The 60,948-nt window shown below is 45.2% G+C and overlaps 1 pseudogene across 1 annotated transcript; it reads right to left on the bottom strand.

The window, feature by feature from the left end:
• Window positions 1-609: 609 nt before the first annotated feature.
• Window positions 610-40,031, bottom strand: LOC144738223 (uncharacterized; annotated as a pseudogene). The gene is made up of 3 exons (XR_013589184.1): window positions 39,602-40,031; window positions 23,438-24,542; window positions 610-3,715 (listed from the first exon to the last, which is right to left on the bottom strand). The product of XR_013589184.1 is annotated as an uncharacterized LOC144738223 (transcript).
• Window positions 40,032-60,948: the final 20,917 nt, after the last annotated feature.

The following is a 60,948-nucleotide window of genomic DNA, read 5'->3' as shown; positions in this document are numbered from 1 at the left end:
ACAAAGGTGGCGAAGATGACAGCGACGACGATACGAGCCCACTCCAGAACCGGCAGCCCTGAGCTCCCGCTCTCAGCTGCTTTTATGGTACCCAGCATGGCCTGGCTCCGTGCCTGTCTTCAGGTTCCAGGGCTTCCAGATAGGGTCTTACATGATCCTTGCCCCAGTTCCTACACCCTGCCGACACACCTGTGTATATGCACACTGGCGTGTGTACTGTTTGTCCACCACAGTTGCCGTTGCTGGACAAGTCGGCTGACATCCAGCAACTGCAACCGGTGGTCAGGCAGAGAAACCCCAACCCCGAGGAACACCACCAACACGAAAAAAAAAAAAGCCTTGGTTGTAACACTTCCCGCAACCATACAGTGCAACCGCAGCATCTCCCGCGAACCATAACCACATAGCGCAACCCCGGCGCCCAGGCGGACCGCCAACGAAAAGGACAACCCGCGGCGCCCACCCCCCCGCCGCGAACCGCCAACATGCAGCGCAACCGCGACATGTGCAAGAACCCCATCAGGGAACGCACAACTGCGACGCCCCCCCCTCCCCCCGAGAACCGATAATGCAACCCAAAACCCTCCCCCCCCCCCCCGCATCCCACCTGACAAGGGAGAGTCCGCCTTTAGCAGAACATAGCTCACGTAAGCCGGTCCTTGACACTGGTCACCCCTGCTTTGGCAGGGTCTTGCATTCCTTGAGATTCTGAGGAATGGGAACAAAAAAACAATGGCCTAAAGGGCACGGCCCCTCCCTGAATTTCGCAGTAGCATCTAATCGGATCCAGCCCCTGACACTTCGCACACGGCAGTCACGGAAAGCATCAGAGACTCGGATCCGGTGGAGCTTGGGAAGATGTTGCCGGCAGGTCGGAGTGCGTCAGTGGCGCTGCCGGCACCCTGCTGCTATAGCGATGTGGCCTGGCTGACCACACTTGAAACACTCGGCCGTGGGACCCCAGGGTGGAGGGGGCTTCCCCGGTTGCCAACCCACCCACGCGGGCCTTCTCCCGTACGTCCCCAGGCCGCACACCACAGCCACCATGTCCTCCTCCTGCCACAGCCAAGCCTCCACTTTGGGCCAATACTGACAGGCCTCATGGCCCTGAATTCCTGGGCCACTTTCAAGGATGTGAACCCCATGCGTTCGGCGATGGGTAGGACAATCCCCGACTCCCGCGTCAGCAGCCTTTCCGCCGCCAAGGAGTCGAGCGCCGTCTCAACCATCTGGGGGTACGCCTTCTGCCCCAGCACCAACAGAGCCTCCCAGAAGGTGAAGGGCATTTTAGCCTTCCTTCGCTTCCGCTGGAGAAATTTCATGCGGGCGTTGCACGGTAGGCCAAAAATTGCCCCTTGCAGCGCCATTGACTCCGCCGCCCCTCCAGCGATATCCCGCGCTCTCCGCAAAATAGCACCTGCCAGCCATGCCAAGCCCTCCACGGGCAAAATGGTGCCCACCACATATACGGTCACCGGCCCAAGCTCCTCCACTCTCCCGCACCGACGGGGACCACCGCCAGGGTCCCCTCGTGACTCCTTTCCGCGCCGCTGGCTGTGGCGCGCTTCCCGCGCCGTTCCACGCTCCCCCGCGCTCCCCTCAGCACAGTGTTCCTTGGCCATGCCGCATGCTCGGCGCATGACCCCAGAGGATCGGGCTCGTCTCTCGCCAAATCGCCGCCGCTCTCCCGCCGATCCGCAGCTGCTCTCTCTCCGCCAATGGGCTTTGTAAGCGGGGTCCCGGGGCTGCCGGAGGGATGAATGTTTCACCATTCCCATCCTCTGATGACACGACAGGTGGGTTCTTTCTTCACCCCACTCCTAAGACCGGTTGTAGTATCATCATAGTGGGAGACAAGGTTTCTACAACACCTTCACAGGTTCACCATTGCACTCCCTAGTCGTCTAACCTAGCATAAATACAACCCTGACCATGTAACACCGATGGCGCTAACTGAGACAGCCAACAACTATACAGCCGCGCAATATCTAGCAAAGACGGCATTAATGAAGGCAGCGAAGATGACAGCAATGACGAGACGAACCCCCTCCCAAAACCGACAGCCCTGAGCTCCCACTCTCAGCTGCTTTTATGCTACCCAGCGCGGCCTGGCTCCGCCCAGGCCACGCCATCCTTCTTGAACCCACTAGCAGGTTCCAGGGGCTTTCAGATGGGGTCTTCCGTGACCCTTGCCCCAGTTCCTCTGCCCTGCCGACACACCCATGTGTATGCTCACTGGTGTGTGTACTGTTTGTTCACTGCAGTTGCCGTTGCTGGACAACAGTCAGCGTTATTACACTACACTAGTACAGCACACCGGTGTGTTGGAGAACAAATCGCGAAGTGGCGGGTTTCACCAAACTTTGAAATTAACACGATCTAACCCAAAAAAACCTCTATCATGGGCAATTAAGCACCACATAAATGTAAATATTATAATAACATAGTGAATGCTTGGGAGCTTATTCGCTCTCACTCCTGGTTAGAGGTCTACCCAACCCACAGGTCCGCAAATACTGGCCGCTCTTACTCTGCAGGTTGAACCTAGGAATTGAGTGTTCAACTTCATGTTATTTTAATTAAAGGCCTGTGACAAAGGTGCATCTATTGGAGCTTCATTGTCTCAAGCTTACACATCTACTGGGTCTCCATTTGACTTTGAATTGTCTAAGAAGTCCACCCATACCTCCACTTCCACAAACTGCTGGGAGTTGCCTCGCTCTGCCTCACAGGAAGAATTCTCCTCCTGCTTCACGTTGCCTCCATCTATGTGAAGGTCCAATTTTGCAGTTGAATCTTCATCTTCACATTTTACCATCACTTCTTCACTCTTCATCACTTCTTCACATTGCACCCTCGCCTCTTCAAAATTCACCTTGATACATTTCATTGCGTCCAAGCTGGAATTACATTCTTGTTCTTTTTTCAGCAGGGATGGGCTCATTGCAGCACTTGGACTTTCACAAGCTGATTTCAGACTCCGCTCCTTGGGGATCTTCTGATGCCTGTGTATTCTCTGGTGTCTTTGAAGATGTGATGACAGTGCAAACGCCTTCCCGCACAGAGTGCACTTGAAGGGTTTAGCTCCCGTGTGTGTTCTCTGGTGGCTCTGAAGATTTGATGATTGTGCAAATGCCTTCTCACACACACTGCACTTGAAGGGTTTCTCTCCTGTGTGTGTTCTTTCGTGGTCGTGAAGAATTGATGACCGTGCAAATGCGCTCCCTCACAGAGTGCACTTGAAAGGTTTTTCTCCTGTGTGTGTTCTCTGGTGGCTGTGAAAATTTGATGACTGTGCAAATGCCTTCTCACACACAGTGCACTTGAAGGGTTTCTCTTCTGTGTGTGTTCTGTGGTGTTTTTTAAGATTTGATGACTGAGCAAATGCACTCCCACACACAGTACACTTGAAAGGTTTAGCTCCTGTGTGCATTCTCTGGTGTTTTTTAAGATCTGATGACCGTGTAAACACCTTCCCGCATACAGTGCACTTGAAGGGTTTCTCTCCTGTGTGTGTTCTCTGGTGTCTTTTAAGATGTGATGAACCTGAAAATTCATTCCCACACACATTGCACTTGAATGGTTTCTCTCCTGTGCGAGTTCTCTGGTGCTGTGTCAAACTTCCAGTACGATCCGTGCTGTTTGCATACTGGTCGCATTGTTTCCTTCTTATACCGAGCTGCGCTGAGTCCCTTTGCTCCATCAGACCAATTCTGCAGAGAAAGCGTCAGAGGAAGTGTCCGCTGCAGTCAGAAAAACATATCCACACCATCTATGTCAGTATCAAGGCACAGAGAAATGCACATATATACACAGTCACACATGACTTACACGTCTATACTTAATCATATATTCATTATATAGTGAAAATAATTCCCCAATTCATCACGTGGGCTGTTAAGGCACACAATGAGAGGGACAAAGGTTATAAACATGCCTGGATGCCCTAGTATCTTTAAAATGAATGTTTACCCAAAACTCCAAGCACACAATTTTGGCTGTCAAGCTGTGAAAAGAACATTTAAGAAAAATTCGGCTATAATAGCAAAGTGTGTTGAAAATAATACTATTTGTATTATACAGAAATGCATAAATGAATGTTCAATCAAAACTTTGAGGTGTGAAGCCAGGCTCAGATTTGCTTGAATGCTCGGATGAACAGATCTAACTTCAGCTGCATATGTGCTGAGATATTACTGGTAGGAACCAACTGGTTACACCAGCCCACAGGGGATGAATGCGTCCATCGTGCAGGGAGGGGCTGGGTGGGGAGGGGCTGGGTGGGGAGGGTGGGGCTGGGTGAGGAGGGGCTGGTCACCCCGTGGTGCCCTTATAAAACTGAACGTTTAACCTACTCACACCGGCTTGTGCCCGCCCTCACAGTTGGGCATATTTGCGGAATACACCACGCCGCCGTTGACCCTGGCCATTGACCGAGCAACCCAACGTTTCTACCAGCTCCCTCCGCAGGAATGTGTTTTCCTGACTGTTTCCATTTTTACAAAAAGTCCCAGAGGAAAATTTAAATAAACTATTGTTTTGATTTAACCTCCACGTTCAATGGTTCATATACATTACTACAAATACAAACTTGACATTGTCACACACTGGCATGGTAAAAAAGTGGTTGTGTGTCCAGAACCATGCCTGGCCACCTTCATCTGCTCATTATTAATGCTTCCTCACTTCACCATGTAATTAATTTAAGATCAATCAACATAGCAGAGGCCAAAAATAAGTTATGCTTTCACTTACATTTCGATTTAAAGCTTTCGTGACTGCAGGGATTTATCTTCTTGGTTCTTTCGGTAAAGTCACGTAGAAGGGAAGTAATAAAATAATAAAAAGAAAACATAATAAAATAATTATCACGACGTTTCGGCCACAACACAAGCAGCCGTCCTCAGGTGAAGACCAGTTCTGTGGAGGCGACAGCGTCTAAATGAAACACCACCATGCTTGGAGCGTCTATTTAAGCTGGGTTGGAAGGGGGGGGGGGAAATGTGCCTTGACAAAATAATCTGCATATCAAGAGGAATTTTGCATATTTATGGGAAATGCAGGAATGCGAATAGTGCTAATTTGTGAAATGCGTAGGAGGTGGGCGGGGGGTTTTCAAAGTCATATTATGCCTATGCATTATGCAGGATTAGCAGCATCAAAGGGAGGGGGTAGGGGTAGCATTAATAAAGGGAAGGAATGTTAATAGTATGTAGCTGCAGTAACTAAACAACCACGTAAAAAGCTAAAGTATAAACTACATAGTATCATCAGTATGCTAAATATACTCTCAATAAGCTGAGCTACCAACCGTAAGCAATACATTACAATTCTAGGTCGCAAAAAATATAATGTGCTTCCAGCCAAACTTTTTAAACTTTTTCCTTACATCACACGGGTCTATCCCGTACTATATGTTGCCATAGACAACCCCAACATTAAATTGTATACTGTATTACTATACACTATCCTATGTCTTAGAATAATACAGTGTAATATTACACTATGTATTATTCTACCCACCCAACTGTATACCACACTGCTGTATATTCACTATACAATTATGATACTATATACTACTTTATACATTGTATTAAACATTACACTTTAATACTATTTATTATTATACACTATAATTGTAATGTATTGCTTACGGTTGGTAGCTCAGCTTATTGAGAGTATATTTAGCATACTGATGATACTATGTAGTTTATACTTTAGCTTTTTACGTGGTTGTTTAGTTACTGCAGCTACATACTATTAACATTCCTTCCCTTTATTAATGCTACCCCTACCCCCTCCCTTTGATGCTGCTAATCCTGCATAATGCATAGGCATAATATGACTTTGAAAACCCCCCGCCCACCTACGCATTTCACAAATTAGCACTATTCACATTCCAGCATTTCCCATAAATATGCTAAATTCCTCTTGATATGCAGATTCTTTTGTCAAGGCGCATTCCCCCCCCCTCCAACCCAGCTTAAATAGACGCTCCAAGCGTGGTGGTGTTTCATTTAGACGCTGTCGCCTCGACAGAACTGGTCTTCACCTGAGGATGGCTGCTTGTGTTGTGGCCGAAACGTCGTGAGAATTATTTTATTATGTTTTATTTTTATTATTTTATTACTTCCCTTCTACGTGACTTTCACTTACACTATGTAACACGATTTTTGTCCCTGGATGGCTCGTGTTATTTTTTTTATTGGTTATGCCTAAAAAGTATAGAAAATGGATATTATTCCCCAAAAACTTTCCTTTTGTGACCAGGACTTTACGTGAAGGAATGACACAAATGCACACGTTTTCTCATTGAAAATAGGTAAATTTCAAAATTTCACTGTCCTGGTCACAAAAGCAAAGTTTGTGGGGAATAATAACCATTTTCTGTACTTTTGAGGCATAAGCAATTAGGAAATAACACTTACTAACCAGGAACAAAAATGTCCTACACAGTGTTATTAATGGAGTGGATTATTAACTTTGTTTTTGTGTCCTGGTCACAAAAGCAAAGTTTGTGGGGAATAATAGCCATTTTCTGTACTTTTAAGGCATAAGCAATTAGAAAATAACACTTACTACGCAGGGACATTTTTTTTGTTACACAGTGTTATCAATCATGTTTACTGTCGGCGATAATAATCAAACTAATTATTGAGTTCATAATGCTGTGAAATAACTGCGCTACAGCTCCCCACAAAGATAAACTCTTAAATACACATGAATTTCACATGGATCATTAACATCTGACCTATAAACGTCATTATTTCTGTCTGTGTCTGTCTGTGTACAAAACTTGCAAAGAATTTGGCTCGCAAACCGTGGGGTTGACGTTTAAAAAAAAAGAACCCAGGTACCACGCCATAAGCCCTGTATTGAGCCAGTGCTATTCCATTTTCACATCCGTCAACTTTAAAGTAGTTAAATTAACAATTTAGTGCTAGTTATTATTTCCTTACGCCTCTCAGCGCGCGCCAAAGCACGCATTTGCGCATGCGCGATAAAGTTGACTGGGGGTTGCCCCGAGCAATGCATACGCATTCGTTGGGAGTGGGGGGGGGGAATTATTTTTCGCGTAAAAAATGCAAAATAATACACACAACGCCGAGGTAAATTATTCAAAGTGTCACATCTTCTTCCCCCCCACCCCAATGTGTGCACTTACTAATATAGGGTCAGTAGATATTAATATTATAGCGCTTAGATACTATTTTTGTAGAGCAGGCAGGGGGATGGTGGAGGGGGTAGCGGCCCAGTCACCAGCCTGCCAATGTGCCACCTCGGCCGGCTGGGCAATCTAGGCGAGGCCGGGGGCTCTGCACGGGACTAGGCCTCACGACGGCACTCTGTCAAGTTCGTGCTATAGAGACGATATATACTGCTAGAGTCAGCATTTACTACTGTAGTGATAGCAGGTTACCACCACAGTCGTTATGCACTGCTGTAGTGATAGCAGGTACCACCACAGTCGGAATGATCTGCTGTAGTAATAGCAGGTACCACCACAGTAAGTATAAACTGCCGTAGTGATAGCAGGAACCACCACAGTCGGTATTTGTAGAACTGCCTGATTATTCATGCAGAGTTGAGCAGGTGCAGTGTTGTATGACATGAATTTCCCAGGCAGGTCATTTATTTTTGTGGAACATTTGCAAGGCCCCATTTCATGATGGAATTATCAAGGCACAGAACAAGATTCCCTAATTCCATCTCACTGAGTAGCCATTACCAAATCATCAGCAGATGTAACATGGTTGGCCAGCAGGGAACGATCCTTTAACTATAACCAGGCATCGATTAACACATCATTGTAACCGTAACGAATGCAATGTTTTTTATATGACCTTCTCAAACTACATAGTTATTGAAGATGCTATGTAATGTAATGCATGGGGCCAGAGTGAATTTCTGTCACAAGCCATGTTGAACAGGAAATGGCTCGGACTCCTGGTCACGCATCGTTAGACCGTCCTGCCCAAAATCATACAAATCCCCAAATCATGTGAGCAGAGGCATAGATGTGAAAACAAATAACCCAAAGCCCCAAGCCTCTTTATGGTACTTTATGGTACTGTAGGACTTAATTAAATCAAGAATGCAGAGATCTAGTTTCTGTTGTAGTAAATAGCGAGAAAATACAGCAGCGCCTTGCATATCGCGGAGGTTACGTTCTTTGAAATTGTCGCACGAAAGCTAAAAGCGCGATATTCAATACTTAAATCTTACCTAAGTAATGGCGTTAGGTAAACGTCAACTAAAATTTACATCAAAATTGAATTAAGTACTGTACTGTATTCCAAATAAACTAAACAATTAAAATAAACACGGAGAAACCATATACAAAAAATATTCCAAGACAAAAATAGTATAAATCTATAAAGATAAAGCAGACTTTGCGCTTGTGTAGCTTTTTTTGTGAAGCAAATTGAGCCAACACACCCCAAACTTTCCACGCACACTCACGGGTGAGTTAGTGTATTTTTCGCACTATTTTTAGCTTACCTTCTCACCTTCAACACCTATACCACCACCTGCACACTACAACCTCCCCGCTCCTCACCTCCCCCCTCGCTTTCTATTGCCATGTGTTAAAGCCTGGGGCATTATCACTACTTCCGGTTTGCCACACATGCAAACACATTTTGACATTTCATCTACTACTATTCCACGCACTCACCATAAAAGCAGTGTCTCCACTGCACTGCTATATTTGTTCTCACAGATCTACTTGCATGTCTGACAAGACTCGACAGGCTCACCAGCATAGCAAAAATGTCATCAACACCAAGATGCAAGTCCTATTGCTGTGGCAAGACATGCTACATAAGCAAAACTCTTTATGTTCACAGTTTCAAGTGTGCCACGGAGAAGATGACTTCAGAGAACAATGTTGTCATTCATGCTGACTGAACTCCACGAGGTCAACATGAGTGCCGCTTAAATGCACTGAACAACATTTCACTCGAGGCATCGTCTTGCAACTGAGGAACAATACTCTACACAGAAATGAAACAGCGATCCTATGATGCTCTTCAATCTTTACAGATTTTCTGGCAAGATGATGGCTACAATTGACTACTTCGCCAAACTGATACAGCAACAGGCTTGCCAACACAAAAAAATAATTCCACCATGGACTTCTTTACCTTCAGGATCATGGTGCGAAACGGCAGCTTCAATCTCTTCTTGTGATGCAATAGAGCTCTTCCACTAAATTGCTGTCGACATGTATGCCAAAAATGTTAGCTTCATTCGATTAAACCCATCAGATGGAAAAACATCCAACATTGTCTATCCTGAAGCTCTCCAAGAGCAACGGATTTAAAAGCTGACCTCATGAAATAAACAAGCCCTGCGATTGTATAACACAACCGAAAAACCGTTACAAAAAATGCACATTTACCGACTTCCTTGTCAGAAATCAATTATTCTAACAAAGCCAGCATGGCAAGACATTACTCATAATGTTTGATTACTGAGACCTGTGCGAAGCCGGGTAACTTAGCCAATACTGAATAAATACTATACTGTCGATGATAATGTTTGTGCGTAAGTGGGGAGCGGTAGTGCAACAGTTAGCGTGCTGAGATATAATCCCAGCGAGCCGATTTATATTCCCAGAGCCAAGCCACAACATTTGGGTGTCGCCTGATGAAGCTGGTTGTAATTACTGGCGAAACGTCGTACTCAGATTGTAAATGTTGTGGCTTGGCTCTCCAACACACTGGTGTGCTGTACTAGTGACGAATTGGCCACGTTCTGTTTACGTGACAACCCCTACTAGTTGGCTGTGTCGGGTGGTGGCGGGTTTAACGACACCTTGATATATTTAGACGATCTAACCCAAACAAACCTGTATTATGGATGTATAGTTGGAGTTTGCGTGTCTCTCTCCCCGTGGTCGCGTGGATTTTACTCAGGATCCTCCGGTTTCCCCCTCCATTTAGAGTCAACATCACCACGCGTTTAGAGTATTTGACTGATATACATTTCCACACGTTGATAAGCCACTTTGTTGTGGGCAGGTGGCTTATAGAAAAGAGCGGTATAGCTCAAGCGGGCTTGGCCTGGTAAGATAAAAAAAACTAAATACATAAATTGTTTTTTTTTAAAGTAGTGAGCCAGATTAAGCAGAGAATTAAAGAAAATGCAATCAGGCGAGGGCAGGAGGCAAGGCCCCGCGTTGTAATGTTCCAACCTGGACATCGATTTCATACTCGCTGCTACTCAATTGATATCCCTACGAGAGAGGAGCGAGGCTCTACCTGGGTAAACAACAACAATAACCACGACAACAACAACCACGATGTGAACTTCTCACCTCAGATCTGTGAGCGCGCGCAGTGCAGCAGCTTCCTGGTATCTCGTGACGTCACGCGGCAGCAGGTGACATGAAGTTCCGTGCGGAGTGCAGCACACAATCCCCTTCCCCCAACGAGCTTGTTACTGAATAAATTATGAGCCATTCTAGATTTGAAGCTTTCGTGACTGCAAGGATTCATATTCTTAGGTTTTTTCGGTAAAGTCACGTAGGTAAAAACATTAAAATTAATAAAAATAAAATAAAAAACACGACGTTTCGGAGGCAACACAAGCTTCCGTCTTCAGGTGGAACCGTCACAGCCACGACAGCTGTATCAAGTAAATGAGAGATTGCAGGAGCTACCACTCCGTTTATATAATGGTTGGAGAGGGGGGAAGAGCCAAGTACAGCACACGTTTTATTCATATGGTAGGGTGAGGCTATAGAGGGTGAGCCTTTGTTATGGTTTGTGACAACTAAACATGGTGAACATGGTAAACATGGTACACCTGTAAGTTGTCTGTCAAATAATAAATAAGATTGGTCAAATAAGTGTAGTTAAATCTTTTTTGCATAGTTAATCACATCTTTCCAATGATTACTCAGTTTGTAACCATCATCACGGTTGAAATTATGTCTGTGTTTGTATATTTGTATAGCTTCGTGTACAAACCTTTGATGGTAGCCAGGAGGTTTGCAGAGAACCTTGGTCTCGGAAAAGACAATTTCATGAGAGCCCACCGAGTTGTAGCAATGATCGGCCGTTGCCACCAGCAGCTTCCCGCCCTGCTCCCTCGCGCGGGCGTGTCTGCAGCCTTTGGCTCACTCTCCACTGCTAGATGAGTGGCGTCGGCACGGTGCGGTCCTTGAAGAGGCTCGGTCGCTTGACGCTTGGTGGCGCCCGGGTGGTGCTGCTCGTGCACTCGTGCGCTGGCGGCTGGCTGCGCTCGTTCGCTTGTGCTGGTTCAAGTTCAAGTTAATGTATTAGGTACAGTGATACCTCGGTTCACGAACGCTTCTGTTCACGAACAACTCGGTTCACGAACAGAAAAGTTCATAGAAATATGCTCCGGTTCACGAACTCCACTTTGGTTCACGAACAGGAGCCGCGGCCATTTTAATGCTATTTCCAGGCTGTCACATGGTCGTGACTTCCTGTAGGAAGATCGTGGAGAGAAGAAGAGACACAGAAAGAAGTACTGTGAGTACTGTGAAGACACTTTCAGTGACTTTTTGCTTTTTGGTGTGCTTTTTAGCACATACAGTACTGTACTGTACTACTGTACTGTACAATACTGTACTTACTGTATTGTACAGTTCACCCGTTTGAGTGCTTACTGAAGTCATCTCAAGCAAGGTTAGTGTTCTCTCTTTATACATTACTATACTGTACAGTACTAATGTGTATTGTAATTTGTTTCATATTTTTGTGCTTCAAAAACCAAAAAAAAAGGTCAGAACGGATTAACCGGATTTACATTGAACCCTATGGGAAAATGTGCCTCGGTTCACGACCAATTCGGTTCGCGGCCAGAGTCAGTTCACGAATTAAGTTCGTGAACCGAGGTATCACTGTATAGCCCTGAGCCATTCGGCAACAAACAAAAACATGAACAAAAAAACATCTTAAAGTGAATATGTGACTGAGTGCAAACATAAAATCCAATTAAAGACAGCAAAATATTGCAGAAAAAAATATTGTACACAAACGCTGTGTGCAAAAATCCCAGTGGGATGCAAGTCAAACAACCAACAACAACCACAAGACAACTGAGATTAAGGCCATCAGTCTAACTCCGTACTACAACAAACATGGCTAAACCAATACTTTTCGAAATCACCAAGATAAAGCCATGAAAGCAATGAAACAGTGATCATAGGAACTGTGACGGAATTTTCACAATAAATGGCATAAACAACATGAACTACCAAAACCCTGCGGCCATAGCTGGCTGCATGAGTCACTCCACAACAGCAGGAGCATCAATCGGAGTATTATAATTTTTCAATGCACCTTTAAGATCAGCACACTAAATCAAAACACAGGTCATACTTTATAGCGATCATCCGGAGCGAAACAGCTGGTGGCTGGCACCTTTGTGCTCTATGGCCGTTGCAGCTGTTTTGTCCACAGCTGGATGACGAGTTGGCACGACGCTCACCGTCGTGGTGCGCAGTGATTCCGTCGTCGGATAGCGCGCAGCTCCTCCACTGCTGGATGTCTTGTCTGTTCTCAGCAGGTGCTGGTCGATGTGTGTGTGTATTAAACACACGGCGCATTCGATGGCGCTCTCCTCTTCCTCACGGGCGGCTGATCAGGCTCTTCCCACTGCTCCATTCTCTCTGGCGATGCACGATGGCTCTCGTCACTCATCCGCTGTCTGCTGGTCCTCTGCGATGCTCGCTTGGTCGATGCTTGGCGATTTCCGCCCTTTCTCCAGGTTGATTGCTTGTCACTCTCTCTCTCATTTTCTCCGTGCTCTCTCCTTGATCGTGCGGCTGCTAGCTTCACACGAACACCCGCCCTTACTTCAGGGCTGCGTTGGCTCAGGCTCTTTCACGAGAGTGATAGCTGGAATTTCGCAAGCTTCACTCGCACTTAACCACACCTCGTCACTTCGTTCTGCGAGAAGCGACACCGGCCATCGGTATCGGTGTTTGCTCCCTCGCGACGGCACCGCCAGCCGGAGCACGGCTGAAACCCAGCCTCGACCCAGACTGAACTCAGACTTCTGCGACTCTAACGACCCCTCCTCGTTCCATCTCTCCTCGAGGCACGATCCATGGTTTGTGTCGATGCCTCGGCAAGCCTCCGCCCCAACTCCCTTGCGAGCCTCCCTCGCAACGCTGCGTCGCCAGCCGAGTCACAAGACTGAGCGCGACTCGAACCAGACTGAACTGCGTGATGTGCGTTTGTGTTTAAAACCCAAAATGTGAAAAAACAGACGCCCCAGGAATGCTAGGCCCCAGACCCCCCCCTCGCGACCCTTTTGACCCCCCAGTCTCCCTGAGTGGGTCATCCCGAGGCCAGACCCCCAATACGTATTTATTGCTGGCATGTTTGTGCCGAACCGTTGGAAGACAAAGGTGGCCGGGGAGGTCCTGAGGTCTGCCGTTCAATGGCATTCCACGCCCTCCAGATGCCCGGAGTGGAATGTGAGGAGTAGCGGGTTGTTTTCATTATTTAATTAAAAAAATAGATATTGGCCTAATTATTCTTAATATAATTTTTTGGAAAAAGGGGCATAAATACAAGTGTCTATGTAAACTGTTGGCACAGTCGGGGGCACAGGTGGTGCATCGACCAGTCATCTCAGTCAGTCGACCCATGGCACATGCTGGGTCTGCCCCGTGAACTCCTCTTCACGTGGCCTTAACGTGCACATAGCCTGGCACAAGCGCCGTGGTGACATCACTGCCACTTAGTGGCGAATGGCGATTGTTGTTCTTGTTACTGTGTGTATACACTCTGTGCAGAATGTGTGTATACACTCTGTGCAGAATGTGTATACACTGTGCGGGTACACTGTATGTACATGGTGTGGGTACACTGTGTCTGTGTACACTGTGTCTATGTACACTTCTGGTGTCACGACCTTGGAGCAACTCCGCGAACGCCGCGATCCCCTCCCGGCCCCCGCAATGTCCTGGCAGGGGGTTGCCTGGCACATCGGGTTTTAATTCGAAGGGCCCCTAAGGGGAGTCCCACGGTTTCCCGGTGCCAGGAGATTGGCCGACCCCCACAGGACAGGTTACTTTGCGGTGCCCCTAAATTAGCTTAAAATTGTATGGGCGCAAAAAGAAAAGATTCCCTGGGCCAACCGCAACGAGTTACTCACAACATTGGGGGGGGGGGGGGGGAGGACGGAGGGTGGAATATTAGGCATAAAGAGCAGACCCGAAGAAACTACTGGGCACGGGAGAACGATGAGCAAGGAACCCTGAGCAAGGGACAATGGGTGGGGGCATAACGGATGCTCCAGGTGGGCGCGTGATTGGTTGCGTGACGCGACGCCCAACGGCCTTTGAAGTTTAGATTATAAAGGTGGGAGCCCAGGGACGATTGGGGGAGTTGTCTACAACCTCCGGGCCATCACGACCCACTCTCTGCCTGCCATCCTGCCTCTTCAAACCGCTCACAGCATCCGTGTGATTGGGCAAGTCTTCTCGTCCTTCTCTCTCCGACTCTCCAAGCGTCCGTGGGACGCCGCGAGTCCGGTTTCAAGGTACGGGGTAGGACGTTTTTTCAGTATCATCTCATTAAACGGGATGTCGGACGACGTCCAAATTATTCTTAAGAGGTGTGTGATTTGATGGGCACCTGAAGATTCAGACTTCGCCCTATCACCACCTGATGGATGGGATGGTTGCATGGTGGCATGGAACCCTGTTGTCCAGGTTGTGTCGATGGGTGTATGCGGATTTTGTCTACCTGCGTTGGGTTTGCTTCAGTCGCAATTGAAAAGTTTTTTTCCACCGGGTGGGATCCCTTCATCTCCAGCTACCCAAGGGCCAGGTGGCTGATGTGTCCAACGAGCTGGGGGCACGTGTCCGCTGAGGTCATGTCTCAGGGCTTTTTGGGTTGTCTGCCCAGTTTTCCAGTACCTGACACCCTCGACGTCACAGGTCGCATCGACCCGGGGTGGACTTGGGAGTGTGGAGCTGCCATCGCCCACCCCTCTGGCGCATGTCGGTTCTTCTCCTCTGGAGGGGTCGCGCCCATTAGGCAATCTTCAAGTTGTCCCCGGGGCCTCTAGGGAGCCCAAGCCCATCTCGCCTGGACAAGGACCCTTTCAAACACTGTCTGCTTTAAATGACCCTTCTACGTATTATTACCCTGACACCGGTTGTTGGTGGTCACACACGCGAGTCGGATGGGTCATTGGCTGATCCTGGAGTAGGTGTATGCTTGTCTGGAGGTTGGACCGGCCCTTGTACATTTCTAAAAAATTAAATTCTCTCTCTCTTGCCCATTCTTCGTGACGGTATATATTGTAGATATTGTATTTATTGCTCGTTCAGGGTTGTTAATTGCCGCTTGCTTTGTTAGGTTTTTTGTAATTGTTGCACAAAATATTTTGGGAGGCATTATTTTGATGTTGTTAACAGGGGTATTTTATCAGCCGGGGACAGCTGTTTTAGAAAGGGGGGGGTGATGTAGTGACGTTGGTGGTGTCATTATGGTGTTGGCACCACCCACTGTCATAAGAGTGATACGATGCGCCTGGAACCTCTCTTGGGCACCAAAGTATGGCTTTGCAAGCAGGCCCTAGGGGGCAGTCCTGGTGATGCCCTGAGAGGGGGCAAGTGGGGACATGGTAGTCTGGGTGAACCTGAGAGGGCACGTGACCAGGACAGGGGAGTGAGGGGGGCCCAAGGGGGGTTTGAGGGACACGTGATGCTCGGTCAAGATCCTTCGGGAATGGTCTCGAAGGGGGCGTGGCCGAAGGCAAAGCAAGGCCACGCTCAGGAGCATAAAGGGGCAGTCCCGAGTGTGTTCTTGGCTGTTCTTTGGAATCAACCCTTGGCGTTACGTCTCTTCGATCTTCGGTCTTTGCTCGGCCACGTGGGTCTTCCAGCATGTTGCCGACTGACCCGGTTATGTAGTTACCCTGTTAAAGTAGTTATTACCCTGTTAGGGTCTAGTTAGTGTGTACGTTTATGTAGTAAGCCCTGTTGGGGCCGTGTAATAAACGTGTTGCCTCCAAGTCAAGTGTGTGCCTCAGTATTCACCACTATACTTCTATGTTTATCAGAATAACACAATTACAAAATTGACTAGGTGACATTTTCTATAAAGCTGAGCAGGTGGCTTTGGTTATACTTGTGGCGTGTGTCCATTGGCCAGTTGATCCCGTGGAGGGAATATAAAAAACTAGAGGGGCCAGCACATGTGAAATGGAGTCGAGACAGATTTGTAATCATGAGTGAGAATGAGGTTGCATAGCATTCAGCTTATTCACAGGCTTGACTGATTACATGAATGCATCCGGGGGTAGGCATCATCCAATCAGAGATGAGCTTGCTATACATGTGACGTAATTGAGCACGGACGTTAAAATAGTTGGAATGCAAAGTTTTCTGGTGCCTTTTAAAAATATACATTTAGGATCGTGTTTTAATGGTTACATGTGCATTGATAAGAGTATAAATGTTAACTGTTGGACATTGCTATTACAGTGTCCGTCAGGTGTGGCCGTGCCTTTCCATACACTCCCAAGGTGTTTTTATACACACTTGATTTTTTTAAAGCAATCTAATATTTATTATGTTTTATATACTTTAAAATGTTCATAATTTAAAACATGTTAAATGTCGCGCGTGACTGTTGCACTTGTTTGTTTTTAGTCCATTGGAGGGCAATATAATTGGTCTTAGCCTGACATTACTTTATTAATTTAACATCATGATGATGATGATGTCAGGTTTCTCTGCAAGCCGACTGTACATCATAGCTGCTGGCTGTACGAACACATATTACACATACTAGATTTGAAGCTTTCGTGACTGCAATGATTCATACTCTTAGGTTTTTTCGGTAAAGTCACGTAGGTAAAATATAATAATAAATGAAAATAACTAAATTAAATCACGACGTTTCGGAGGCAACACAAGTCTCCGTCTTCAGGTGGGACCGTCACAGCCAAAATTACTGTATCAAGTGAAGGGAAATCCAAGAGACAAGATCTTATAACTGATTAAGGGGAGGGGGGAGGGGCTTATCTAAATGTGGCAGTCAGGGACTTGGAGGGGGGGGAGGTGGGCGGGGCTAGAAGGGGAAAGTACCTGTTAAGCACCTCCGCAAGAATTACGGCCGGTGTTGGCTTCCAAAACCAAAAAAATACCTACGTGACTTTACCGAAAAAACCTAAGAGTATATTATACGTAGTGTAGTGTTTTTTATTATAGTGCAGAGTATTTCGCCTGCATAGATTACTTCACATCAAATGTGGGGCCTAATCAGACCAAGATAAACTACACGAGAATCAAATACAATAACAGCAGTGTTGCAGGCCAGTCCTGCATGGCTGGACGCCTTGTAATATGTGAATGTTACAACCTGGACATGGACTCCACTGCTTTCCTGGATTATCAAGAGCAAGTGAAGGTTTATTGAGATTCTTAGTGAGTGGCAATCTTTAGTTTATTTGGGACAGGTTGAGAAGAAATGTATTATGATTAGGTCCATGGAACCAGTGTTGTTGAACAAAGTACAATACATGAGGATGACAGAGGATCTATTCGGGAAGTGTTTTTTCAGGTAATTGTCAGTTCTCTCCCTTTGAAGGGTTCAAAATTCAAATGCGGCTGGCAGCTCTGGTTATTACTGCGGCTACAGTAACCTGAAAAAATATGCACCATCTGCTTCACAGTGGATGTTAAAATTCCTCCGATGGCATTCAAAATAAATAAACCAAACTAGATTCGAAGCTTTCGTGACTGTAGAAATTATTCTGGTTCTTTCGGTAAAGTCACGTAGAAAATCAAATCATAATAGAATACGACGTTTCCATTGCAACACAAGCAACCATCATCAGGTAAGAATGAATGAGAAAAAACAAACATAGTAAACTTAGAAACACAATGCAACACAACACAGAGCCGGCCAACACAACAGCCAACACCCAACCTGGCTCACCACGCTCCTCCAAAGAATGACAAACAGAAAGACAGTGCCACTGTGTCGAGGCCTTAAATAGAGAGGGGAGGAGTTGGGGCAGAGAGAGGGTGAGGGATTGGGGAAAAGGACGATGAGAGAATTGTGTGGAATTCCGGCCCATAGTGGCCGGAGGAGAAACAATGGACTATAAACAAACCAGCACTGCTCTTACTCTACATTTAAAAATTCCCCCCAAACCTACACATTGACAATCGGCTGGGATTTGTCTCGGGTTCCCTCACAGTCCAACATCTCCTCCTGCTATCAGCTGCCTTTATCGACGACCTGGAGGTCAAACCCTGGAGTCTTCATGTCACCTTTTCCCCTGGCCATTTATCAAAGCTAGAAATGCCTTATGGCTATAGCATTACAAGCGATGGGCTTGTGGCACTGGGATTTTCACACCTCGAATGCAGACTATGCTCCTTATGGATGTCCTTACGCATGCTTTGGTTTCAAAAACACTTCAAAGGCCTTCAAAGTGTACTTGACAGGGTTTCTTAATGTGTTCTCTGGCAGTTGTGAAGATTTGATGACCGTGCAAACGTTTTACCACACAAAGTGCACCTGATGGGCTCCTCTCCTGTGCGTGTTGTCTGTTGTCGGTCAAGATTTGATGACCATGCAAATTAATTCCAAGACTCAGTGCACAGTCATCACATCCCGTGGATGAGGGGAGTTCTGCTCTTGGGGAGTTCTGCTCTTGGTGAGGTCAGAAACCAGATAGGGAGGTGCTGACATCACCCACTCGTGACTTTGGTGACGTCTTCAGCAGGAGGCTTTTACATATTTAAGTAAACATGTGGTAAGCAGTGGGATAGATGGACAGTCATTTAAAACAGATATTAAAATACTATTTGGGTCTTTTGGTAAAGTCACGTAGATAGAAAAATAATAAAGAATCCTGACGTTTCGATCGCAACATGAGCAATCGTTTTCAGGTGAAAAAATACAGCAGGCGAACTGCTGAGGCAAGAGAAATATATATATTTCGTGACTTTAGCGAAAGACCCAAAGAGTATGAATTCCTGCAGTCATGAAAGCTTTAAGTCTAGATATTCAAATTCAATAAAACCTAGGCTAGAACACAAATCGGTAACAAAAATCCATTATGCATTTCAAATGTGCTCTTAAAATTACTTCCTTGCTATGAAACAGATCAGCTGACACGACGTTTCTTTCATTTATCGGTCTCTCCACGAAACAAATAAATGTTTTACACAAACTATAAATAGCAGTCTTCTGGGAGTGCATCATTGATTCAGCACAAGCCACCTGTGGACCGGTATTGGTGTAAAATGTCTGAACAGCAGTCAGGCTTGCTTCAACCAATGGTTATGAACATCCAGATGTTAATCAGCAAGGAGCATTCCTAGTCCTAGTTCGACAAAATCTAAAAAACACGTAATACTAAATTAACAGGTCCCTGCGGGGTGGGCTAGTAGGAACGAATAACCAAAGAATATAAACATCATGTATTATTACACTTGTTTAGCCAGGAAAGCCTCACTGAGTGTAAAGGTTTTTGTAGTGTCCTGCCAAGTGTTTGCAGTAGGGGGCGATGTTGCTACACCTAATCGGACGATACAAAGGGAGAGTTTGAGGCCGAGTTCTAGGCTTTAGGCCTAGCTGTAGGCTTTAGGCCGCTGTGAGTTAATTTTTAATTTAAATGTTTTAATTATTAATGTAAAAGCTTTAAATGTAAATGTTTCTATTTAAAAACATCAAGGAATGTAACATTGTTAAACATTAACTCCCTTTCACACACGCGGGGGTACGATACGAAGGGAGAGTTTGAGGCCTAGTTCTAGGCTTTAGGCCTAGCTGTAGGCTTTAGGCCGCTGTGAGTTAATTTTTAATCTAAATGTTTTAATTAAAAACTATCTCAGGGAATGAGTTAATTTTTAATTAAAATGTTTTAATAAAAAACTATCTCAGGGAATAAAAAAACTATCTGAGGGAATTATAAGGGAATGTTACACTTGGTTAGCCAGGAAAGCCTCACTGAGTCTAAAGGTTTTTGTAGGGTCCTGCCAAGTGTTTGCAGTAGGGGGCGATGTTGCTACACGTAATCGGACATCGGACGGACGGACGATATAATCTATTGTTGGCTGGTTCACTTCGTTCCTACCAGTATAATTCGTGTTGTGAAGAATGTATCTCCGAAACGTAACTTAAGTTGTATGCTGATGAATGGTGCGAATGTTCCTTATTTCAAAGACAATGACTTTTTCCAGAGGCAGATGCTTCCTCAATCACGAAAAATACCAGTTGACCCATATCACAAGAACAACAGCTCTCACGTGAGTTATCTGTATAGGTTACTTCCAAAACACACACCTTCTCCTACAATCACGTATTCCATGTTTGACCTTATAGACAAAATGTTAAATGTACGCACAAAATCAGACAAGTAATAATTAAATTATAAATCTAAATTATCGATAGGCATATTGACAATGTAATTACTGCACTGAAATGTACTTCATCATGTTATATCATATTTACAAGAAGTTGATCTCTGTCGGATGAGGCTTACACCTGCAGCACTCAGATTGAGGGAAGCCAAGTGGTAGTGCACTCTTTTTGTTTCGGAGGTTCAAGGCTCAAATCCGACAGGCATCCCTGGTTAGTCCAGGAACATTAATTACAAATATGCACCGTCTGCTAAACAGTTTATCGATTGTAAATCATACTATTGCGTCATTAAAACGCGTAAGCGATTGCATGCTGTCGTTGTGGTAAAAATTTGGCAAATTCGAAACATTACCCACAAATTACACAAGTGAGATTACACATCAATCATTGCCCCCTACTGACAGACTCATGCCCACATGCAGGCTGGTGCAGGGCCACCTTATGCCACACAGGGGCAGCTGCCACTTGGGGGTGCTTGTTGTATAGTCTTGAAAAAAATGCATTTTATTAAAGTGCGCTAATTTATGGAAATATGTACATTTATGCAATTATGAAAATTATGGTCGGCTTTGTTGCCTAGGGTGTATTACCCTTTTAAAGTCCTTTAAAAATGACAATATTCATACGAAACGTGCTAAAGAAACATGTGCCCAATGGCAAAAGTTGACGATTAATTCATTAGTAAGATTATGCAATTAACGAAAACAAAGGACTAAAATGTAACTCAAGGGACAGAACAATGCTTTTCACGATCAACTAATAGTTAACGCACCACCTTGGGATGGCAACCCTTTTCGAAAAACACGAAGATAACTTTTTGGAACAATCTTATTAGTTCTAATATACATGTTATGTGTGTGGCTATGTGTTGTATTCGTGCTAACTGTTGAGTTAGCAGCTTCCGAGGTGCAGCGTTCCTTGTACCGAAAACGCCTCAGGTCCCCAGGAGGAGCGCTGGGTCTGTGTGTGTCGAACACACGGTGGTCTCGGCTGCTTCGTCAGTCTCTCTCCATCGCTGGGGTGGTTGCCGAGTCAGCACGCTGGTCACGCTGTCGGCGGTGCCCGTGCTGGCAGGGATGATGGGTCCGGCTCCATCTGCATTGATGTGCGCGATCATCCTGTCGCCAGACACCGCTCGCAGCTTGTCCGCTGGTTGCTGCGCGTCCCCCCCCCCCCCCTTGGCACCAGACACTGCTGATCCTTGTAGACTGTGGGGCGACTTGGAGAGACAGCGCCTGTCTTCTCCCCCCCGCCCCGCCTCTTCAAGAGAGTCCTCTTCCAATTGTCTGTATGACTCGTGCTGCACATAGGACATGCTATAGATCAAGTTATATCATTCTATGTCAGTCTCTGATCCAACCCTCAACTAAACTTCGCCTGTGGGTAGCGATTTAAAGGGACACTCTCACGAATAGTGGTTGCACCAGTTTTCCCTCGAAGGGTTGACTTTGATCGGAGCGCTCTCGAAACGATTGTCCCTCTATGATCGTAAGTGTTGGCTGTACAGAGCGACCTCGCCACCGGGAATAGTAATGCATGGATGGAGCATTCATCGGTGATGCGTTTGATGGTTTGGATTTCTCCACAGTCGCAGTTGTTCTTGCTTATATATACATTTTCCACCTCGGGCTCTTTCTTCTCACAAATGGGCAGCTGTTTTCTTTTTGAAGTCGCTTGAGCTGTTTGTTGTCTGGATGTCTTTATTACCACCATGTTTCTGTTCACGTTTTGGGCAGCGTTCCCCACGCTTCCATCACGGGTTGGAAGTGTTACATTTTTTTCGCATCAGACTTGCAGTCTCTCTCAAAAAGGGGCGCTGTGGCCTTTGAAATCGTGACCTATTGTGCATGGGTTTGCTCGCTGTCGCCATGTTTTCCATCTGCTCATCACGGGTTGGAAGTAAAACATATATTTTACACCTCTTATAGTTTGATACCGTACCACTTTCTGCAGTTTTGACTGTGCAAGCGACTAAAAGTACATTTGGAGCAGCATTCACAGCACTCACGTCGCGTTTTGGAATTCTTGCATGGTATTTGATATATTAGGAGCCACCCCCCTGCATACATAATTAACTGCTACCATGTGCTGTTAGCTACTGGAAGACAAAGGCGGTTGGTGAAGCTCTGATCCCGTCGAATACATATCATCTTGGTTGTGTGTGATTGACACATTTCGCATTGTATCTCTTCTTAACGACCCTAGGTCTTATACTTTCATAATTATTATTTGGTTCATGCTTAACCAAGATATGGTATACCATAGTTGTTACCAAGGATATTCCGAGGGTTTATTAACCTTTGTTCCCTGTCTGTATCGCCAGGGATCTGTGCTTCTTATTCTCAAGTCATATTTTTATATCCTGAGGTTGAAGATATAGCTAAGATTCGAACCTTACTTTTGTATTTTAAAAACCCAAGTCAGTGCATAATGATTAATTGCCCTTGGGTGGATTTTCGCTGTCCAAGGGAGGTTCGTGACCGCTGCTATTTCCATCTTATGTTTGTTTTATTGTGGGTTGTTTCCTTTATGGCGGCCTTCTCTTTAAGTCAACTGGAGATTACCCGCAGAATCTCATTAGCCCCCCCCCCCCTTGTGTTTGCCGGGTTTTTACAACTTCCCAAGCAGGTTTGTGAACAATTATCCTCCAGCTGGTTTGTGTGGCAAGGGGGGAGGCAGGGGGTGTGACTCACCCTTTCCTTGCCCCAGTGCGACATCCCTATCAAAATTATGAAAAAAATAGGCAAAATCACTCTTAATAGAATTTTTTGGAAAAAAACATGTTTGAGTGTTTGTGATGAGATATGATACAAAACTGAGTTGCTCAGGCAATTAAGCAAGCACCATATAAATGGTAATATTATTAACATAGCGAATGCTTGGGAGCTTATTGGCAATGGCACCTGGTTAGAGATCTACTCAACCCACAGGTCGACAAATACTGACCGCTCTTACTCTGCAGGTTGAACCTAGGAATTGAGTGTTCAACTTCACATTCTTTCATCAAAGGCCTGTGACAAAGGTGAATCTATTGAGGCTTCATTGTCTCAATCTTACACATCTACAGGTTCTCCATTTGACTTTGTATTGTCTAAGAAGTCCACCCAAACCTCCACTTCCACAAACTCCTGGGAGTTGCCACGCTCTGCCTCACAGTCAGAATTATCCTCCTGCTTCACGTTGCCTCCATAGATGTGAAGGTCCGATTTTGGAGTTGAATGTTCATCTTCACATTTTACTTTAACTTCTTCGCTCTTCACTGTTGCCTCTTCACATTTCACCTTCGCCTCTTCAAATTTCACCCTGATACATTTAATTGTGTCCAAGCTGGAATTTACTTCTGGTTCTTTTATTAGGAGGGATGGGCTCATTGCAGCACTTCGACTTTCACAAGTCGATGTCAGACTCCACTCCTTGGGGATCTTCTGATGTGTTCTCTGGTGTCGATGAAGACCTGATGACCATGCAAATGCCTTCTCACACACAGTGCACTTGAAGGATTTCTCTCCTGTGTGGGTTCTCTGGTGGCTCTGAAGGTGTGGTGACTGTGCAAACGCCTTCCCGCACAGAGTGCACTTGAAGGGTTTCTCTCCTGTGTGTGTTCTCTGGTGGATCTGAAGGTGTGGTGACTGTGCAAATGCCTTACCGCACAGAGTGCACCTGAAGGGTTTCTCTCCTGTGTGTGTTCTCTGGTGTATTTTAAGATAAAACGAAATTGAAAATGCCTTCTCACACAAACTGCACTGGAAAGGTTTATCTCCTGTGTGTGTTCTTTGGTGTTGTTGAAGATCTGATGACTGTGCAAATGCCTTCTCACACACAGTGCACATGAAAGGTTTCTCTGTGTGTGTTCTCTGGTGTTTTTTAAGATTTGATGACCATGCAAATGCCTTCTCACACACAGTGCACTTGAAGGGTTTCTCTCCTGTGTGTATTCTCTGGTGGCTCTGAAAAACTGATGGCCGTGCAAATGTCTTCTCACACACAGTGCACTTGATTGGTTTCTCTCTTGTGTGAGTTCTCTGATGCTGTGTCAAATTTTCAGTACGATCCGTGCTGGATGCATACTGGTCGCAATGTTTCCTTTTCATACCGAGCTGCGCCAAGCGCCTTTGCTCCATCAGACCAATTCTGCAGAGGAAGCATCAGAGGAAGCGTCAGCTGCAGACAGAAAAACATATCCACACCATCTACGTCAGTATCAAGGCAAGAGGAATTAAGATATACACAGTCACACATGAATTACACGTCTACACTTATTCATATATTCATGAAATAGTGAAAAAGATTCCCCAATTCACCACACGGGGTGTTAAGGCACACAATTTGAGGGAAAGTGGTAAGACACATGCCCGGAAGCCCAAGTATCTTCAAAATGAATGTTTACCCAAAACTCCAAGGACACAATTTAGGCTGTCTAACTACAAAAATAATTTTTTTGAAATATTCAGCGAACATCGCGAAGGGTGTTGAAAATAATACTATTTGTATTCTGCAGAAATGCATAAATTAATGTTCAATCGCAACTTAGAGGTGTGAGGCCAGACTCAGATTTGCTTGAATCCTGGGATGAACATATGTAACTTCAGCTGCATATGTGTTGTGCTAGTTTCCTGACTGTTTCCATTGTTACAAAAAAGTTCCAGAGGAAAACTAAAATAAACTATTGTTTTGATTTAACCTCCATGTTCAATAGAGTAAATAAACTTTACTGAAAATACAAACTTGACACTGTCACACACTGGCATGGTAAAAAGGTGGTTGTGTGTCCAGAACCATGCCTGGCCACATTCATCTGCTCAGTATTAATGCTTCCTCACTTCACCATGTAATTAATTTAAGATCAATCAACATAGCAGAGGCCCACAATAAGTTCAGCTTTCACTTATAATCGTGTTTGCTGTTGGCGATAATCAAACTCTAATTGTTGAGGTCATAATGCAGTGAAATAACCGCACCACAGCTCCCCACAAAAATAAACTCTTTAATACACATACATAATGATGACGTCACCCTGCTGCTGCTCTATATAAGAACGGGAGACACAGCAGAGCCTCACCATTCTGGCGAATTGCCCGATGTTGCTGGATGCAATTACCAGCGAAACGTCGTACTCAAATTGTAAATGTTGTGGCTTCAACACACCGGTGGGCTAAAGCAGTGAACTATTTGTCTTTTGTCAACGTGACACATTTTTACTGATTGGCTGTGTCGGGTGGTGGAGGGTTACGACACATTTATAAATAACGCGATCTAAACCCAAAAACGTTGATTATGAATAACATTGGTCGCGAAAGCCTACGTGTTAAACTGATCAATAACATATTACATAAACAAAAAAAACAGCAATCATGACGAATTGTAAGTAACCTTATCACAGTGCTAATGCCATGATAGGTGCAATTTAAGGCCATGTATGTGGCCTTAAATTGGTCTCATATGGACTAGACCTTGGCGATGTACACACAGCTTTGTATGGAGCAAAAGTCCAGGCAGCTTCCACACAGTGTTACAGTCTAATGAAAGAATGCTGCTTGATTAATTTTAAGTGAGACTTTGGCTGCCAAATCAGAGCTGGTCGTGAACACATTAACCAGGTATGGGAGCTCCTCCACCTCTTGTAGAACTGCCTGATCATTCATGGAGAGTTGAGCAGGTGCAGTGTTGTATGACATGAAATTCCCAAGCAGGTGATATATTTTTGTGGAACATTTGCAAGGCCCCATTTCATGATGGAATTGAGTCGCCATTACCAAATAATCAGCAGATCTCACATGGCTGACCAGCAGGGAACAATCGTTTAACTATAACCAGGCATCGATTAGCGTATCATTGTAACTGTAACGAATGCAATGGTTTTTATATGACGATTGGGAGCTTCTCAAACTACATAGTTATTGAATATGCTATGTAATGTAATGCAGGAGGCCCAAGTTAATTTCTGTCACAAGCCAAGTAGAACAGGAAATGGCTCCGACTCCTGGCCACGCAGCTTTAGACCGTCCTGCCCAAAATCATACAAATCCTCAAAATAATGTGAGCAGAGGCATAGATTTGAAAACAAATAACCCAAAGCCCCAAGCCTCTTTATGGTACTATAGGCCTTAATTAAATAAAGAATGCAGAGATCTAGTTTCTAGATTAGATTTTTTCGTGACTGCAAGGATCCATATTCTTTGGTTCTTTCGGTAAAGTCACGTACAGTGAGGGAAAAAAGTATTTGATCCCCTGCTGATTTTGTACGTTTGTCCACTGACAAAGAAATGATCAGTCTATAACTTTAGTGGTAGATTTATTTGAACAATGAGAGACAGAATAACAACAAAATCCAGAAAAACGCATTTTAATGAGGGAAATAAGTATTTGACCCTCTCTCAATCAGAAAGATTTCTGGCTCCCAGGTGTCTTTTATACAGGTAACGAGCTGAGATTAGGAGCACACTCTTATGCGCTAGGATATGGAGGTACAGCGGTACTGTATCGTGGTGCCAACTGCTCTGCGGGGTAGATTAACGAGAGCTGACCATGTGCGATTGATGCACCTAGGGATGCAGAAAACGTTGTCTACATTGAAGCGCGACTTCTTTTGACCTGGGATGGCGGAGGACGTTCACAACATGCTTAAGAGATGTGTAGAATGTGCCTGCCGGAAGCCCCCACTGAGACTGACCCGACCACCGCTGCATTCCACTGGGGTGTCCCGTGTAAATGAGCTTGTTGCTCTCGACATCCTTGGGCCATTTCCTACCACTCCGAGGGGAAATACATTCTTGCTGGTAGGAGTAGAGTGCCTGTCACGGTGGCCGGTGGCATGGCCCATACTGGATCAGTCCATTACGGACGCGTTCCTGCATGGTTATGTATTGGATAAGGAGGCCCCGGAACATCTCCTTACAGACCAGGGCCAAAATTTTTCTTCAAAATTGTTGCAAGAGGTATGTGATTTGTTGGGTATGAAGAAAATTCGAACTTTGCCCTACCATTCCCAGACTGACAGGATGTTAGCGCATTTACATGGGACACTTACATTCATGTTGTGCCAACAAGTCAACGAGGCAGTCCAATTGGGACCTACACGTTCGGGGAGTTCTTGAGGGGATTGGCCCCTCATGCCTCAACCGGATTCTCCCCGTTTTTTTCATGAACGTGAGAGAATGCGACCCCCCCATGGAAGCCCAGTTAAATACTGAGCCAAGCAAGAAGAGAGGCGCTGTGTCGGGACTGATAAGCCTCACCTTAAAGCGGTTGACGGAAGCACAGGAGGAGTCCCGTGAAAATTCGACCAAACGGCAGGCTGCAAATGAAAAACTGGCTGGGCTTAAAGAATTGGGGAAATCATGTAAACCTGGGGAGAGGGCATGGCTGCATTACCCCAAGGTGCCTGTGGGCACCTTTCCTAAATTACATCGGCCATGGCAGGGCCCGGTGGAGGTAATTTAGGTGAGGAGGCCACAGTGTGTACGGATCCAGGTTGGTCGCAGGCGTTGGAATGTGCACCCACACGATTGAAACCATATTTTCTACCTGATGAGGGGAATTCATCTCCACCATCTGATGGCCAGGTATGTGATGTGTCCGACAGGGACGGACGTACGTTTACGGAGGTTGCGCCTCTGGGAGACTCTGTTCCTCCAACCGCCGGTGGTGCCGCCCACAGGCGGACCGGGGTGGACGGTACAACCGCCACCCGCTTCTTTCTCTCCATCTTCGTCTCGGGGGGGAGCGCGCCCATTGGGCCAGCTGCGAGTCACCCCCGGGGTCCCTGGGGGACCCATGCCAGGCCTATACGAGGGACCGGTGACAAGGACCCATTCATTCCAAGAGAGTTCGGTTCAGATGACCGCTCCTCCGTCGCTGGGTTGCTGTTATTTTGGGGGCTGGATTGTTGCCATGCATTGCGAATGTTGCGTGGATATTGTTGTGTTCGTCATCCCGCTACGCAACGTATGGAGGTCAGCTGGGGCAGCTGTTTTTTTTCAAGGGGAAGTGATGTAGTGACATTGAATGAGTCACTGTAGACAATGGGATTGGGGTAGCAGCCCGTTCTACCAGTTGGACCTATGGGCAAGGCACGGAGCCTTCTGGGGGATCCAGAAGGGTGCGGGGCCGAGGGAGGAGCCTGGCCACACCGGGGAGGATAAAAGGTGAGCTCCGACTCACAGGTCAGGGCTGCTGCAATCTGGAGTGGAACTCGACGTGCTGCCGTCGTCGTAATCTTCGCCCTCTTCAAGCTGTGGGTCTGGAAGCATGTTGGCAGTCCCGACCCGGTATGTAGTTATCCCCTATGGCTGTGAAGGCTGGAATAAAAGAGAGAGAACCTCCTACTATTGTCTGTGAATTAGTACACTACACGTTCTTGGAAATTACCATGCAAAAGCTCAAATTGCGATATTCAATACTTAAGCGGTAGGTAAATGTTCACTAAAATTTACAACATCACAATTAAAGTACTGTACTGTATTCCAAATAAACTAAACAATTGAAATCAACAGAAACCGTATACTAAAAATATTCCAAGACAAAAAAAGTATTAATCTATAAAGATAAAGCAGACTTTGCGCTTGTGTAGATTTTTTAGTGAACCAAATTGCGCCAACACCCCCCAAACTTTCCATGCGTACTCATGAGTGAGTGTGTGTTTTTCGTTTTTTGCACAATTTTTAGCTTACCTGCTCACCTTCAACACCTGTACCACCTGCAACCCCCCGCTCCTCACCTCCCCACCTCTCTTTCTTTCTCTTGCCATGTGTTAAAGCCCGGGGCATTCGCTACTTCCGGTTTGCCACACATGCAAACACATTATGACATTTCATATACTACAATTACACTCACCATAACACAAGTGTCTCCACCGCACTGCTATATTTGTTCTCATATTTCCCTATTATCAGCCCTGCGTTTTTACTGCCAAATTCATCCACTTCCGGCTCCTTACTATCCTCTCTGCACGTGCACGGCTCACCTCTAACACACTGCAATATATCTATATATATAAAAAAGTAAAAAATTGTGGCGGGGTTTCTGGTTTGTGTGTGGGTTTGTGTGTGGTCGCACGCTTGGCTCTCCAATGGTGGGGTTTAAGTAAAAAAAAGCTAGGTACCACGCCGTAAGCCCACAGTCAGCAAGCGCTATTCCTTTTTCACATCCATCAACTTAAAATTAAGTTTAATTAGCGATTTCGTGCGATTTTTGTGCGCTTCCACTTTATTTATTTATGATGCATGCACGACCATACAAACTCATGCGTCTTTGGTGGGGGGAACGGCCCATGCCAAGTCGCATGCCTTCGGTGGGAGTGAGGGGGACATTTTCGTTCGCGTTAAACATGCTATAAAAATACACTAAACGCTGACGTAAATTCTTCACTGTGTCATGTCCCCCCCACCCCGATGTGTGCAGTTACTAATATATAGTCGCTAGATGCTAGCACTATAGGCAGTAGACCTTTTGTTTATCACGCACGCACGACCATATCAACTCACGCGCCTTTGGTGGGAGTGAGGGGGACATTTTCTTTCGCGTTAAAAATGCTATAAAAATACACTAAACGCTCAGGTAAATTCTTCACTGTGTGATGTCCCCCGCACCCCGATGCGTGCAGTTATTACCACTATACAGTCGCTAGTTGCTACCACTATAGGCCATAGATATTACTGCAGAGCGGCCTGGGAGATCGTGTCTCGGGGGGGTCAGGGTTAGCAGCCCAGCCCCAGCCTGTGAAAGTGTCACCTCGGCCAGTTGGACAATCTAGATGAGGCCGGAGGCTCTGCACGGGACTATGTGTTGGATATATGGGCCTTTTCCCATTATCAATATTAAGAATAATTCTTTCGTCTTCATATAACCACTCACTGGGAGCACAAACAAACGAACCCCCCCCCACCCCTTTTCGAGCAGCTGCCTTGCCAACCCCAGCTGCAAGCGATGATGAAATTCTCGCTTGCAACTTTCATCAGCTGAGACCAGGCCACTTTAGGTTGGAATGGGGTCCTGGGTATACACCCACCACCAGAGTGGAAGAATGGCAGGCGCATCTTACAGATGACTAGTCGATGGTCAGAGGGCAGATCAGCTCCACGGTAGGTCCTGGTGTCAAGGACATGGGCTCGCATCCGCTGGTCCATCACTATGTAGTCCAGTAGATGTTCTTGCTTTGACCCGGCATGCATCCATGATGTTGTGTGGAAGCGCCGATGCCGGAAGAGCGTGTTGGTAATTACAAGCCCATGGGCTGCACAAAAATCTCGCAGCCTCCTACCGTTGTTATTGAGCTGATCTGGCCCATGTCTTCCAATCACTCCAGACCAGGTGCCAGCATCATGACCAACTCGGGCATTGAAGTCACCCAACAAGATGACTCTGTCCCGAGTGGCCACTTTAGCCAGCACCTGTGACAGGAGGTCATAGAAGGAAACCGACTCATCGGCTTTGCCTGCATCCCTCCATGGATGTTCGTCTTCGGTGGTGGCATAAGTAACCAGGACCACCATTCCTCGCCTTCGGTTGATGGGAAGGCGAGCCCAAAGTAGCCTGGGGCTTACAGCTTCCCACACCTCACCGCCATGCTCACATGCCCCCTTCATTATTTTGTTCAAAGAAGAGCCACTCCCTGTTGTTTGGCAGTCTCCTGCCCCGAGTAGAGGACTGTCCACCCCTCATGGTGGCAGGAGCCAGACCCAGTCCACCGGATCTCCTGAATACCACAGAGATCCAGGCGGTACCCGTTCCAGCTCCCGACAAACGAGTGGCAGCCTCTCCTCCGCAGTGAGCGTTCGAACATTTCACGTGGCCATCCGTAGTGGCTTTTCGATGTTTCTGGAGGAGCCCTGAGGGTGAAGAATCAATCTCCTGACTCCACCAATTAGGGTTTGGCCAGGAGATGTCATAGACGCCTGTCCCCCCGGGGCCTCCGGCACAAGCTTATTAGTTACATATTTATTGTAAATTCATAGGAACAACACACACACATTTAAATTTTGATTTAAAGCTTTCGTGACTGCAGGGATTCATCTTCTTGGTTCTTTCGGTAAAGTCACGTAGAAGGGAAGTAATAAAATAATAAAAATAAAACATAAAACAATTCTCACGACGTTTCGGACACAACGCAAGTATCCGTCCTCAGGTGAAAACCAGGTCTGTCGAGGCGACAGCGTCTGAATGAAACAGCACACGTGCTTGAAGCATGTATATAAGCTGGGTTGGAAGGGGAGAAGAAAGGGGGAGCCTTGACAAAATAATATGCATATCAAGAGGAATTTAGCATATTTATGGGAAATGCAGGTATGTGATTAGTACTACTTATGCCCGTGCATTATGTAGGATTAGCAGCATCAAAGGGAGGGGATATGGGAAATGCAGGTATGTGATATGGGAAATGCCGGTATGTGAATAGTACTACTTATGCCCGTGCATTATGCAGGATTAGCAGCATCAAAGGGAGGGGTTAGGGGTAGCATTAATGAAGGGAAGGAGTGTTAATAGTATGTAGCTGCAGTAACTAAAACCACCACGTAAACAACTAAAGTATAAACTACATATTATCATCAGTATACTAAATATACTCTACAATAAGCTGAGTTACTAACAGTAAGTAATACATTACAATTCTACGTCGTAAAAAAAATATATATAATATGCTTCCATCTAAACTGTATTCTCTTACATCACATGAGTCTACACCGTACTATATACTGCCATAGACAAACCCAACATTAAATTATATACTGTATTGCTATAAACCACCTTATACATTGTAATATTACACTATGTATTATTATACCCACCCTAATGTATATCACACTGCTGTATATTCACTATACAATTACGATACTATATATTACTTTGTACATTGTATTAAGCATATAAATGTTATACTATTTGTTATACACTGTACATATTTCGTTGCTTCCTCTTAGTATCTTTCACACGACGGTCAATGGTACAGTGTATAATAACAAATAGTATAACATTTATATGCTTAACACAATGTACAAAGTAATATATAGTATCGTAATTGTATAGTGAATATACAGCAGTGTGATATACATTTGGGTGGGTAGAATAATACAGTGTAATATTACAATGTATAAGGTTATAGGGTGGTTTATAGCAATACAGTATATAATTTAATGTTGGATTTGTCTATGGCAGTATATAGTACGGTGTAGACTCGTGTGATGTAAGAGAATAAAGTTTAGATGGAAGCATATTATATATTTCTTTACGACGTAGAATTGTAATGTATTACTTATTGTTAGTAACTCAGCTTATTGTAGAGTATATTTAGTATACTGATGATAATATTTAGTTTATACTTTAGTTGTTTACGTGGTGGTTTTAGTTACTGCAGCTACATACTATTAACACTCCTTCCCTTCATTAATGCTACCCCTATCCACTCCCTTTGATGCTGCTAATCCTGTATAATGCACGGGCATAAGAAGTACTATTCACATACCTGCATTTCCCATATCACATACCTGCATGTCCCATATCCCCTCCCTTTGATGCTGCTAATCCTGCATAATGCACGGGCATAAGTAGTACTAATCACATACCTGCATTTCCCATAAATATGCTAAATTCCTCTTGATATGCATATTCTTTTGTCAAGGCTCCCCCTTTCTTGCCCCCTTCCAACCCAGCTTATATAGATGCTCCAAGCACGTGTGCTGTTTCATTCAGACGCTGTCGCCTCAACAGACCTGGTTTTCACCTGAGGACAGATACTTGCGTTGTGGCCGAAACGTCGTGAGAATTGTTTTATTATGTTTTATTTTTATTATTTTATTACTTTCCTTCTACGTGACTTAACACACACACACATGGACACACATACCACTCCCCCTCCCCACAGCAAGCGACATCAAAGTAAAGTTGGGCCCTTTGTGAGCAGAGAAAGAGGGGAGGGATTATACAATTCTAAGTACGAACACGATTCACAAATAGTCAGTCTTGCTCAGTCTTGCGGTGCCGTTGCGAGGAAGCAGGCACCGACCCCAACCATGGGTGTCATGTCTCGCCGAGAGAAGTGACGATGTGTGGTTAAGAGCTGAGTTCGGCATGAACTGAGAGAGTATCGATGCAAATTTTATTCTACATTTACCCTGATGTGTTGAGTCGCTCGCAAAGTCAAGGATTGCGACAAGTGGTATTGTACTAAGCTTTCACAGTTGTTTAAGAGGTGTGCGAATACAATTCACAAATTTTGAGAGTGAGTGCCCGCAACAGCGCCGTGGGCTCGACCACACACACCACCGACACAGAAGAAGAATCCAGAAGAAGCTCGCCAGCAGAAGAAGACTCCGCAACTCATCAAGAATGGCGAGGCTCGCTGAGTAGCGACATGCTATTCAGTGCGAGTTCAGCACCAACAGAAGAAGTATCGCTCCACCGAGACGCTGCAGTGCGAGTGAAGCTGACGAGAATTCCAGCTATCACTCTTGTGAAATAGCAGAAAGCGCCAAACATCGACCAAGCCCGCTTCACAGAGAACCAGCTCCATCAGACATTGGTGCCTGCCATCAACGAACGAGAGCATCGTTTATCGCCAGAGCACCCGGAGCCGGAGAGCACGCACAGCCGCGCCGCCTAGTGCCACTGAGCACAGGTGACAGCTTGCCAGCGGACGAGCGACCGAGCCTCTTCAAGGACAGCATCGTGCCCACAGCTCATCCAGCGGCGGAGAGAACCGTCAGCTAACGTCAGACACGCCCGAGCGAGAGAGAGAGCAAGTCGCCGTTCGTATGCCCTCCCCCACACTCACAAACCCACGACGCGCCCGGCGTCTGCTTAATACAAATAATTGACCCAGGGAATCAAAATCACACACGCATATATATACATCCCCGGACTCACACAAAAATGTACCAAGGAGACAATCCAATACACCCACACAATGGTACCAACCCTAACCAATCATAATAAGACTAATTATAAAAGTGTATGAACCATGAGCTGGCCGTGAAGGCATCGCGGCTCATCGAGTGATAAAAACACGTCGTTTATAAGTGACATTAGTCGTTTATTTTATTTTATTTTTAATCGCATAAATTACCAATAGATTAATCGATGCAAACTAAACTTTTGAAACCTTCATTACGAATCTACACGCTCAGAGAGAATATCGTGTTAAACCTGTTTTTTTTATCATAGAATCTTGTCCACGAATTAATTAAAACTTAGCCAAAGATAAGAATCTCCCGCACACCGTCGCACACCATTGCTCCAAGATATTTCGTTAATGATATAATCTTGCCGATGAATCTATTGACGTATACTTTTGCCTTCGGGATATAATAATTTGCTTATTACCTTTCGTATGAATATCGTTGCATGCCTGTTTTAAGGACTCTCCCTATCATCTTCTACGCTCGTGTCACGCGGTGGAATTAATTATATGTTCGGTGGCCAAAGTGAAACAACGCAATCATTGATGGTTAAATGTACTGCTCAATGAAATACATTTCCCCGATGGTACCGTGGATAATTCCAAGCATGAGAGTTTGCATATTAGAGTGTCATGTTTTTGTTTAGAATTAAAATTGCTTAACAAAGAAGTGTCTGATTGCTTCCTTCCTGAGTTCATGCATAATAATCTTATTTATAAGAACTGTATCCAGCGTTGAGATTTGAATTTGGAGACCTGACATAAACACACTAAGATATAATCAGAAAATGTTTAAGCAAGAATAATTGCATTATCCCGATTGATGATACGACCCTGGGCAACGAAGCTAAGGCTAATCATCATAACTGCCAACATTAGGATAATCGCATACATGTGCATACATTAATACAATCATCATACATCAAATATGGCAATAATTTATGCACATAATTACATAAATTAGCATGTTATTTTTATAAATTTTTTAAAACCCGACATATACAACATAATGGGGACCTCGCCCGGGATCTCTCGCAGACAGTTTATGCATTAATGAAGGAACAAATCAATGTTGTGTTAACCAGAGTATTGTGATCTAACATTGCCTTGTGATTAAAAACGGGTGTAAAACAACAAAAAAACGCACTCTGAGGCGAAATTCCAGAGTAGCAGGGTTAGAACAAAGACAGTTGGATTAAGATAATTTCTCGAGTCGAACTGACTGCATTCTGATCATTGGTTTTTTACCCTTTTATCTGGCAACAAAACTGACACCTTTTTTTACAAGGAGTCATGCTTGCATAGACCACAATACCTGCAGTCATAATGCAAACAAAAAACATAACTCTGAAAATGTATGCACTGTCCTTGAAGTTGATTGGTCCACACCCGAGACAGCTTTCCTTAGAGCCTAGTCTCACATGGTGTGTGGACCAATCAACTTCAAGAACAGTGCATACATTTTCAGAGTTATGTTTTTTTTTGCATTATGACTGCAGGTAGTGTGGTCTATGCAAACATGACTCCTTGTAAAAAGGTGTCAGTTTTGTTGCCAGATAAAAGGGAAAAAAACAATTATCATATTTTTTACTGACAAATGAGGTTCCAATGGTGTGACTGCATTCTGTGACAAGAAAGTTATATACGCACTCGGAGGCGAAATACAAGAGTAGCTCGAGTCAAACTGACTACATTCTGTGATACAAATTGTTTTTATATGCGCTCTGAAGTGGAATTCCAGAGTAGCTTATGCCACACATGAGATGCTAGGATTAGGAGGAATTTTTGAATGAATTGCGGAATACTGGGAACTCGTATTAAAACGTACAGGCCGGTCTGCTACAGAACAGACAAGGCAGAGAGACACATGGGTAGGGAGCTGTATCGATGACATTGAGACACATCGGGAGGAACTATATAACTACTGGATAAAATGTGACAAAAGTGAAAACGATGTAAAAATCACAGAAATAGCAAGACAGGACTCATACCTTCTCGCAGACAGACAGAGATTGTGGAATGAGGAAAAATTCGGAAAGGAAACGGGCGAGAAACCATCTCTAATAGATGAGGTAAAATGTCCTCACACCCTCGTAAGGGAGAAGGAATCGGTGCTCGCGACACCAGCAAAACTCACAGACGTTAATTCACAGAACAAATATGAAGGTAGCAGTACACCTCATTCTTGGGTATGTGGACGTAGTCCAGGAAAAGACTACACAAAAAATATGGTTATCGATCAAAGTAATTTTGACAAAGAAACCCCTCGCAACGCGAGAGAAGGGATGGAGGTGAGTACTTTGTGCTATACAGTCGATAAATACTGATATAGAGTCTTCATATACTACTGTAGTGATAGCAGATACCACCAGTCGGTATGCACTGCTGTAATCATAGCAGGTACCACCACAGTCAGTATGCACTGCTGTAATCATAGCAGGTACCACCAGAGTATGCACTGCTGCAGTGAAAGCAGGTACCACCATAGTATGCACTGCTGTAATCATAGCAGGTACCACCACAGTTACTTCGCACTGCTATTAGATTTTTAAGAATAGTTTTGAAATATTTTTAAGACCCGGGCAACGCCGGGTACTTCCCGCTAGTATTTTTTTTTACTATTCTAAAATATTTAGAGCTATGTACCAACACTACCTACCTCCTTCTACACAACATAGATGCTATACAATAGCTACGACTAAATACATCAAGCCTACATCGCCTGGTAAGGAATAAAAAGCATGCAAATCCACACACTCGCGTTAAAATAATTATATATGTACACACACTATTAATACCCACTTCAAGCACTACAAACAATTACTTCGTTCAAATGTGGCAATTTATTCACATTATTACAACAATTACACATTCAACTATCATTTACATAACAATCTCTATATAGCATTCACTCACACTCACTATTTACTCTTTTTTATTAATATTATCCCCTCCACCTATAATGTTCCTCGCGGAAAACGTGCCATTTGTATAAGTGCTGCAATGGCTGCACCTAAAGCTAATGAAACTCCTGAACACAATGTTAGACAGCATGCTGCCTGTGCTTCACCTACAGCTAATAAATCTACTGAACACTAAGAAGAGCATGTTGCCAGGGCTGCGATGGCTGTACCTATTGATAATGACACTCCTGAACACTAAGACGCAAGACGGCATGCTGCCAGTGCTGCGATGGCTGCACCTACAGCTAAACAAATTCCTGGAAAGAAAGCAGAACGGCATGATGCCAGTGCTGCGATGGCTGCACCTTCAGCTTATGAAACTCCAGTACAGCAAGAAGTAGCACGGCATGCTGTCAGTGCTGCTATGCCTGCACGTACAGCGAATGCAACTCCTCAACAGCAAATGAGCTACATAGAAAACCAACAGCACAAATGGCTGCTGCCACAGCTAATCAAACTCCAGTCCACCAACAAGCAAGGCAGCTTGCAAACACAGCACGACAATGGCTACAACCAGGTGCCTTCCCTGCAGCCAAAAGGAAAAGTCTTTCTTTTCCACATTCCTCACTTCATTTACACTTCTGATTCATTAGTTGCTATTGGTTCCATGTCTACTTCTTGCAGCTATTGCCATGCAATGACATGGAAAGGAGACTCTCCAGGGCTATGCTGCAACTGTACCATGGTTCAGCTGCCTACAATTAATGACCATTCCGAGCCTATTCATGTATTGATACCTGCCAACACAACCTATGCAAGCCAATTCCGAAACAACAGAAGATAAAACTCGTGCTTCCAAATTATATGTTTTGGCACCAACCAACTCATCCCGACATCTGGCTACTTCCCACATTTAAAGTGCTGGGCCAGGTACATAATAGCATTGGCAGTCTGCTGCCACTACCTAATGACCAACCTACATTACCACAGATCTACCTGCATGTCTGACAGTTCTAGACAGGCTCATCAGCATTGCAAAAATACATCAACACTAAGATGCAAGTCCTATTGCTGTGGCAAAACATGCTTCATAAGGAACACTCTGATGTTCACACTCTTATGTTAACAGTTTCAAGTGTGCCATGGAGAAGATTACTTCAGAGGACAGTCATACCTCGGTATGCGACCGCTTTGGAATACGTCGAATTTGGTATACGTCGTGTTTTGACGAGAAAAGCATGTCTTGGGATACGACGTCTTGCTTGGGATACGATGCGCTTGCTAGAACTTGTATGGGTCGGGATGAGTCACCGCGTACCCGCGTATCCCCGTTCACGACTGAAACAAAGCACCGCTCCTCAGTCAACGAGCCGTAACAGCATTGTGTGGAATGACCAGACAATGTCACATTTCAGGAACATTCTTAGAAGAAGGCAAAAACAAGTTTTTTAGTAAAACTCAAACCTGGTGAGCCTCAACCAGGTCCAAGTCAAGAAAAAAGACAGAAAAGAGAAAAAACCCCAGAATTTCAGCTTCCTGAAGTTTTAATGGAAGGGGACTCTAATTCCAAAAAATAACATCTCCTCCTCCTCCCCTTCCTCACCACCATCCTCGTAGGCTATCAACTCCTCTCAGCAAGGTAAAGTGTCGTGAAATTTGATTTTTATTTCAATTTATTTATGCATTTATTTTAATTTCTTTATGCATTTATTTTAATTTATGTATGTATTTTAGTAATAAGTAGTGTCTAAATTATTTTATAAATCCCATTAATGTATAATATGCCATATAAAATATCATTTCTTATACTCTGGAACGGATTATTTCCTTTCCCTTTATTTCTTATGGGAAAAAATCGTTTGGAATACGTCATTTTCGGTATAAGTCCTAACTTCTGGAACGAATTAACGACGGATACCGAGGTACCACTGAACAAAGTTGTCATTCATGGCGACTAAACTTCACATGGTCAACATGGGTACCGCTTAAATCGCCTTGCAACTGAGGAACAATACCCTACACATAAATGAAACACCGATCCTACGATGCTCTTGAATGTTGACTGATTTTCTGGCAAGGTGATTATGGCTACTGTATTGTGGGCTGGTTCCTTCTGAAAAAGAGCGGGATAGCCCAAGTGGGCTATGCCTGGTGAAGTTAGCAAAAACTGTATTAATATTTAAAAGAAAAAAGTTTCAAAGTAGTGAGCCAAGTGAAGACAAATTGAACTTAAACAGAGAATTAAAGCAAATGCAATCAGGCGAGGGCAGGAGGCAAGGCCCCGCATGGCAAGGCCCCGCGTTGTAATGTTCCAACCTGGACATGGATTCCATACTAGCTGCTACTCAATTGATATCCCGACGAGAGAGAGAAGGAGCGAGGCTCTACCTGGGTAAACAACAACAACCACCACGATGTGAACTTCTCACCTCGGATCTCAGTGAGCGCGCGTCGCGGAGCGGCAGCTTTCTGGTGTATCGTGACGTCACGCGACAGCAGCCGGTGACATGACGTCACTAGCAGGACACATCTCCCCCTCCCGCCGATGAGGTAATGCAGTGGTGACGTCAGAGAGCGGGTTTAGAGTTTTAAGTTTATATAAATCTTGACTTAAAGCTGTCGTGACTGCAGGAATACATTTTATGGGTCTTTTGGTAAAGCCACAGCCTCAGGGCGCCCTCCGATCTTACATTTACGGTACAGAAGCTCTCTCGCTGTATTTTTTACACCTGAAAACGATCGCTTGTGTTGCCTTCGAAACGTCGTGATATTTTTATTATTTTTCTATCTGCTTGGCTTTGCCAAGAGACCCATAGAATACTACGTGTAGACACACACAATAGTGTCCACGTTGCTGTTGGGCTCACGCACCCAAGGGGTCTCTTCAAGAGAGAGGGAGCAATCTCTGACGTCACAACTTCGCAATACCTCATCGGTGTGAGACGCCTGGGGGAGGTGTACCTCGCTAGTGACGTCACGTCACCAAGATATTCACCCCCACCCCCAAACCCCCCCTCCACCGCGCTTTTGAGCGTGACGTCACGTCTGGTTGGTCACTGCCGATTTCCATTCCAGTAAAGATCCTTATTTGGGCACAGCTACGCCCAGTCACTGGTGGTTCATTAACATAATTTATTCATAAATACCGTCGCGAGTTCATTGCGACGGGCTTAACATCCACGCCTCATCACTTGACGTGAGTCCGTCTCATTAACATAATTTATTCAGTTTTACTGCCGATCGTTGGGGGAGGGGATTGTGTGTCAACCCCGCAAGTGACGTCATGTCACCTCGTGCTGCCGCGTGACGTCACGAGACACCAGAAAGCTGCTGCACCGCGCGCGCTCTTACTGAGATCCGAGGTGAGAAGTTCACATCGTGGTGGTTGTTGTTGTTGTTTACCCAGGTAGAGCCTCGCTCCTCTCTCGTAGGGATATCAATTGAGTAGAAGCGAGTATGAAATCGATGTTCAGGTTGGAACATTACAACGTGGTGCCTTGCCTCCTGCACTCGCCTGATTGCATTTGCTTTAGTTCTCTGCTTAAGTTTAATTTGTCTTCATCTGCTTCATGGGACCTCCTTTGCCAGTATCAAAATATAAGAAGAGATTTCCCCCTTTTTTGGCAACAAAACAGGTGTTAAGATGTTAAAACACCAAACTGAAACATTTTGCAAGGAATCATGTCTGCATTAAAAACATGCTCTGACAGTATTATGCATTGTCTGTGAAACTGGTCCACACCAGAGACAGCTTTCTTTCGAGCATAGTCTTAAACAATGTTAGACCAGAGGACGCCAAAAGGCATCATCGGGCAATTCGCCAGAATGGTGGATGCAATTACCAGCGAAACGTCGTACTCAAAAATTGTAAATGTTGTGGTTTCACGCTTCAACATACCGGTGGGCTAAAGCATTGAACTATTTGTCTTTTGTCAACATGACACTTTTTGCTGATTGGCCGTGTCGGGTGGTGGAGGGTTACGACACATTTATAAATAACGCGATCTAACCCCAAAATGTTGATTATGAATAATATTGGTCGCGAAAGCCTACGTGTTAAATAGAATACGATGTTACGATTTCAACACAAGCAATCGTCATCAGGTAGAACTACATTTCAGAGAGAGACAAAACACAGACACGGATACACACAGACAGACACAAGCAGAGAGAGACAACACAGACACACAGAGAGAGACACACAACATAGACACACAGAGACCCAATGCCTCTGTGTCGTGGCCTGAAATAGAGAGGGGGGGGGGGACAGAGAGAGAGGTGGGTCTGCTGGAGTAGAGAAATTATCATGTCAATGAGAGAGCTGTGTGGAAATCCACCTTGCGGCTGCAGGGGGAGAGAAAGACCCAGCAAGTCTGGTATATTTTAAAGAGAGTTGTGTGGAAATCCACCCCGAAGCAGCCGGGGGAGAGAAAGAGTGAATGGACCTAGAGAGAGAAATAGGCAGTTTGAGAAAACAAACGTAGCAAATTTTTGGACATGTAATGCAATGCAACGCAGAGAGTCGGCTAACACAGTTAACGCATAGCCTGGTTGTTCTACCTGATGACGATTGCTTGTGTTGCAATCGAAACGTCGTATTCTATTATTCAATTAATTTTCTTTCTACGTGACTTTACCGAAAGAACCAAAGAGTAATTTCTGCAGTCACGAAAGCTTCAAATCAAGTTTGAACCATCTCTATGGGGAGGATGTAAGTTTGTTTTCTCTCTCTCTGTGTCTCTGTCAAATTTCACACTTAACTTCTAAATTAGCAATCTCTGGAGAACGTAATAAACCAGGCTATGCATTAACTGTGTGTTAGATGACTCTCTGCGTTGCATTACATTTCCAAGCATGAGAGTGCATGTGGATTGCACTCTCATGCTCACATGTCCTTTGGATTGCACTCTCATGGGCATATGCCCTACAGTCCATCTCTCACAATCGCTGGCCCCTCCCTCTTACCCGATGTGTTAACCCCCCCGTCCCTCCCCCCCTCTCCCCCCCCCTCTCGGGTCAACAATGCCTCGTCCACAGCAGTCTGATTCTCTCACCTGAAGACCGTCGCTTGTTGCGATTGAAATGTCGTGATCTATTTTTCTGCCTACGTGACTTTACTGAAAGAACCCAAAGAGTATTGATTCCTGCAGTCATGAAAGCTTCAAATCTAGATGATAGTACTTATTTCAATTGTGATGTGAATTTTAGTTGTCGTTTACCTAACGTCATTACTTAGGTATGACTTAAGTATTGCATATTGCGCTTTTAGCTTCCGCGCGGCAATTTCCAAGAACGTAACCTCCGCGATATGCAAGGGGCTGCTGTATTTTATGTCTATTGACGACAGCAGAGGTGTACGGATCTTCAACAGAAACTATATCTCTGCATTCTTGATTTAATTAAGGCCTATTGTACCATAAAGAGGATTGGGGCTATGGGTTGTAATTTGTTTTCAAATCTATGCCTCTGCTCACATTATTTGAGGATTTGTATGATTTTGGGCAGGATGGTCTAAAGTTGCGTGACCAGGAGTCGGAGCCATTTCATGTTCAACTTGGTTTGTGACAGAAATTCACTCTGGCCCCATGCATTACATTAGATAGCATCTTCAATAACTATGTACTCTTTTGGTCTTTCGGTCAAGTCACGTAGATAGAAAATAATAGATCACAACGTTTCGATCGCAACACAAGCAATCGTCTTCTGGTGAGGGAGAAAGCTGCTTAGACAAGGTCTTATATAGGCCTGAGATGGGTGCATCAAGGTAGGGTGGTGGAGCTATAGATGGTCCAACCACAGAGGCTGGGGCAGTGGCCTTTGTATTGTGAGAGATTAGCATGTCAATGGCTGGGGCAGTGGCCTTTGTATTGTGAGAGACTAGCCTGTCCTGAGATGGGTGCGTCAAGGTAGGTGGGTGGAGCTAGAAATTCTTGATCTGATCCCATCTGTCAAGGATGTGATCCCTGACATGCAATACCCCGGTGTCTACAAACTAAGTTGTGTCTGCGGCAGTAGTTACATTGGGGAAACTAAACGACATGTCTCGGGCCGTGTTTGTGAACACAAGGCGGATCTGAAACATGGCAGGACCAATTTCTCAGCCGTGGCTGATCATTGTTTTAATGCTGTGGGCTCACACGATATTGATTTTTCCAAGACGACGGTACTCTGCAAACCCACTGGCTATCATCAAAGATTTGTTCATGAAGCCATCCAAATATATAAACATAGACACAACTTCAACCAAGAAGATGGGTACAAATTGAGCAATCATTGGAAGGACGTGATTAACCAGGTAAAGTCTTAACTTGCGATGATGTTTCCATCCTTTCTACCGATGTTAACTGACTCTCTGAGTTTCATTACTCGGTTGGATGTTTTACTGGTAGGAACCTCCTGGTTACACCAGCCCACAGGGGATTATTGTTTCCATCTGTCCGTCCGTTGTGCATCCAAAAATGGGAGGGGTGGGGCTGGGTGGAGAGGGGAGGGGCTGGGTGGGGAGGGGCTGGGTGGGGAGGGTGGGGCTGGGTGGGGGGTGGGAGGGGTGTGGCTGGGTGTGGAGGGGCTGGTCACCCCGTGGTGCCCTTATAAAACTCAATGTTTAACCTACTCACGCCGGCTTGTGCCCGCCCTCACAGTCGGCCATATTTGCGGAATACACCACGCCGCTGTTGACACTGGCAATTGACCAAGCAACCCAACGTTCCTACCAGCTCCCTCCGCAGGAATGTGTTTGTATTGACAGGCTGGGTGTCCACTGCCCCATCCTCTGTGGTTGGACCATCTCTAGCTTCACCCACCTCCCTTGATGCACCCATCTCAGGAAAGGCTAATCTCTCACAATACAAAGGCCACTGCCCCAGCCTCTGTGGTTGGACCATCTCTAGCTCCACCCACCTACCTTGATGCACCCATCCTCGGCCTATATAAGACCTTGTCTCAGCAGCTTTCTCTCTCACCTGAAGACGATTACTTGTGTTGCGATCGAAACGTCGTGATCTAATTTTTATATACGTGACTTGACCGAAAGAACCAAAGAGTATGAATTCCTGCAGTCACGAAAGCTTTAAATCAAGAAATAACTACGTAGTTTGAGAAGCTCCCAATCTTACCTATAAACGTAATTTTTTGTCTGTCTGCCAGTTTGTCCGTCTGTCTGTTGACGCACACTTGGGAAGGATTTGCCTTGCAAACCATGGGGTTACGTTTTTAAAAAGTAACCGGGTACCACGCCCTAAGCCCCGTGGTGAGCCAGCGCTATTCCGTTTTCCCATCTGTCAACTTTAAAGTAGTTAAATTAACAATGTAGTGCTATTTTCATTATTTAATTAATTCCTTGAATCGCTAAAGCTACCCGGGGGTTGCCCCTAGCAATGCACACGCGTCATCGGTGGAGGGGGGGGGGATTTCTCATTCGCGTTCAAATTGCCAAAAAAATACACACAACCCTGAGGTGAATTCATCAAAGTGTCATGTCCTCTTCTCCCCCCCCCCACCCCAATGTGTGCATTTACTACTATAGGGTCGGTAGATACTAATATAGCGTTTGTTGCAGCGCGGGTGGGGGGATGGGGGGGATAGCGGCCCAGCCCCCAGCCTGCCAAGGTGCCACCTTGGCCGGCTAGGCAATCTTAGCATGGCCGGGGGCTCTGCACGGGACTAGGCCTCACCACGCCACTGTCAGGTTAGTACTTTCTGCTAAAGAGTCGATATACAGGTAGTCCTATACTTACGATGGAGATGCGTTACGACAACCCCATTGTACGTCAAAAATATCGTAAGTCGAAGATGGCCTAACCTACCCAGGAGGCTTAAAGAATGGTGATAATTGATCAAAACAGAGAAATTTACAGTACCGTACTGTATAAACTATATACTGTACGTATTTATTAATTACAATACTGTTTTGCACAGTAAAATGTAAAGTAAAAAACAAGTTCAATTCTTAGTCTACCTATATGAACTGCAATTTAATAGAAAGTTTTTTCAGGAAACAATCCTATCTCCATATATATAAAAGGCAAAGTTGTGATTATGTGTCTGTTCAAAATGTTTAGCGTACTTCCCGACATGCAACAAACTTTAAATTTGACATGTGTTTACTTTCCAGGCTGTACACCATGCAAAAATTATAAAAATACACTTTTTTGGGGGGGGGGGAGCTCAATAATGCATGTATTTTTGCACGGCAAGTGAGCTGTGACGTCACATCTGCCATGTGACCCACACATGTGGAAGCGTAGCGCACTGTAGTGTAGTGGTTAGCGCGTTGCGCTACGAACCCGACGACCCGAGTCCGATTCCCGCTCACGGCCACCACCGGTGACGATTATTTGAACCGGTCCTGGGCCTGCCCTATGTTGTGTATACACCCCCTTTTTATTTTATTTAATATTATTATTTTTTTTAAGAATTATTCTGCCAACATATATAATTTTTTTTTTTAATAGACACGGGGCAACGTGGAACGAACACGCCCCCACACTTCCACAGATGCGCGCATACCTCACCTCAAAGGGCTAGAGGGCATGAAAGAGGGCAATAAAGGTCATAAAAACTCCTCTAATTTCACACAAGAGGAACAAGGGAGGGGGGAATTGCAGGTGAAGGGGGTTAGGATGACAATTTCGTTAAAAAGCCTTCCAAAAAAACCCTTTGATAAAGACAAAACCAGGCCACGAAATATATAATTATATTCATAACAAAGGAAACAACATTGACGACAAAAAGCACAGACGGGTTTTGAACCATGTTAGATAAACAAAGTTACCAACTTAGCCATGAAGATTAAGCAAACAATATCTATCCTCACTCCAATTGGAAACCAGACTACAGAAGGCACCAGGGTCGCGACCCACCATTGTTAATTCCATACGGACATTATGTACACTTGGTAGTTCGACACGGCCGGGCCGTAGCATCAAAGAATAATTATGGCTTGGGTCACTCCAAAACAAAATTCCTAGCCGGGATACCAAATTAAATAATCACAAGAAGTCAAATAATAAGTACGGAATTAAAGTGGATCTCCTAGAGGAGCTAAGGGCGGAGAAGTCTCTCATAATTAACCAAACGCAACACCCCATGAGAAGCGAGCAACACGGCCGTCTTTGTCTTTCCGAGAGGATCTCCACACGCAGGCACAAAGCCAGGAAATGGCCCCATAAAGATCGTAGCGCGCGGGCAACGACTCGAGAAAGGAAATTAATAAATAAAACACGTGCAGGGCGTTCCAACACGGACAGCAGGATTTGCACACGCGAGCAAATAACATTTCCATGGGAGATCGGGTCACGATGAAATACCGTGAACACGGTTACGGCATAACTCGGGTCGCTTGCAATCAACTCGCAATGGATCCAAGCAGCAAATAAGTCGCACTTCAACTTCCAAACCAAAACAACTTGAGCTGTGCGAGACAAAAGATATGATCCCCGAGCAAGGGAGGGAATCATTAAGCTCGCTTAACGCATAGGTTTTCGCGACAAATATTATTCAGAAACAAAAACATGGATTAGAATATTTTTTTTTATAACTCGACGCGAATCGTCGGTCTGGCTAATGGATAACTTAGGTGGCGCCGTCGCGAGGCCCCCACCCCTCCTTCCAGAATAATTACACAGCTGTGTCTTCAAAGCTAATAAACGAACGGACGAACACGCCCACAACGCACACGAACAAAGAGAAAAGTTATATGACACAGCCTTTGAACAAACTCGGAAAAACTAGTGGATTTTCCCGATATAAGCAAAGGCAAAATCCATTCACCATCTCGTCTCCGGGGCTTCAGCCCCCACATCTCGTCTCCGGGGCTTCAGCCCCCACCATCTCGTCTCCGGGGCTTCAGCCCCCACCATCTCGTCTCCGGGGCTTCAGCCCCCACCAGATCGTCAAGGGCTCCGGCTCCACCACAGATCTTCACGAGCTCCGGCCTACATCTCATCTCGTCTCCGGGCTAAGGCCCCCACCAGAGATCTCCAGGGCTACAGCCATCTCTCCTCGTCGCCGCCAACGAAGAAGCTCTCGTCATCCAGAAGGACGAGGCTCGTGGGGTGGCGACGTGCATCGCCTTGACGTGCATCGCCGAGGTGCTCGCCTGCCGCACACGAGTGAACGAGCCAGCTCCCTTGCCGCCACCACGCCGAGGTGCTCGCCTGACCACGCAAACGAGCGCGGCCGCGCCGTCAATCTTCGTACGGGCTCAGCCGAGGGAGGAGTCGGAAGCAGCCGATCACCGCAGCCGCGCCAGCCAGAGGGCCCTTCTCCGAAAGTCGTTCGTACCCACAACTTCCCTCACATAGGCTCACACGCGCTCACGTCGACGCCCACCCCCCTGTGAGACTATCTATTTCGTCCTTACCATCATATCAACCCTACACAATTATCGGAAGACTGATTATCAATTACATGAACCATCAGCTGGCCATGAGGAATCGTGGCCCATCGAGTGATTAAGAGCCCGTCGGTTATAAGAGTGAGGTTGTTTTCCATGCCTTTCCCTTGTTCCGCTCATCACATAGGCGATCAATAGACTCGTCGAGGCAAACTCAAACTCTCGAAATCCTCATTACGAATCGACCCGTACACAGAGAGAGAATATCTTGTCAAACCAGTTTCCTTTGTCATAGAGTCTCGCCGAAGCATTAATTAAAACAGAGCCAGATTCGCTCTCACACCACCAAACACGCCCTCACCCACCATGATCTCAAACATTCCGTTAAAAGGATTTTATACTTGCCGATGAATCTATTGACATATACTTTCGCCTCTGGGATACAATAAGTGCTTTTATTACCGCCATATGAAGTGTGTCATGCTTGTTTTCAAACTCGGCCAGTTGCCGATTGTGATCGATACATGGGGGAACTAATGAGATGCCTGGTGGAAAGGTAGAGGTTACGATTGTTAGGAGGGTTTTTAGTCATTCAGTTCGTTAAATGCATAATCTCGCAAATGCATAAGTGTTTATTCATTCATATTAGTTAAATGCATAATCTCGCAAATGCATAAGAGTTTTAGTTATTCATTTTAGTTGAATGCATAATCTCGCAAATGCATAAGAGTTTTAGTTATTCAATTTAGTTAAATGCATAATCTCGCAAATTGAGAAGTATTTTTAGTTATCCATTTTCGTTAATTGCATAATCTTGCTCATGAATTTATTGACGCATGTTTGACCTGCATGTTAGAATGTCACATGTTGTTTAGAATAAAATTGTTATCACAGAAGCATATCGAGTGTTCCTTCCGAGTCCATGCAAAACTGTCTTATTCTTGAGAACTGTATCCTGTTGTAATAAAGGACTCTATCCTGGGTCTGTCTCCGTTGTCCTTTATTTGGGTTCTTACACACTTGTCCCACACGGCCCTCGCTCAGAGTCTCCCCCGCTTGGCAGCTCGACCTCTGCCTTCGCTCCCGTAGCCTTCCGCGCTCCTGCAGCTCCGCTGCAGGTCCCTAGTGCAGCCCTCCGGCTGCTCCCCTCTGCAGCTCCACCGCTGCTCCCCGTTCCTCCGTGCTCGGTCACCGCTGGCTGGCGGTGCCGAGTCTTACCGTGTGTGGCGATCTCGCCACTCCCAAACCTCAGCCCTGCGTGGCCTCTGTGGCGATCTCGCCACTCTCCAACCTCCGCCCTGCGTGGCCTCTGTGGCGATCTCGCCACTCCCTGTCTCTATCCCCAACTCTCTCTTCCACCCCGCTGGCTGGCGCCGTCATGAGCCCCTCAGCCACCAGGCTGAGGCACGGCGACCACCCAACGTGTTCTCCACTCTTCACTCCCCTGACTGACCCAGATGTCTTCCTGTCTCCCCGCTATAACATCTCCCCCCACGTGACCCTGACTCCTCCCTCTCGGATCGTCACATCCGACCCGCCCATTTACGCCCGCATTACACCGTGATGAGATCTGAAACTGGAGACCTAAAATAACATAAAACACACTAAGATAATCGGTACATGTTTAATCAATGATAATCGTGTTATTCCGATTGATATAACTCTGGATAAACGAAACTAAGTCTAGATAGATAGATAGATCGTTTATTGTCATTGTCACCAGTACAACGAAATTGAAAATGCTCACCAGTCAGGGCATCATTCATAAATTTAAATTAAATAAAACAAGAAAATAAAAATAAAATTAAATGAAAGATAATCAATTTATACTATATATAAAAACAGCCCAAGTATACCCACATACCCACATAAGGTTACATTTTGTCATTGCACATCTCTATTTCACAGTCAATTGAAAAATAGTATTACTTAATAATTAATTAGCATTATTGAGTGTGGTGATCGCTGTAGGATAAAAGCTCTGTTTGAATCTGTTTGTCCTTGTTTTGACTGATCTGAATCGTCTGCCTGATGGCAACAGCTCAAACAGTGAGTGTCCAGGGTGAGAAGAGTCCTTTATAATGTTCTGTGCTTTTTTGATGCAACGTGAACTGTGTAGTTCTTCCAGTGTGGGGAGATGGCAGCCGGCGATCTTTTGGGCTGTGTTGATGACCCTCTGGAGCGCTTTCCTCTGAGCCACTGTGCAGCTGGTGTACCATACACAGATGCAGTATGTGAGAATGCTCTCGATGGAGGCTCGGTAGAAGGACACCAGCAGTTTCTGTGTGATGTTATTATTCCTGAGGATTCTCAGGAAGTAAAGTCTCTGCTGGGCCTTTTTCAGAAGCTCAGTGCTGTTGGCGCTCCAGGTCAGGCCCTCCCCAATGTGGACTCCCAGGAAGCAGAAGTCTGCCACCCTCTCCACACAGTCCCCGCTGATGATTAGTGGTGGAGGGTCCGTTTTCTTTCTCCTGTAGTCTATTATGAGCTCCTTGGTCTTTGCGGTGTTAAGGAGCAGGTTGTTGCCCCTGCAGTATGCTGTCAGCCGCTCCACCTCGTCCCTTATCATAACTGCACACATTAACATAATCGCAAGCTTCTGCATAAATTACTACGATTATCTCCGTGATTATCATAATTTATGCATATAATTACACACATTAACATAATTAATGCAATTTGTGCATTTTTTGGAAAATTATTAATTTTTATTATTTTTATCAAAATTTCATAATCCAACATATACAACACCTAGGTCGACTCAGCCTTAAACAATTAACTGGTGTGGTGTGTGAACATCGCCACTGGGGAGACAAAGGCGGCCGGGCGTGGTGAATCCAAGTCCCGGGCGAAGCCGGGTAGTAAAGCTAGTCTGCTATAAACTTTTAACATGCATTGAACGTATCGTATCGTGGTAACCCTAAAATGAAATCGCGAAAGCTAGGTATCATACATGCATTGAACGTATCGTAACGTGTGATATTGTACTGTACTCACCAAGATTCGTACGCTGCTGCGTTTGCCTGCCGCGCGAAAATGTAAAATATTTAACAATGTTGTATCGCTATCGTAAGATCGAAATATCGTAAGTCGGACCATCGTAACTCGGGGACTATCTGTATATTGCTATAGCGATCAGCATGTACTACTGTAGTGATAGTAGGTACCACCACAGTCAGTATGCACTGCTGTAATCATAGTAGTTACCACCACAGTCGGTATGCACTGTTGTAATCATAGCAGGTACTACCACAGTCAGTATGCACTGCTGTAATCATTGCAGGTGCCACCACAGTCAGTATGCACTGCTGTAATCATAGCAGGTACCACCACAGTCAGTATCCACTGCTGTAGTGAAAGCATGACAGTCAGTATGCACCGCTGTAGTGAAAGCAGGTTACCACCAAAGTTGGTATGCATTGCTGTAGTGATAGCAGGCACCACCACAGCCAGTATGCACTGCTGTAGTCAAAGCAGGTACCACCACAGTATGCAGTGCTATTATCATACCAGGTACCACCACAGTCTGTATGCACTGCTGTTATCATGGCAGTTACCAGCACAGTCAGTATGCACTGCTGTAATCATAGCATGTACCACCACAGTCAGTATGCACTGCTATAATCATAGCAGGTACCACCACAGTCAGTATGCACTGCTGCTATCATAGCAGGTGCCACCACAGTATGTATGCACTGCTGTAATCATAGCAGGTCCCACCACCACAGTATGCACTGCTGTAATCATAGCAGGTCCCACCACCACAGTATGCACTGCTGTAATCATAGCAGTTACCACCACAGTCGGTATGCACTGTTGTAATCATAGCAGGTATTACCACAGTCAGTATGCACTGCTGTAATCATCGCAGGTACCAACCACAGTCAGTATGCACTGCTGTTATCATAGCAGTTACCACCACAGTATGCACTGCTGTAATCATAGGTTCCACCACAGTCAGTATCCACTGCTGTAGTGAAAGCAGGTATCACCACAGTATCCACTGCTGTAATCATAGCACGTACCACAGTCAGCATGCACTCCTATAATCATAGCAGATACCACCACAGTCAGTATGCACTGCTGTAATAATAACAGGTACCACCACCGTTTGCACGGCTGTAATCATAGCAGGTAGCACCACAGTCTGTATGCACTGCTGTAATCATAGCAGGTATGACCACAGTTACTATGCACTGCTGTCGTGATAGCTGGTACCACCACAGTCGGTATACTCTGCTGTAGTTTTAGTAGATACTGCTATGGAGTTGGTAGATACTGCTATATACAGTTAGTAGATACTAAAACAGTCAGTATATACCACTATAGTCATTAAATATGGGCTACAGTCAGTACATACTACTATACAGTCAGTAAATACGACTACTACGGTCAGTAGCTACTGGTATAGAGTCAGAAGATACTACTATAGAGTTAGTAGTTACTACTATAGTCAATGGATACTACTGTAGAGTCAGCGGATACTACTATCGAGTTGGTTACTACCATTGAGTCGGTAGATACTACTGTAGGGCCAGTAGATACTACTAGGCTCAGTAGTTACTACTACTAAGTTCTGATTGAACATTAATGTATGCATTTCTGCATAATACAAATAATATTATTTTCAACAGCCTTTGGTATGTTAGCCGAATTTTGCTTTCATAAATATTCCTTTTGTTGCCAGACAGCCGAAATTGTGTTCTTGGTGTTTTGAGTTAACCTTTATTTTGAAGATACTAGGGCTTGCAGGCATATTTATAACCATTTGCCCTCTCATTGTGTGCCTTCACAGCCCATGTGATGAATTTTGGAATATCTTGAATATATGAATAAATCTAGACGTGTAAGTCATGTGTGACTGTGCATATATTCATTCCTCCGTGCCTCGATACTGACGTAGATGGTGTGGATATGTTTTTCTGTCTGCAGCTGACACTTCTTCTGACGCTTCCTCTGCAGAATTGGTTTGATGGAGCAAAGGCTCTCAGCGCAGCACGGTACAAAAAGACAACAATGAGACCAGTATGCAAACGGAATGGATTCTACTGGAAATTTGACACAGCACCAGAGAACTCAAACAGGAGAGAAACCCTTCAGGTGCCCCTTTTGCGGGAAGGCGTTTGCAGATTCATCACATCTTAAAATACACCAGAGAACACACACGGGAGAGAAACCCTTCAGGTGTAGTGTGTGTGGGAAGGCATTTTCCGATCCATCTGCCCTTAAAAGACACCAGAGAACACACACGGGAGAGAAACCCTTCAGGTGCACTCTGTGCGGGAAGCCCTTTGCACTGTCATCTCATCTTAAAGAACACCAGAGAACACACACAGGAGATAAACCTTTCAAATGCACTGTCTGTGAGAAGGCATTTGTATGGTCATCAGGTCTTCAGATCCACCATAGAACACACACAGGAGATAAACCCTTCAAGTGCAGTGTGTGTGAGATGTTATTTTCACAGTCATCAAATCTTAAAATGCACCAGAGAACGCACACAGGAGAGAAACCCTTCAAGTGCAGTATGTGTGGGAAGGCATTTTCAAGTTCATTTTATTTAAAAATACACCAGAGAATACACACAGGAGATAACCCCTTCAAGTGCAGTGTGTGTGAAAAGGAATTTTCACAGTCATCAAATTTTAAAATACACCAGAGAATACACACAGGAGATAAACTCTTCAAGTGCACTCTGTGCGGAAAGGCGTTTGCACAGTCACCACAGCTTCATCGACACCAGATAACATACAGGCATCATAAGATTCCCAAGGAGTGTAGTCTGAAATCGACTTGTGAAAGTCAAAGTGCTGCAATGAGCCCATCCCTCCTAAAAAAAGAACCAGAAGTGAATTCCAGTTTGGACACTATGAAATGTATCAAGATGAAATTTGAAGAGGCGACAGTGAAGAGCAAAGAAGTGAAGGTGAAATGTGAAGATGAAGATTCAACTCCAAAATCGGACCTTCACTTCCATGGAGGCAACGTGAAGGAGGAACATTCTGACTGTGAGGCAGAGCAAGGCAATTCCCAGCAGTTTGTGGAAGTGGAGGTGTGGGTGGACTTCTTAGACAATACAAAGTAAAATGGAGACCCTGTAGATGTATAAGCTTGAGACAATGAAGCTCCAATAGATTCACCTTTGTCACAGGCCTTTAAAGAAAATAACTTAAAGTTGAACACTCATTTCCTAGGTTCAACCTGCAGAGTAAGAGCAGTCAGTTTTTGCGGACCCGTGGGTTGGGTAGATCTCTAACTAGGATCGAGAGCCAATAAACTCCCAAGCATTCACTATGTTATAATAATAAGAATATTAGCACTTATATGGTGCTTGTGTAGGACTTGAGATAACACGCTCCACGCGTTTGGTTGTGATACGAACATGCAGCGGACAGTAGGGGCAACCGGGGACACGAACAGTGGGGCGCGCCATAAAGTTGTTGTTGTGCCAATTAAGGGGTAAGGTAATTAAGAGACGCCACAGGTGTTAAGGGTAACTGAGGACGCATACCGGTGATTGGTCGAGAGGGTGAGTGGTTGAGACAGGCGCCGGGGTGTCTACCACAACAACATCACGTGAGGCTGGCGGGGGATGACATAATTAATTGGGGCAAATTGGTTCGGGGATAAAGGCAGAGAGCATGGCGGAGATACGTGAGTTGGTGTTGGAGTCGGAGTTGGAGTTGGTGCCTGGGACAGAGACGGAGCAACAGGGAGTATAGATACGGTAGCAGATAGATATGATAGGAGTAGACAAGAGAAGATAGAGTATGGTAGCAGCAGATAAAGAGAACAGTATCGGATAGCAGCAGAGTAAGGGACCTGGATAGAGAAGCTACGGCGGAGTGAGACGGCAGGGAGATAAAGAGCGATCGAGCTGGAGAGAGAGCGAGCGGAGCCAGCGGAGCGAGTGAATGGAGAGACATGGAGTGATGTTGATGGGGAGTTGTGCATTGGAGAGAACGGAGAGACATGGAGTGATGACGACGGAGGAGATGTAAATTATATGCGTTAATAAAAGAGACGAGAAAGACAAAGAAGCTGTCGCGTCAGTACGAGTCCTACACTTGCTTAATCGCCTCAGCAACTCGGAGTTGTGTATCATATCTCATCGCAAACACTCGAAGAGCATGCCTTTTGGCGTCCTCTGGTCTAACACTGAGACTAGGCTCGAAAGAAAGCTGTCTCTTGTGTAGACCAATCGGTTTCAAAGACAATGCACAGCCAGGGCCAACCTGTCGCGAGGCATCAGATTGGCCAAGAGGCAGTACTCCAGGAGGATCGCCGACCGCTTCAATGACAGCAGAGACACCCGGAACCTGTGGCGAGGGATGCAGACCATCACGGACTATAAACCCTCTCCGCAGACCTGTGACAGCTCCACCTCTCTGCTGAACCAGCTGAAGGATTTCTTCGCTCGCTTTGAGGCAGACAACAGCACCCCAGCACAGAAGACTCCACCACCTCCCGGCGACCAGGTGCTGACGCTATCCCCAGATATCGTGAGGAGATCCCTCAGAAGGACGAACTCAAGGAAAGCCCAGGGCCCTGACAACATTCCGGGTCGTGTCCTGAGAGACTGTGCGGAGGAGCTCACAGATGTCTTCACCGACATCTTTAACACCTCGTTGAGACAGGCTGTTGTACCTACGTGCCTCAAAGCTACCACCATCATCCCGGTCCCGAAGAAGTCATCACCCTCCTGCAACAATGACTACCGCCCGGTCGCACTCACTCCAATCCTTATGAAGTGCTTCGAGCGGCTAGTCCTACAACACATCAAGTCTGTCCTTCCCCCCGCCCTGGACCCTTTCCAGTTTGCGTATCGGTCTAACCGCTCGACCGATGACGCCATCTCCGCTACCCTCCACTCAGCTCTCACCCATCTGGAGACTAAAGACTCCTACGTCAGAATGCTGTTCATCGACTTTAGCTCAGCATTCAACACAATCATCCCCCAGCAGCTCATCCACAAACTAGACCACCTGGGGCTCAACACCTCCCTGTGCAACTGGCTGTTGGACTTCCTGACAGGGAGACCACAGGCAGTTCGAGTTGGCAGCAACACCTCCAGCACCATCACACTGAACACAGGGGTCCCCCAAGGATGTGTGCTGAGCCCCCTCCTCTTCACTTTGCTGACACACGACTGCACACCATCATTCACCTCCAGCCTCTTCATTAAGTTTGCGGATGACACAACTGTGGTGGGTGCCATCAAAAACGGGGATGAGACAAACTACAGGAGTGAGGTGAGCAGGCTGGCCACGTGGTGCAAGGACAACAATCTCCACCTGAATGTTGAGAAGACGAAGGAGATTGTTGTGGACTTCAGGAGAGTGCACACCCAGCATACTCCGCTAACCATCAACGGTGCTGCAGTGGAGAGGGTGAGATGCACCAAGTTTCTGGGTGTGCACATCTCTGAAGACCTGTCGTGGAGTCACAACACTGCATCACTGGCCAAAAAAGCCCAACAGCGCCTGTACTTTCTCCGCAAACTGAGAAGAGCAGGAGCCCCGCCCCCCATCATGCACACCTTCTACAGAGGCACCGTTGAGAGCATCTTGACGAGCTGCATCACCGTGTGGTACGGCACCTGCACCGTGTCCTGCCGCAAGACTCTACAGCGCATAGTGAGAGCAGCTGAGAGGATCATTGGTGTCTCTCTCCCCCCTCTTCTGGACATTTATAATAACACCCGCATCACCAGCAAAGCAATCAAGATTGCAGGTGATCCCATCCACCCATCTCACAGCCTCTTCAGCCTGCTGCCGTCAGGGAGGAGATTGCGGAGTCTTCGGGCCAAGACCAGCAGGCTCAAAGACAGTTTCTTTCACCAGGCTGTCAGGAGACTCAACTCCCTCCCTGCTCTACCATCACTCCCCCCCTCTGCCCACCCTCCCCCCTTTGCCCCCTGACCCCAACCCCCACACACACATTCACTCGTACATCCTGATCTCTGGACTGCACATTGCACTACATCGCACTACCACACCGGTTTAAATATCTTATTTCTTTAAATACTTCATTTAAATAATATTTTACATTTTATAATTCTTGACTGTTGTTTATTTTAAGTCTATTACATTTTTGATTATTTATCTTGTGTTGATCGCCGATTGTTTATTGTTTATTTATGTCTGTTAATTGTGATTCATTTTTTAATTGCTTGGTTGCACCGTGGGACCATGAGAGAGGACTGTAATTTCATCTGTGTTGTATGTTATGCATGTAACACACTTGACAATAAAGTGACTTTTGACTTTTGATATATTCTCAGAATGTTTTTTTTTGCATTCTGACCACAAGTATTGTGGTTAATGCAGACGTTATACTTTGTAAAAGGTTTCAGTTTGGTGTTTTAACATCTCAACACCTGTTTCCAGAAAAAAGGAGAACCTCTTCTCACTCGAAGAGCATGTTGTATATATGCCTTTGCCAAAAATGTATATTAGGAGTGATTTTGCCTATTTTTTTGGTAATAATTGTGATCGGGATGTAGCGCTGGGGCATGGAAAGGGTGTGAGTCCACCCCTGCCTCCTGCCTTGCCACGCAAAAGACAGCTGGAGGATAATTACTCACAAGCCTGTTTGAGAAGTTATGAAATGTAAAAAAAACTGCCAACCCATGGGGGGTCTAATGAGATTCTACGGTAAATCCCCAGTTGACTGCAAGAGAAGGCCGCCATAAAGGAAACAACCTACAATAAAACAGACATAAGCCAGAAACAGCAGGGGTCACGAACCTCCCTTGGACAGCAAAATCCACCCAAGGGCAGTTAATCATTATGAGTTGACTGGGGTTTTTAAATTAAAACATTAAAGTTCTATGCTTAGCTATATCTTCAACCTCAGGATATCAAAATATTACTTGAGAATAAGAAGCACGGATCCCTAGCGATACAGACGGGGAACAAAGTTTGATAAAACCCTCGGAATATCCTTGGTAACAAGCACGAACCAAATAATAATTATGAAAGTATTAGACCTAGAGTCATTCAGAAGATATACAATGCGAATTATGTCAATCACAAGCTCAAGATAATATGTATTCCACGGGATCAGAGCCTCACCAACCACCTCTGTCTTCCAGTAGCTAACGGCACATAAGAGTAGTAAATTATGTATGCAGGGGGGCGTCTCCCCCTAATATATAAAATACCACGCAAGAATTCCAAACCGTGACGTGACATCTGCGAACGCTGCTCAAAACGTACTTCGAGTCACTTGCAGAGTCAAAACTGTGGAAAGTGGTACGGTACCAAGCGAGAAGAGGTGTAAAAATATATTTTTTTTACTTCCAACCTGTGATGAGAGGATGGAATACATGGTGACAGCAAGCACACCCTTGCACAATAGGTCACGACTTCAAAGGCCACAGCGCCCCTTTTTGAGAGAGATTGCAAGTCTGATGCGAAAAAAGTAACACTTCCAACCCATGATGGGGAACGCTGCCCAAAACGTGAACAAAAACATGGCGGTAATAAAGACATCTGGACAACAAACAGCCCAAGTGACTTCAAAAGGAAAACAGCTGCCCCTTTGTGTGAAGAAAGTGCCTGAGGTGGAAAAATGCAGATATAAACAAGATTGCAAGAACATAAATCAGTACTGCTCAAAGAATTGCCAAACTGTAACTGTAAGAAGTCCGAACCATCAAGCACATCACCGATGAATGCTCCATCCATGCATATCCTGGTGGTATCGCTGAAATCCACACTGTGTCAACCACATTTTTGGACTCGAACTTTTGCATTCATTTATGACGATCATTAAAAGTTTCACTGTTGCTTTTCAGAATGCCATATGAAAGAAAAAGAAGTACTGCGAGTGGCAGGCTCCAGGGATTGTCCTCGCGACTGGAAAATCGATAGGGAGTTCTGCATGCCACGCATCACGGATAGTGTTTTTTTTGCGTCATTGAGATGTTGCCAGCCAAGGCAAGAAGACAACACACACCCACACACACAACGCGCATATTTGTACTAATAAGATTGTTCCAAAAAGTTATCTTTGTGTTTCGAAAAGGGTTGCCATCCCAAGGTGGTGCGTTAACTATTAGTTGATCATGAAAAGCATTCTTCTGTCCCTTGAGTTACATGAATACGGTCATTTAGAAGTATTTGTCATTTTTCATTAATTGCATAACCTTACCAATGAATTCATTGACACATCAAACATCTGTCAGCATCTATGTTACAAATCTACACACAGGAATACTATTGTGTTGAGATTATTTTTAATCACAATCTTTCCTGCGAATGCATAGATGTCCCATTAGCCAATTTATAAGCATCTGTTAGCCAAACAGGCACACTAGCACTCACACAATTTTTTCAGGACATTTCGTTAATTGCATAATCTTACCAATGATTTTATTGATGTCTACTTTTGCCATGGAGCACATGTTTCTTTAGCATGTTTTGTATGAATATTGTAATTTTTTAACGGACTTTTTTTTATCGCCGTGTATGGTCGCGCTCCTTGGGGGAGTTAGGAGTTAGCCGATTGTTCTGTTACTCAGTTTAACAAACATAACCATTGACGGTTAATTGTACGGATCAATGAGTAGGACATCTTCAGGAGTACGGTGTTGACAATTCCGATCACACGTGTGTTCACATATTCGAGTGTTTTTAGATATTAAAGTTTCTTAACATAGATAACATAGAAGAGTCTGAGTGGTTTCTTTATTACGTTCATACATGATCATCTTAATTATAAGATATCTGAATTCTGAGACCTGATAGAATTACACTAAAAACATAATCAGTAAAAGTTAAAGCGAGAATCATTGTATTATCACGATTGGTAATACACCCATGACAACGAAGCTGAGCCTAATTGGTATAATGGTAGGTTTTTACCCTTTTAACTGGTACAAAACTGACACCTTTATTTAAGGCATCATGTTTGCAATGACCACAACACAAGTAGTCAATAAAGCAAACAAAAAGAAGCAACTCTGATAAGGATAATAATGTGCACTGTCCTTGAAGTTGATTGGCCCACACCCGAGACGGCTTTCTTTAGAGCCTAGTCCCCATTGGTGTAGGGCCAGATGACACCAGAAGGCGTACACCTTCTTTTTGTTTGCTTTATTGACTACTTGTGTTGTGATCATTGCAAACATGATGCCTTAAATAAAGGTGTCAGTTTTGTACCAGTTAAAAGGGTAAAAACCTACCATTATATTTTGCCACTGGTAAAAGAGATCTCATAGTGTCTAATTGGTATAATTGCATACATTTTCAGAATTTCATAAAATGACATTTTGCATTGTATTATCACGATTGGTAATACACCCCTAGATAACTAAGCCGAGCCTAATTTAAATAAGCATAAAGAAATTAAATGTCTTTTTTTTAAAGACTATATGCAACAAGCACTGCTGCCCCTGTGTGGCATAAGGTGGACCTGCACCAGCCTGCATGTGGGTATGAGTCTGTTAGTAGGGGGCGATGATTGATGTGTAATCTCAGTTGCGTAATTTGTGGATAATGTTTCGAATTTGCCAAATTTTAACCACAACGCCAGCATGCATTCGCATACACGTTTTGAATGACAATTGTTTGTTTTAGAATCAGCTGTTAAGAAGACTGCATATTTGTAATTCATGTTCCTGGACTAACCAGGGATGCCTGTCGGATTTTAACCTTGAAACTGCCACAAAAAGAGTGCACCACCACTTGGCTTCCCTCAATCTGAGTGCTGCAGGTGTAGGCCTCATCCGACAGAGATCAACTTCTTGTCAATACGATATAACATGATGAAGTACATTTCAGTGCAGTAATTACATTTTGTCAATATCGATAATTTAGAATGATAATTTTATGAATACTTGTCTGATTTTGTGCATACATGTGTAATGGGTTCCGGAGACACTTGTAGAGGTAACTTCTTTATTACAATACAACACTCCAACAGTCCTGATACTCTGTTACAGCCTAGGTACACAGCCTAGATACACTACTCTGGCTACGCTCTGGGGTCCTCCAGCTACAATTACCCTAGGGGAGGCTACCTGACCCGACCCAGCCAAGGTGCGGGTCTGGACTCTGGCTTCCTCGGAACTCGCCCTTACAAGGACGTAGAGCCGGGAGTCCCAGAGTCCCACCACTGGCCCTCACAGCGTCCCGGCCCTTACAAGGACAAGCGGGACGAGGGGGTCCAGGGTCCTAAGCTGGCTGGCTGGCGGGTCTTGGGTCTTGAGCTGCGACTGGCCCCGATCGGCCAGGGAGCTGCCCTTTTATGCCTCGTCCCCAACGAGGGGTGGGGTTGTGTGCGCCCCCAGATATCCCACAGAGCACACACAGCCCCCCCCCCGTTGGTGGCGCCAAGGGGCTTAACTGTCTGGGGTGCCTGGGATCCTAGCGCCTGGCACCGAGGGCTTATCTGTCTAGGGTCTCAGAGCCCCCAGCAGCCCCTCCCCTCTTA

This window comes from Lampetra planeri, chromosome 78 (assembly GCF_965212315.1).
Source record: "Lampetra planeri chromosome 78, kcLamPlan1.2.h2, whole genome shotgun sequence".
NCBI classification, from domain to species: Eukaryota; Metazoa; Chordata; class Hyperoartia; order Petromyzontiformes; family Petromyzontidae; genus Lampetra; species Lampetra planeri.
The sequence above is the reverse complement of the archived record's forward strand: the minus strand, read 5'-3'. Positions and strand labels throughout refer to the sequence as shown.